This window comes from Astatotilapia calliptera, chromosome 23 (genome assembly GCF_900246225.1).
Source record: "Astatotilapia calliptera chromosome 23, fAstCal1.2, whole genome shotgun sequence".
Classification (NCBI taxonomy): Eukaryota; Metazoa; Chordata; class Actinopteri; order Cichliformes; family Cichlidae; genus Astatotilapia; species Astatotilapia calliptera.
Genome location: NC_039323.1, coordinates 39,843,789 through 39,912,343, shown reverse-complemented (window position 1 = coordinate 39,912,343; position 68,555 = coordinate 39,843,789). Strand labels below are relative to the sequence as shown.

The window sequence follows — 68,555 nt, the reverse complement described above, 5'->3', positions numbered from 1 at the left end:
GGATACCAAACAGCCATCATAACTTGTCATACAATGAGAACAGGACAAATCAACAATTGACAATGACTAATTAATATTAAAATCTGTAACATAATGTATTGTTTGGAGTTTAGTCTGTTACTGTTACTATTTTTACCATTTCTTCTTGGAGCAACTGTAACACACATTATTACCTTAGGGATTAATAAAGTATTCTGATTCTAATTATTTCAGGATGACCTGCCATTATCCAATCACACATCTGCTTACCTGCATCTTTTGCTCGTTTCTCCTCCTCTTCTTTTCTCTTTTTTCTAAACTGAGCACCTGATGGCTTTGAACTTTTCTTGTCCATCTTCCACTGGTTTTAATTTTGCACTCCAGTATGAACACCCATCCCTCAACCCAAGGATCACCCCAACATGATCTAACACACCTACACCTTAGTTCACAGATTCACTTTGTCGAGGGTTTATTTCTGGGATTTCACACAACCCAGGATTCAAATCATGAATACATAATGGGCTTGGATTTACAACATTATAAATGAAATGTGCTCTATTTGGAAGCAGCCGCCCCCCCCTCCCCTTTCGACGGGTTGTGTGAGACTTTAAATCAGCAAACTGTAAATTATACATTTTAAATTGTTATTGATCCCTTTACCCCGAGTCCTAACGTGTATATTTATTTTCTTACTCTTCTTATATTTACTGTTCGTTTACTTGCACTGCTGTAACTGGAGCCTTGTCGTCACGTCTCTCTATATACTCGACTGTATGCAGCGGAGATGACAATACAGTTGACTTTGACTTCAGCACCGAGCAGGCGCACCGAGGGCTCTCGCGCTCACTTTTCGTGTATAGAATTTCGAAAAAACATCGGTGCAAATTATAAGTCTGTATTATGATGTCTGGTGTTTTCGTGTTTGTTGGTTTGTTTTTATTTTGCGAGCTGGTTATTAGATGCTGCTCCAGCCGGCTCTCCTCTCTGCAAGCAGCAGGCGCACCTCGCAAACGAAGGGCGCGCTTACTCCCAGCAAATGGGCGATAGAAAACCGATCGGTGGCTCTGCCATTCCCAATATGCGCTGGCATGACGTCGGGGCAGCACCAGTACGAGCATTTTTTATTATTTATTTATTTTTGCCGCTGCCCGTGATGCCGCCCCCCACCACGATGCCGCCCCGGGCAACCGCCGGGGTCGCCCCTATCTGAAACCGCTACTGCTCCTCTCTTTACTCTTTTGCTGTTCGTGCCAAGACAAAGTACTCCTTTTCGTGGTCTTTCATGTATGTATGTTTGAAGAGTTTCATCTTACATTTGTCAGCCTGGCTGTTCGTTTCAAACGAAAGTGAAAGTAAATTGTTGGTCTGTTCCACTACACACTGAAGAGGGGACAACGAGGAATAAGCGTGATGTCAAATGGCCGAGAGGTTTTACAAAATAGTAAAATGTTTATCAAATCAGTGACTTATTAGATTTCCCAATGAATGCTTTGTATTTTATGTAGCTGTGATTAATGAGAGGGATCATGTTTTGCTTTGTCGTTCTCACTACACACCCTGTGACATGGACTGGCCGAGCTTCTCTTGTGCAGTTTGCAGTTTTGAAATTTAGCGGTAAACCGATAACATGGCAGGACGCGCGATCACGTTTGTCTTTAGTTTGCTGGCGTTTTTTTCAAACGGTGAGTGAGATACACTGTTTCATTTATGAATTTATTTATATTAATTCGATCTGCTGTAGTCAGTTTGCTCTAAAGTGATCTGACGGATGGTTTCTGGGCGATAGACAGAAGAAATCACTCTAACATATATAGAACGAGTATAAATTTAGAGTTAAGAAAGTGTTACTAAAGAAAGTCATCAGCTTAAATTGAAATTGATGAAGCGTGATCTCGACTAACTTTCATTTTCACGGTTGGAACATAAAAGCTGCATTTACATCAAGTCTGACAAAAAAGAAACGCCGGATGTCACTAACAGGTAGACCTACAGCCATAAAACGGTGATATTTAAACGTTTTAAGGGTCTGTTTTAACAGACGCAGCTTTCACAGTAGGCGTTTAGTTGATGAGGGACTGCAGAGAACAATTGGATGCAAGTTAAGCTCTCACACCGAGTCGCAATCAGTCAACCAATTCCGTGTTTAATACCTTAATACTCAATACTCTAATTTTTGGTAATGAGCCAATAACAAGTTAATACGGAGCTGGTGTTGACAATACCGGTACCAACAGTAATAATTAGAATTGTTGACAACTATGTTGATCAGTGACTGGTGAACAGTAATTGATTAACAATAATTAGTCAAAATTTATATTCACTTTAATGGTTAAGTCACTTGTCACAAATCTTATTGTTTCCAACCATGGTGTACCAGCATTTGTGAGCCAAAAGTTGAGTTGCTTGTAAAAACTGTCGCACATGTTATATTTTGAAACCTTCATCCTTTGCAGAGCTTCATCGACCTGTTCTTCATGTCAGATTTCACAGGAGGCATTGTTAGACACTGATCGGTATCACGTAGTAAAGCTTCCAGCATTATATTGAAAAGTCTGCAGTGTAGATAAATAATTCAAACTAGTTCGTCACAGCTTGATTTCAGCAGGTATATGATGCAGATAACTATTAATAAATACTCAGATATCATATTAACCATTTCTTCCTCCTTTTTATTGATGAAAAAGCTGATCAAAAGCAGGATCATTGTTGCTAAATGTCAAACACAAAGACGTAATGTCAGAAGAGTTCCTGGGATAAACAACTGTAAGAGGCAACGTGGAGGTGAAAGAGAGTCTCAAGGAGATGCACCTTTTTAATGTCTTTAATTATCATTTGTAATTTGGATGAGTTCGGAATGACAAACATAGTGGATAATTAGAGAGCCAAGTGTTTGTCTTTTGAACACATGTAGATCCTACATAATACTTCTGCACGTCTTTATTAATATTGTGAATTTAATTGATTTGCCAAAAAGAAACATAACACACATCTTACTGGTAGCACTGTTTTTGTTTTTGAAATTCCATATTAGACATCCAATAATATCATTGAAGTACATTATTTTATTCACATATGTGAAACCTGATACATTGTTATTATTTAGTGCCATAAATTAAACTCAGTCTAATCCCTAGCCCGAATTATTGTTTCAGTCTTCCCATCAAGAGCACTCAGTTCATCTTTAACTGATGTTATTCTCCTACAGCTCTAACAGCAGTGGTCCAAACACAGCAGACTGTGCTGGCAGCAGTGGGAGAAGATGCTGAAGTCAGCTGTCAGCTCTTGAAGACTAAAGACGTCCTTCAGGTCACATGGCAGAAAATCTCTCCTGATGTGGAGACAAATGTTGCCACCTACAGCAAGTACTATGGTCAGAGAGTGAATGATGGCTTTACAGATAAAGTTGGGTTTATATACACTGGACTACAGAACTGCTCCATAGTCATCAGGAATGTGACATATGAGGATGAAGCCTTCTATCACTGTCTGTTTAACACTTATCCTGAAGGCTCTCTGACAGGGAAACCCTACCTCCGAGTTTATAGTAAGAACTTTTACCTCAAACAAACATACTGGAAATAAATGTGTGAGCAGCTGGTGTGTTTGTAAGAACACGTTGATGATATCTCCTGATCCTTCACAGAGCTGCATGAACCTGTTGTTGATGTCAGAGAGTCAAACTCTACTGAAGAGTGGGTTGTTTCCTGTTCAGCCACTGGTCGACCTGCTCCCACTGTAACACTCAGTGTCTCACAACAAGACCTCAGCTTCTCACAGTACAACACTGTCAGTGTGTCCAACACCAACGCTACATTCACTGTCACCACTACAGCTGTGCTCTCAGGTTCACGTAACAACAGCACACAGGTGGGATGTGCAGCACGAGTGCTCTCTGCTCCTCACAGAGAGGTGATGGTGACGATTCCTGAGGTCCAGCAGACGTCTGATCATGAATATGGTGAGAAACTCTTTCAGTCACAAATTTATAGATCGATTATATCTGGGTTAGTTCGACTGAGACCTAATATCAATGAACTTAGTACTTCTGCATTTCCTTTTTATCCATGATTAATGTATCCGTGTTGTTCAGTGTCACATTTTCCTTGCTTTTCTCTCAGATTCCACCGTGATAATTGTATCAGCTGTAGTACCGGTGTTGGTCCTTGGTTGTGTAATTCTGCTCGTCACTGTTCGTCTTAAAGAAAAAGACAAGCAGAGGTAACTTTCACATGTGGTTTAATATGTGTCTTCTTGTTAATATGATAATATATGGTGTCATTCCTGGATATGTTAATATAATAATGATTTATGACCCTAAGAACCTAACCCATATCTATCCAGTAATATCTGCAGATATTTATAGTACTGACTTTAAACTTTAAACCTTAAATCCCTCTGTCACTCAGGGACCATGAGAAGAGCAAAACACCACAAAAGTCAACCAATAAGATGGACGGGTAAGACTGTTTGATAATTATTCAAATTCTTTTTGTTATTTTTTTCATTAATTCGTGGGAATATCATTTAACCTGCTAGGACCTGACATCCACATATGTGGACATCACATTTTGGGTTATTTAGACCAAAATACAAAATTTTGCTCTAGGGCCTGATATCCACTTACGAGGACATTATACTGCTACTGTTCTATCAAAATTTTAAATGAATATCCTCATGTGGCTCTCATTTTTCTTAGAAACAAAAATCAGGTAAAAAAAAATCTGGTAATTCTTTGTTTTTACATTCATCGGGCCCCAATATTCATAATATTCATCGGGCCAAATATCAAGGAGAAATTAAAAATGCATGCCGTGTTTTTGAACACCCAGCCACAAACATCTGCTGCACATACACTAGTAGAAGTAGACTAGTATTAGCAGATGTTTTCCAGGTGGTTGCTCCCAAACATGTCTACATGTTTCAGCATTAATGGTCTCTTCACCGATGTCCACCATGTGCACGAGTCCACCCCAGATGGTCCCTCTCTTCTGTAACTTTGAGGATGTGGTCCATGATTTCTAAGATGAATTTCAGGTGGTGATCGGTCAGACCACACAAGAGTTTTGGACTTTGTGTCAGTCCCACGGTCCCAGAGAGGGTGGTGTCATTCCTGGATCTAGTTTGGTTTTCTGTTCACTGTCACAGTGTCGTCTGTTTTCAGTGTAGCCCGAGAGTCCAAAGATGATGATCACTCAGTGTGTGCAGAGATATCGCCAGATTCTCTGAATCTTTAAATAGAGCAGATGATGGAAACTCTACAATGTTTGGACAAAAATTGTTCCAGAAGTGTTGTTGTTTGTTCACATTCAAATGTGTAAACCTGAGCCATTTCAGAGCACAGAGGCTTTTGCCTGACCACGCTTCCAAAGACTCAGCTACCTCTGGGGCTCTTTTTATATTTTATCATATCATTATATATCATTTCTGTTACCTGTTGCCAGTTTATCTCATTGATTATAACATACTTCACCAGATATTTGTATGCATTGCATAATATCTTCAGTCTTTTTTGTCTCTGTCCCAAATGTTCTGAAATGTGTTCCTGGCATGAAATTCAAATGAGATTTTTTTTTTCATATAATTAAAATGTCTCAGTTTTAATATTTCATTTTTTTGTCTTTGTACCATTTTATTTAAATATACATTTTAAATGTATTTTTAAATTGTTGTATATTGTTTTTACACGACAAACAGAATTCAGATGCTTTAGAAATGTGGTGGCGTTATTGAAAGTAGTAATGATCTCATATTTTGTTTTTATCTAAAGGAACCAAACACCTTTAATCAAGATGGAGAGCGAGGAGATAAGACAACGAACACCAAATAACAGCAGCCCAACAAATGATCCCATAAAACCACCATCACGAGCAGCAAGAAAACTTGAGCTGTAAATAAATATTTACTCATATATGCTTAGAAGTATATAATCATGTGTAGATTGAAAGAATGTCTCATCCTAGGAGGTCTGTAACAACTCTGTGTAGCATGAAGAGGGGGGTGCGTTCACTCCTCTACAGAGTGTTCTGGCATAGATCACACACCTCCTAGGAGAGGTCGTATCTTCTCTTGCTGATATATGGTATAGCAAACACACGTATATCTGTTTGAGTGTAAGAGCCTTTTGTGTGACCTAATTATTTGTCATGTCACATTTTTTGTTCTATTTGAAGCACAACTGTATTAAATTGTATTGATTAACAGCAGCAACATGTTGTAACAGTAGAGAGCTGTTGCTCGTTAAAACGAGTGCTGCAGCATTTTTATCAGGATGAGTTTTGGACTTTGGTCGTTGCAAATTTGATTCTTTTAAGTATTTCGCACCTTAAGTGAACACTGTTGTGGACTACATTTTTTATTAGCACTTTTTAATATTTTTGTTATCTTCTTTTGAACACCACACTAAAAAACTGCATTACTGCAACTTTCCATTTTTACATTGACAATGAAGCTGTTGAACCTTGAATTGTGTGTTGACACATATTTGTTTAGTGTAGGTTTTTATTGTAATGGTTGAAGCACTTTTAACATTTTAATTTCAAAACCATTGATTATGATAAATGATCACACAGCAACCTTAATGTTTGGGTTTCTTTTTCTAGGTTTGGATGAAAAATCTGGATCCATCACTAGAGAGTTTAGTATGTTTGCTTTCACATATTTATAAATTCCTGTTCAGTCTGTTTTACCTTTATAGTGCTTGACTTTATTACATCTTTCTCAGTCTTTTTCTTAAGATATTCATAATCGCATCTGTGGTTGTGGCCTGTGTTACTGCACGTAACTGTTTAATGTCCTAAATAAATAAATAAATAATGCAAATTTTCTAACTTGTCTCTGTTGTGCTTTTTATCCTTCTGTTGTTGGGTCCAATCCAGTGTACCACAAACTCAGATACTTTGCTCACTTTCAGTCCTTTTACTGCACTCTGAGTACTTTAACCACGCAGTTATAATTCAATAATTGTGAGTGAGATCAGACAAGAAGCAGCATGAGACGTCTTTGCACAGCTATTTATTAACTTTGGTAAATAATAGATGCCATATTCACAAATGTGAAAAAAGTGTGTGATGCGGATTTTCACCTGCTATTTCATTAAAAATGGCCACGAGATGGCGCTTTACATTCAAGATTATAACCGCTTGTCTCGTTAATTTAAAACATAGAACTGTAACATTTTATTGTGATTACCAGATAGAGTTAGGGACGCGGGTTCTGTAATATGAGTTATATTGGGAAGACGCTGACCATTTAAGGTGGTGACCTGCAAGGAGTGGGGAAATGCTTGTGTGTTAACTTTGAGTTCGAGAGCCAGGGAAGCATCCATGAAACTCTGCTCCACCCCGGAGTCAATCAGTGCCTGAAGGGAGTGGGAGGCAGAGTGGACAGTCACTTTAGCAGCTAGCATGAAACGTGGAGGAGAATGTGAAAAGGAGACCTTGCCCAGAGAGGGACAGAGAGAAAGAGCCAGGAGCAGGGATATTATGATCAGCGCCTTGCTGATCCTGCAGGTCGTGACACAGAGATTATTTCCCGTTCTTGACTAATAAATTATGTTTTAGAACTTGAGTGGTTCCCATCTATTACCAAGTAAAAGTATTTATTGGCACCTTATTTGAATTTTTCAGGATGACAAATTTTTAATGTTTTGCTTGTTTACTGGCGGTCTTTTCAAAGGGTAATTTTCATTCCATTACAAAGTTATGCTGTTGAATCATTATGATCGCTTTCAAGACCAATATTATAATTTGGAATCCAAAATGCCTCGTCAGTTTTAGTTGATTTATGGGAAATCTTTGAAAATTCAGAATTCGTAAATATGCATTAAATAATGCACAAGATTCTCTATTAGTCATGACTGAAACATTACTTTCACCACTACAAGAGCTATGTGGTTCATTGCCTCTCTGAAAGGACTGACAGTGAGCCTCTGTCTCTGCAGTCTGGGTCTTCTCTGGGATTTTCTCCCTCTTCTCTTTAGTCTTTGCAGTTCGTGCCAAGAAAAAGTACTCCTTTTCGTGGTCTTTCATGTATTAAATACTCCTTACATGTCTTGATACTTCACAAAGCTGTTTTACTAACTAACTAATCGAGCTTTGCACCACTTCATAATGTCCGTAACTCTGATAAATAATAGCTTCTACTTCTGTTTCATGGGCAAATCTTAGTATCATACTGTTAAAAACAATTAATTAGATATAATGTTTTGATATTTTGTAACATGGAGTGTAAGATGTGAAGTGTGTGATGTTCTTTCTTCTTGTGTTGAAGTCAGTGACCCCATAAGTGCAGATTAAATATGAACACTGCAAATTTGAGCAGCAGTGAGATTCAGTCAGTCCTGCTTATGTGGAAAGAGCTCATGTTTTGTTTACAGTTTCATAGACTGCAAGTGCTCGTCTAAATACATTAGATATGTTTCACAACTTAATCTGAGGTGTTTGAAGAGTTTCATCTTACATTTGTCAGTCTGGCTGTGCGTTTAAAACGAAGGTGAAAGTAAGTTGTTGGTCTGTTCCACTACACACTGAAGAGGGGACAACGAGGAATAAGCGTGATGTCAAACGGCCGAGAGATTTTACAAAATAGTAATTTTGTAGCTGTGATTAATGAGAGGGATCATGTTTTGCTTTGTTGTTCTCACTACACACCCTGTGACATGGACTGGCCGAGCTTCTCTTGTGCAGTTTGAAGTTTTGAAATTTAGCGGTGTAGGAAGTATGTAAGTCACAGGAGGGTGATGTGGGGTGAAATGAGCGGTGGAAGGGAACTTACATTTGAAAAAGTGGTTAATAAGTTAAGTCATGGTGAAGGGAAAGTGGTGGTTTTTCGTTTTTTGAGAAGTACTGGTCTCATCAAGAGGATCTGAGGATTCAGGAGTGACGGACGGTTACCAGACAGGAGATGGCGGTAATGCAACAGTTTTGGATGCAAGCTTCCGTTAAACTTGACTGAAGAAGAAGAAGAAGAAATTTAGCGATAAACAGACAACATGGCAGGACGCGCAATCACGTTTGTCTCTAGTTTGCTGGCGTTTTTTCCAAACGGTGAGTGAGATACACTGTTTCATTTCTGAATTTATTTATATGAATTTGGGCGATAGACAGAAGAAATCACTCTAACATATATAGAACGAGTATAAATTTAGAGTTAAGAAAGTGTTACTAAAGAAAGTCATCAGCTTAAATTGAAATTGATGAAGCGTGATCTCGACTAACTTTCATTTTCACGGTTGGAACATAAAAGCTGCATTTACATCAAGTCTGACAAAAAAGAAACGCCGGATGTCACTAACAGGTAGACCTACAGCCATAAAACGGTGATATTTAAACGTTTTAAGGGTCTGTTTTAACAGACGCAGCTTTCACAGTAGGCGTTTAGTTGATGAGGGACTGCAGAGAACAATTGGATGCAAGTTAAGCTCTCACACCGAGTCGCAATCAGTCAACCAATTCCGTGTTTAATACCTTAATACTCAATACTCTAATTTTTGGTAATGAGCCAATAACAAGTTAATACGGAGCTGGTGTTGACAATACCGGTACCAACAGTAATAATTAGAATTAGAAAGGCAGGTTAGGTAATGTTATTTGTGTTAATTAAGGGTTTTGTTTGTTTGTTTGTTTTTTTTATTTTCCAATGTAACACGTCTCATTGGGCTGAATGTATTATATTTAAAGTCTGAATATAGTCTATAGGTAATCAGTCTATTAAAATGACAACTATGTTGATCAGTGACTGGTGAACAGTAATTGATCAACATAGTTGTCATTTAGTTGTCACGTAGTAAAGCTTCCAGCATTATATTGAAAAGTCTGCAGTGTAGATAAATAATTCAAACTATTTCGTCACAGCTTGATTTCAGCAGGTATATGATGCAGATAACTATTAATAAATACTCAGATATCATATTAACCATTTCTTCCTCCTTTTTATTGATGAAAAAGCTGATCAAAAGCAGGATCATTGTTGCTAAATGTCAAACACAAAGACGTAATGTCAGAAGAGTTCCTGGGATAAACAACTGTAAGAGGCAACGTGGAGGTGAAAGAGAGTCTCAAGGAGATGCACCTTTTTAATGTCTTTAATTATCATTTGTAATTTGGATGAGTTCGGAATGACAAACATAGTGGATAATTAGAGAGCCAAGTGTTTGTCTTTTGAACACATGTAGATCCTACATAATACTTCTGCACGTCTTTATTAATATTGTGAATTTAATTGATTTGCCAAAAAGAAACATAACACACATCTTACTGGTAGCACTGTTTTTGTTTTTGAAATTCCATATTAGACATCCAATAATATCATTGAAGTACATTATTTTATTCACATATGTGAAACCTGATACATTGTTATTATTTAGTGCCATAAATTAAACTCAGTCTAATCCCTAGCCCGAATTATTGTTTCAGTCTTCCCATCAAGAGCACTCAGTTCATCTTTAACTGATGTTTTTCTCCATGCAGCTCTAACAGCAGTGGTCCAAACACAGCAGACTGTGCTGGCAGCAGTGGGAGAAGATGCTGAAGTCAGCTGTCAGCTCTTGAAGACTAAAGACGTCCTTCAGGTCACATGGCAGAAAATCTCTCCTGATGTGGAGACAAATGTTGCCACCTACAGCAAGCACTATGGTCAGAGAGTGAATGATGGCTTTACAGATAAGATTGAGTTTAAATACACTGGACTACAGAACTGCTCCATAGTCATCAGGAATGTGACATATGAGGATGAAGCCTTCTATCACTGTCTGTTTAACACTTATCCTGAAGGCTCTCTGACAGGGAAACCCTACCTCCAAGTTTATAGTAAGAACTTTTACCTCAAACAAACATAGTTGATATAAATGTGTGAGCAGCTGGTGTGTTTGTAAGAACATGTTGATGATATCTCCTGATCCTTCACAGAGCTGCATGAACCTGTCCTTGATGTCAGAGAGTCAAACTCTACTGAAGAGTGGGTTGTTTCCTGTTCAGCCACTGGTCGACCTGCTCCCACTGTAACACTCAGTGTCTCACAACAAGACCTCAGCTTCTCACAGTACAACACTGTCAGTGTGTCCAACACCAACACTACATTCACTGTCACCACTACAGCTGTGCTCTCAGGTTCATGTAAACACAGCACACAGGTGGGATGTGCAGCACGAGTGCTCTCTGCTCCTCACAGAGAGGTGATGGTGACGATTCCTGAAGATGAAGAAGATGATCATGAGAAATTCTTTTAAAATCAATGATTATGATAAATGATCACACAGCAACCTTAATGTTTCTGCATTTTCTTTTTCTAGGTTTGGATGAAAAATCTGGATCCATCACTAGAGAGTTTAGTATGTTTGCTTTCACATATTTATAAATTCCTGTTCAGTCTGTTTTACCTTTATAGTGCTTGACTTTATTACATCTTTCTCAGTCTTTTTCTTAAGATATTCATAATCGCGTCTGTGGTTGTGGCCTGTGTTACTGCACGTAACTGTTTAATGTCCAAAATAAATAAATAAATAATGCAAATTTTCTAACTTGTCTCTGTTGTGCTTTTTATCCTTCTGTTATTAGGTCCAATCCAGTGTACCACAAACTCAGATACTTTGCTCACTTTCAGTCCTTTTACTGCACTCTGAGTACTTTAACCACGCAGTTATAATTCAATAATTGTGAGTGAGATCAGACAAGAAGCAGCATGAGACGTCTTTGCACAGCTATTTATTAACTTTGGTAAATAATAGATGCTATATTCACAAATGTGAAAAAAGTGTGTGATGCGGATTTTCACCTGCTATTTCATTAAAAATGGCCACGAGATGGCGCTTTACATTCAAGATTATAACCGCTTGTCTCGTTAATTTAATTTGACTTGAATCTCTTTCCACTTCTGTCAAACCACCAAACAAAAATATATTTTAGTCCCCTGACTAAAATAGTGAATGATTAAATGAACATTGATCTGAAGCCTTTTCCCCTCCCTGTTGTTTTGTAGAGATTAGTTCAGTCATCACATCTGTAAATTTCTGTCAGAGACAAACTCAGACTGTGCTGAGAGAAGATGTCGAATTCAGCTAGTGCAGTCTAAACACGTCCTTTGAGAGGAATAAACTGTTTCCCCCCTTTTTCTAGGGTGCTCCTTTTCCAGCTTTACATATACAGAGATGAAACTGCAACAGACTTGTGCAGACTGGTGCTTCATTTTGGCGTGAAGCACCAGTTTATGTTGACTTTAACAGTTAAATCGCTTGTCCGGTGTAGTGTAAATCAGAAGTTGACTTATTTCTAACAGTTTGTTTCACATGTATTTCGGAATCTGATCGAGCTGCTATATTTGAACCATTTCTGTGGAAATGGTTGATTCTCCTCAGCAAGGTGAGAATGGATCACAGAAATTATTTCCTTTCTATAATATCTGTGATTTTTTTTATTATTAATTTCTCAAGAGTTTGTATCCTGCTGTTATGTCTGTGCTAACATGTGCACAGCCTTTCTCTCATTATAGAGAAGAAAATTGCCCCTGTTGATATGATAGAGTATCACTACATTTATTAACAAACACAAATGTAACCAAATCAGATAATTATATATGTCCACGGGCCAGACAAACTAATGTTTTGTGCCAGAACAAAACCCTCTTTGGTGGATAAAAGGTTGCCGTCGGGTTTTGGTGTGGATATTTTTTTGGAAAGGAGTTTCCCTGGAATCACCTGCATATTAATTCACCTCCATATTTCTGTGCTTTCGTCTGGAGGTGGTATTGCTTGTTTGATTACATTCATACTCTTCTTACAGCCCACACTGCAAACGCCGCTGCGATATTTTCTGTCTATGTGCCACGGCCTACAATACCTCCCTGAGGCCCGTATAATTGCCAGCCTGCTACGCACATGGTAACTATTGTTACCAGGAGAAGTTATCAACCTGTGAAGTGTAAGTGATTTGTGGCTTAGCTACACTGTTAAAAAAATCCGTAAATTTAGGGGTCCCTTTACCGTGGATTTGCTACGGATTCGCTCCGTTTTGCGAAATACGGAAAGTTTGCTGTTGCGCGAGGCAGAATTTTCTCCCCCAGCCAGAATATTCCGACGCCATTACTTTCAGTGCAGTCAGTGCCTACCTAAATTTCTGCAAGTCACAAGGAAAGTTGGAAACAGGTTGGTTGTGTGGAATGAGAATGAGAATGGAGTGCCACCTTGTTCCCCCTCGTACATTAAATTGGTCTCGATAGGCAGTTGGTAGTGGTGTGTATGTGAGTGGACGTTTGCTGCTAGCTGCGTTAGCATTAGCTAGCCGCCTGCGCTTCGTAAGTACGTCAAAAACCATTTTTTCCCTCCCTCTTACATGAAATTTGGTCTCGATAGTCAGTTGGTAGCCGTGTGTGTTTCATGGTAACATTTGAATGTGTGGGTTTTGCGTTATTTTGAAGCGTGGTTTGCCCAACTAAAGTTAACGTTAGCCCATAAGTTGGATGCGCGCGCTTGTGTGTGTGTAAATTAGCCACATGTGTGTATTGTTATAGCTCACTGTGTTACGTTAGCATGCAACTGAACATGGTAATAATTAAAAGGGGTGATAGTTAAGTAGAATCAGATTTCATTGCAGAAAACATTGCAGCCCAAAGAGAGTGGCCCATGCAGCCCAACGCAGATTACTTATTTGAAGGTACCTGAAAAGTGAATGTGCTTCACTGTGCTGATATAAATTTATTGTTTTCATATTGATTCTGTTCTGATTCTGGCTATCCGTCAATTGGCAAATTCAATCTCTTAAAAATGTTGACTTGTAACATTTGTGGCTTTAACGCTCGGTCTTCGACTGATTACTTGAAACACTGCCGAACACACAGAAATAATAATAATGTATCTTTTTTATGTGGCCATAGGGATTGCAGAAGGAAGTTTAACACATACAGTAGCCTTGCTGTGCATATGTCACGAGCTCATGTAGACAGAAGGAGCACACAAACATGGAACCGTAATGTGTCTGTACAGTTAAGGTGCTTGTTTAATTTTTGCAGCAGTGAATATGATGATCTTAAAACTTTAAAGTGTCATTTGAGTGGTCACATAGATGAGGGTTTGACTGTAACATGTCCCTTTGATGGATGTTCTAAGACATTCAATGTAAAGTCATCCCTAACGCATATTTCCAGATACCATAAAGGGTGGGATGTTACCAAGATAGCCCCAGTTCATATATGTGAACTAACAGAACGGTCTTTCCAAGGTGAAGGATCACATGTAGAACCTGAAGAACCTGAAAGTTTTAACATTGATGCAGAACAAAGTGATAATTTCTGCAGTGATCAAGTGAAAGACAACTTCACAGAGAGTCTTGCTCAGTTTTACTTGGGTTTACAGGCAAAATATTTGGTTCCAGCCTCCACAATAACAGAAATAGCAAATGAAATGAGAACTATAAGTGATATTCAACAGGAATATACTGTGGATGCACTAGCCTGTGAACTGGGGCAGTATGGTGTTCCAAGGGAGACTGTAACATCTCTTGGGAATAGTATATACGAGCAGAGCCCTATGCACAAGGCATTACATTCTTATTTTAAAAGGTGCATTAGGGCAAGTAAGAACTTCATAAATGTAACCAAGTCTCTGGCTGAACGGCACCAGTTGCTTCAGGCTTATCAGTCTTGTGGTACCTTGTTTCGTTCCCAGGTTCATGTCTCAGACTCAACACGGTTCTATCCAGAGCTCTATGACCAGAACATAAAGACAGTGGTTGGAGAATTTGATTTGAACTCAAGTAACTCAGTTGTCACAGAGAGTGTGCAGGTTAAAGGCACTACATATGCAAATTGAATGCTGGTCTTACTGAGCTACGCAAAAGGACTACTGCAGTTAGGACAAATAGCAAGCATTTTTGTAAAAAATGAAACTACTGTCCTACTTTTGCTTCGAGGGAAAAATAAAAGTTGCCATCAGCTGTACATGGCAATAATTACTCTATAATTGGTTTTCATAATTAGGTCCATTTGTATTCCTGGTTGACCCAAACTGGACATTGAGGACCAATGTATTAATTGATTTGCAACAATTGTGATGTGTTTAATTTATGGAGATGTTTGTCATGTCATCCATAGATTCACAAACTCCACCGCAGTTCACCCGGCCTGGCCCCTCATCAACACCTGAACCACAGAGGTTTCAGCTGCCCTCAACACCACCTGAGACAGCCGACTCCCCATCCCAAGACGCATATTCAGTACCATGGCACAAATGTCCCTCAAAAGTCATGGATGAGTTGCGTGAAAAAAAGTACATAATGGGGAAAGACAGACGAGAGATGGTTCGGATCGTCGCTGAAGATTACCTCCATAAACACCCAGGAAGACCTGGTAGACAAAAGCTGAGGGAACTCGCCAGTATGATTGTAGGACAATATCCTGCCTCCTTCAAGCTGACAGAGCCGTTTGGAAACAAACCTTTTGCAAAAGATGGTTCTGAAACTCTCTTTCGTCAGCTGGAACACAGAATTGAAAATATGAAGAGGCCACAAAGCTCACTGAAGAGGCAAGCAGGGGGTGAAAATTCAACAAAGAAAAGGCCCAGGAATTCAGATCTGTATGGATGTGTGGCGTGGGATCCAATCATTGAGGGGGCCGTGTGTAGAGAAGACCTGCTGTCTAAACGAGATGAGTTGAAACGTGCCTTTCAAACCCAGGATCTTCAGGTGGGTCTGCAATCATCCATTACAGATACAGAAAGCTTTATTAATCCTCGAAGGGCAATTCGGTTCCTACAGTCCACCATCTAGACATACAACCATTCACACAGCAATAGTATATAGCAGGAGTAATGCGATAAGGTCTGGGTCCAAGTACAATTTAGGACACATTGTGAAATTGTAGATCGTCTGTAGATCACTATGCCCATAGTCAATTGAAATTGATACCCTGTTTTATTATTTTAATTGGTTAGTTTGACTAACTGTTCGACTGTTTGTCTAACTGCCTCATATCTTTAGGAGTCATCTGTTCGAAAATTGATGACTGAAACATATCCCATTCAGCGTGAAATCCTCAACGATGATGATACCACTATTGTCGTTGTAAAGGACGAGTGGCCGTTCCTGTTTGAAGTTCCTCACCTGTTTGATCATGCATCTAAACTCCTTGGCTTCTCTGTACAAAACAAGCTGGCACAGGTGTGTTGTTATTGTTATTATTATGATTGTGCTGTGCTGCTCCATATGGAGAGAATTTTGTCTTTATTAATCAATCAGAAAAAGATTTGCAACCAAAAAGAGAGTTGAGACCAAAAAAGATAAACTGGCAACCAATCAAATAGAATAACTTGGATGAACAATCAAATGGAATAGATTTGAGACCAAAAATCAGGAAGTGACAACCAAAAAAGCAGGACATTTGAGATCAAAACAGAACAGGTTGCAAATGAAAATGAAATAATTCATTTTTATTTTTATTTTTTTCAAAATTCTCTCCATAGCTCCAAACGAAAATGAGTGTTAGTCTTATGTACTTGTACAAAATTAACACCTTGAACCTTGAACAGGAACTTTCCAAAAAAGAAAAGGGGATCAATGACTTCCTTGACTCCAAAGGGATGAAGATGGGCGAAGGTCCAATACAGCTCATCTGTGGCATTTCAAAATACTTCAAGGAAGACTCTTATAAACTCTTCCACAAAAAAGAGGTAGATGTTGTAGATTTTAAACTGTGTGCAAGATAATTATTTGCATCCAGTGGTGAACCAAGTAACCAACCACAGTAGGAAGTATAGATTCCCCTAATTGTGCTGCTGATATTCTCTATAAACTCTCTATCTATAAACTATTTACATTAATGTTTTTGCATAATGGCTACCTCTGTCTGATGAAGACACTAGCAGATAGTCAAGTTGCCAGCAGGTTTGTGTGTACTGGAAACATTAATTCATGTATCATGTCTGTCACCAAAACAGATCTCTGCAGATCCTGAAGTCGAACTCCCAGTGACCCCATGCATCCTAATCAGAGGTTTGTAGTTAAATCTTTTTTTGTATCCCAGCAAGCTGTTGTTAGCTGTTGTTATAAGCTGTTGTTGTGTCATATTTATTAAAGAAATGTTTTGCTTGCCTTAAAATATAGGATTTTTTTTTTTTTTGTAAATGGTACATGGTTTTTATCTGTGTTTAAGGTGACCAGCAATTCAAGATTGCTGTTGATGGGTTACTTGTCAATGACCACATCACCTCTCCCATTGTGGCCTTGAGCTACGTCTTCTCCATGTTTTATGTCTGCAACGTCCAATACCCACCGGAGATGGCTTTTACTCTCGAATTCATGCAAAGGTAAGCACTCATTGTTTGGAAATACTTTGTAAATGTGACTTTGCCGTGCCTTTCTGCACCTGACCTGCTTTTTGTCAATCTACACTAAACCCGTTTGTCTGAGATGTACAAGCTCAAAATGTGTCGTCACATGCTGTGAGCTTTTAGATCAGCTGTTATTGGCTTATGATCCCCCTGAATATGGATTTGTTCAGAGATTTTGTAGCTCCCTGTTGAAGACTATTGTTGGAATAAATGTGTCATATCTTTTTAAAGGGCAGGTAACATGCTTTTTGCTTTAAATAGTGTCCTAAGTCAATCAATAACAAAACAAACATAACATGATTCCAGTTGGGAAATGGAGCAAAAACATATTTTTCTCAGAATGGTTTGTTGACACAAAATTCGTTTGAGCTATCTCTTTAAAACCATTAGCACCTGAGACCAGGTTATGTCAGTGGTGGTCAAACCTTTTCATGTCAAAGACACACAAACTGAAATTTATTTGGCTGCAAACCCCAAACTCAAAATATGTTGTTCCAGGGACCCCCCCCCCCCCCCCCCCCCCCCCCCCCGAAGGAAAGACTAAACATATTAATTTAAAAAATACTACATAGTGGATTCATGCCCAAATGTTAATACTTGTACTGATGTGTAACGTGCACTGAATGTCACAGTTTCTCCACTCCATGTTTGAATAACAAATGTGCTGTTACACCTTTTGATAGGACAATGTCAACTGTGTTTTCTATCCCCTTCTGTGTTCTGTGCATTTATAATATCCCTGCATACACATTGAGGATGCATGCTGTCATGTGTTGGTGATAAGCAGACTTCTCACCCTTGCAAACATTTCTGTATATGCACAGTGTGAATGCATGTGTCTTGAAAAGACAAAGGAAGAGAGCTTAGCCACTGGCACCAGCACCACAACAACATTGGGTTCTAGACAGATGGTCAACTAGAATGATAGAGAGGTTCACACATAGGGGCATATTGAAGAAAACAAATGTAGGATTTTATTGAACTGCTCCACTCCTGTCAAGCCACACTACATGTGCAAACTTTGTCTGCATATCACTATTGTTTTTTTTTTCCCTCAGAGTTTTCTTTGGGGTCAATCCTGAGCGAGGCTCCAAGGCAGAGAAGAAGGGGAAGAAACGGCACTTCATTCCTCCACAGGTGTGCAAGCTGGTTTCTCAGCTGAAGGAATTTGAATGCAAGCAGAAGGAATCTGAATGGGCCATTTGAGCTGTTCTCAGAGCTCAGAAAATACCTTTTTGGACTGAATGTACACACACACACACACACACACACACACACACACACACACACACACACACACACACACACACACACACACACACACACACACACACAAAGGCAAATCCAAAAACATGGGGCTTGGGAGTAGAAATACAGATTTTTACAGTATTAGGTGAGTTCAGATGTTTTAACTAGATGCCCACAACACACATGCTGCAGTTTCAAATCCCCCATGTTAAGGGGGAGGGAAGGTGGGCGATATTTGTCATTCCAGTTAAGCTTTTCCTGTCATTGTGGAGTTGGAGGTGTAAGTTTTAATTTTTTTTTAGTTTTAAGTTGTTTTAAGAGTTTTAAAAATCTCTTTATGGCATGTTGCACAGTCATCCTTCTAAGGTCATGGTTGTTATTGCTGCACTGATGTTTTATAGAAAAGTTGTATAATGTAATACTTCTAATGTTCTATTTGTTTTTTGTAGAAAGGTCAGCCACTGGTTGCAGAGCTCTGCCTGTCGGTGTGATATGTGGAGTTGGAGGTGTAGGTTTCTGCATCCTCCTGGAGGGGGCTCCTCATTTTGCACTGACAGGTGAGACAGCAACAGCAATGCTGGCAGTTTTATTGTCTTATTTTGTCATTGTCTTTAACAAATCAATTTGTTATTAATGCCTGTCAGCCTGTGGATGCTAAAAAGTTGCTAGATTTGGCATCTCCCTGTTAAAGGACATGGCTGTACTTCTTTGAGAAAACAGCTGGTTTATGTATGTAAAATTTCTCTGAATGTGAAGGTGATGTTCTGAATGTTTTAATGGTTGTAGTGTAAATATTGCAAATCATTCACCACAAAAAGTGAAATCACTTTAAAGCACTGGCAGCTGTTAAAGGAAATAAATAATTGCTGTGATTCTACATTTGTGCTTTATTGATGGTAAACGGTATAGAGAATGGTACAGAATTAAACATTTTAGGATGACTGAAGTGTCCGTAAATGGTATGGATTGAGTACTTAAATAATACGAAATATTCCATTTTAGGTTTGATGGAACTGTCCGTAAATGGTAAAGAAAAAGTCAGGTAAATCTACGGAAATATCTGTTATAGGGTTTACGGAATTGTCTGTGCAATAACGCCGAAATTTATGGAAAATACGGAATTTTCCATTTTAGGTTTGACGGAAATGTCCGTCAATGGTACAGAAAAACTCGGGTAAATCTACAGAAATATCCGTTTTAAGGTTTACGGAAGTGCCCGTACAATAACGGAAAAAGTGCTGGTAATTAATTACCAGCACTTTTTCCGTTTTATAACGGAATTTTTTTTAACAGTGTAGCCCTGGCTTTGGACTTTGTATTTTATCCCTTTGGGACACTGAATTATTTTATCCCTCCATTTTTATATGCCCAGCAGAGATTATTTCCCGTTCTTGACTAACAAATTATGTTTTAGAACTTGAGTGGTTCCCATCTGTTAAGTAAAAGTATTTATTGGCACCTTATTTGAATGTGTTATGTTTTGCTTGTTTACTGGCGGTCTTTTCAAAAGGTAATTTTCATTCCATTACAAAGTTATGCTGTTGAGTCATTACGATCGCTTTCCAGAACAATATTTTAATTTGGAATCCAAAATGCCTCTTCAGTTTTAGTTGACCTATGGGAAACCTTTGAAAATTCAGAACTTGTAATATTTAATAAACGAATAATAATAATAATAATAATAATAATAATAATAATGGATTGCATTTATATAGCGCTTTACAATTCCACTATTCATTCACTCTCACATTCACACACTGGTGGAGGCAGCTACAGTTGTAGCCACAGCTGCCCTGGGGCAGACTGACAGAAGCGAGGCTGCCTTATCGCGCCATCGGCCCCTCTGGCCATCACCAGTAGGCGGTAGGTATGTTTCTTGCCCAAGGACAACGACAGCTAAAATAGATACACCTTTTTTATATGTATTAAAAACAAACAAACAAACAAACAAAAAAACAACTTTTGTAATGTTACAGATTCCCTCCTGGTTGCTAGACTTCGTTTTGACGTTTATTTAAATAACTTATTTACCGATTGAAAATATAATGACAGCAATATTATTTCATGTTCGAAATATTTTTTAGATTAAATATTAAATTCACAAAAAAATCCTCTTTATGGAGTAAGCATGTTTTCCATGGCTACTTCAAAAAAACCAAACAAACAAACCAAGCTTGAAGTCATGAGCAGGAGTTCATAATAAGTGATGACAGCAGTGTACGCAGAATCTGCCGTTATAGTTAAGAATGGCACCGCATAAGATAAACTTATGCAACTTTTTTTTTTTTTTTTTGGTGGGGGATGTCACAGCAGATAGTACAAGAAGAAAGTCGAGTCTATGGTAGTGCAAAGTCTACGCTGTGTGTAGACGGTTACGTCTTTTCATTGGCCCGGAATCTACGGTGAGCATAGACACTGTAGACTCGGGCCGATAGGAGCGCCGAATCCCACTGTAGACGACCAATCGTCTGTTCGGCGGAAGTTGCGTCACCAAAACAACAACAACACGCAGCGGAGGAGCGAAGAAGCCGGAAAGTCCGCTATTTTTTTTTAAGGGAAACTGGCATTTCTTCTGTGTTTACCTTGGATTTAGCGGAAATTACACGACGCTGAATAGCGCGTTTAACCCTTTTTCTTTGTGGTAAATGTTAGCCGCCCGCTAGCCGACATCTAATGTATTACGCCCATCTTTTCAGTGGCTACAACTGCTTTCCGTGGCTCGTTACAAACAATCTGAGATATATGAAGTAGTAAGTGTATTTAATGTCATACTAGGCAGATTTACTGCACTGCCATTTACTACACATTTACCCGTGTTTGGCTATTGTCTGTACATCTCGCTCGTTGTAAACTTTCTTTAAGTATGTGTAACATTCACAATTATATTGTTGATGGTAACGTGTATGATTCCAGCCTACCTGATGGGCACTTTTGACTTTTTGTAGTTCAGTTCAGTGATTGACTATCCTGCAGTGCTGTTTTCCTGTATTCATCCACTCATCTCTACATTTACAGAATAAATAAGTTAGTGTATTTCCTAAAAATTTCGTTCCTGCTGTTCTTTTGTTTTGTTTTGCACAAAAGGGAAATGCAATGAGGAGCGTTGTCATGAAGCTTTTCCTCAAGCTGCCTCCACTGAGTGAGCAGCGGCGCCCTCTGCAGTTTGTGTGTGGGAGTGCAAAAGCGTACAGCACCTGGTATTCCCAGGCGGTCTCCCATCCAAGTACTGACCAGGCCCGACCCTGCTTAGCTTCCGAGATCAGACGAGATCGGGCGTGTTCAGGGTGGTATGGCCGTAAGCGAGGGAAACCCGCTATAAAAGACGTTTTATACTTGGCAAATGTCACGCACTTTAAAATATAGGATTGTACTAAGCTTCACATGTTACAGCGAAAACATGCAAACCTTTGTTGTGAACTGCAGCTTCAACACTGAGCTGCAAAAATGCTTTTCCCGCGGTAACGTCACCATAATAACACATGTTACTTTCTCACAGCACAGTGTTAAAGTGACACAGAGCACACAGTGTGTTAGGACCATTTGGAAGTCCAGCATTTTTGTGCTTTGGACAATTCAACTTATATACAGGACATAAAAACCTAAGCATGACTGCGTCATCACAGCATGTATAAAGAGGCTGTTTGTGAAGCAGTCCCTCGCTTACGGCCACGCCACCCTGAACGCTCCCGATCTCGTCTGATCTCGGAAGCCAAGCTGGGTCGGGCCTGGTCAGTACTTGGATGGGAGACTGCCTGGGAATACCAGGTGCCGTAAGCTTTTGCATTTCAACACACAAATGACAGTTTAAATAGTGAAACGGATCTGAGGCACTCTTTAAGCTCATTTTCCAATAGGATGGTTAGTGAGTCTTGCGCAAAGAGCTCTTCCACTCATGTAGTAATGTCAAATTCTTCAAGCGTTACATCAATATCACTGTACATGCACAGAGCACCTGTAGATGTTTTTGTGCAAACACTCACAATTGTTTATGACGTGAATATTGCTGCATTAAGTATGCATGCATTATAACTGTGCTGTCATGGGCAGCTATTAAAAATAAAAGTAGAAACTAATCAATATGCTTCACTCTAAATTGTTTTTTAAATCCCAATAAATGGGTTACAGTATCTACATGAAGCCCGTTGTCGAGGAAGCCTCTCACTTACGGCCATACCAGCCTGTTCTCATCTGATCTCTGAAGGTAACCAGGGGCGGTCCTGCATAGTCGCGTCACCTTCACCTTGCTCCATGTTAGAAACTCCATGATATCGTGTTCCCTGCTCAGGGTAGCACACTGATGCGCATTTATTCAGTATTCTTCGGGGCCGCAGTCGGCAGCCAATAAGAGTTAAAACTGGTTGCACAAGAGTGTCAGGTTGACACTGTGCCCGCTGCACGCTACAAGGTTAACGAGTTCCTCACTATTGAGCCCAGACGGACTAGCCGTAGACATTCTCTACATTTACAGAATAAATAAGTTTGTGTATTTCCTAAATATTTCGTTCCTGCTGTTCTTTTGTTTTGTTTTGCACAAAAGGGAAATGTTGTCATGAAGCTTTTCCTCAAGCTGCCTCCACTGAGTGAGCAGCGGCGCCCTCTGCAGTTTGTGTGTGGGAGTGCAAAAGCTTACAGCACCTGGTATTCCCAGGCGGTCTCCCATCCAAGTACTGACCAGGCCCGACCCTGCTTAGCTTCCGAGATCAGACGAGATCGGGCGTGTTCAGGGTGGTATGGCCGTAAGCGAGGGAAACCCGCTATAAAAGACCTTTTATACTTGGCAAATGTCACGCACTTTAAAATATAGGATTGTACTAAGCTTCACATGTTACAGCGAAAACATGCAAACCTTTGTTGTGAACTGCAGCTTCAACACTGAGCTGCAAAAATGCTTTTCCCGCGGTAACGTCACCATAATAACACATGTTACTTTCTCACAGCACAGTGTTAAAGTGACAGAGAGCACACAGTGTGTTAGGACCATTTGGAAGTCCAACATTTTTGTGCTTTGGACAATTCAACTTATATACAGGACATAAAAAACCTAAGCATGACTGCGTCATCACAGCATGTATAAAGAGGCTGTTTGTGAAGCAGTCCCTCGCTTACGGCCACACCACCCTGAACGCGCCCGATCTCGTCTGATCTCGGAAGCCAAGCTGGGTCGGCCCTGGTCAGTACTTGGATGGGAGACTGCCTGGGAATACCAGGTGCCGTAAGCTTTTGCATTTCAACACACAAATGACAGTTTAAATAGTGAAACGGATCTGAGGCACTCTTTAAGCTCATTTTCCAATAGGATGGTTAGTGAGTCTTGCGCAAAGAGCTCTTCCACTCATGTAGTAATGTCAAATTCTTCAAGCGTTACATCAGTATCACTGTACATGCACAGAGCACCTGTAGATGTTTTTGTGCAAACACTCACAATTGTTTATGACGTGAATATTGCTGCATTAAGTATGCATGCATTATAACTGTGCTGTCATGGGCAGCTATTAAAAATAAAAGTAGAAACTAATCAATATGCTTCACTCTAAATTGTTTTTTAAATCCCAATAAATGGGTTACAGTATCTACATGAACCCCGTTGTCGAGGAAGCCTCTCACTTACGGCCATACCAGCCTGTTCTCATCTGATCTCTGAAGGTAACCAGGGGCGGTCCTGCATAGTCGCGTCACCTTCACCTTGCTCCATGTTAGAAACTCCATGATATCGTGTTCCCTGCTCAGGGTAGCACACTGATGCGCATTTATTCAGTATTCTTCGGGGCCGCAGTCGGCAGCCAATAAGAGTTAAAACTGGTTGCACAAGAGTGTCAGGTTGACACTGTGCCCGCTGCACGCTACAAGGTTAACGAGTTCCTCACTATTGAGCCCAGACGGACTAGCCGTAGACATTCTCTACATTTACAGAATAAATAAGTTAGTGTATTTCCTAAATATTTCGTTCCTGCTGTTCTTTTTGTTTTGCACAAAAGGGAAATGTTGTCATGAAGCTTTTCCTCAAGCTGCCTCCACTGAGTGAGCAGCGGCGCCCTCTGCAGTTTGTGTGTGGGAGTGCAAAAGCTTACAGCACCTGGTATTCCCAGGCGGTCTCCCATCCAAGTACTGACCAGGCCCGACCCTGCTTAGCTTCCGAGATCAGACGAGATCGGGCGTGTTCAGGGTGGTATGGCCGTAAGCGAGGGAAACCCGCTATAAAAGACCTTTTATACTTGGCAAATGTCACGCACTTTAAAATATAGGATTGTACTAAGCTTCACATGTTACAGCGAAAACATGCAAACCTTTGTTGTGAACTGCAGCTTCAACACTGAGCTGCAAAAATGCTTTTCCCGCGGTAACGTCACCATAATAACACATGTTACTTTCTCACAGCACAGTGTTAAAGTGACAGAGAGCACACAGTGTGTTAGGACCATTTGGAAGTCCAACATTTTTGTGCTTTGGACAATTCAACTTATATACAGGACATAAAAACCTAAGCATGACTGCGTCATCACAGCATGTATAAAGAGGCTGTTTGTGAAGCAGTCCCTCGCTTACGGCCACACCACCCTGAACGCGCCCGATCTCGTCTGATCTCGGAAGCCAAGCTGGGTCGGGCCTGGTCAGTACTTGGATGGGAGACTGCCTGGGAATACCAGGTGCCGTAAGCTTTTGCATTTCAACACACAAATGACAGTTTAAATAGTGAAACGGATCTGAGGCACTCTTTAAGCTCATTTTCCAATAGGATGGTTAGTGAGTCTTGCGCAAAGAGCTCTTCCACTCATGTAGTAATGTCAAATTCTTCAAGCGTTACATCAGTATCACTGTACATGCACAGAGCACCTGTAGATGTTTTTGTGCAAACACTCACAATTGTTTATGACGTGAATATTGCTGCATTAAGTATGCATGCATTATAACTGTGCTGTCATGGGCAGCTATTAAAAATAAAAGTAGAAACTAATCAATATGCTTCACTCTAAATTGTTTTTTAAATCCCAATAAATGGGTTACAGTATCTACATGAACCCCGTTGTCGAGGAAGCCTCTCACTTACGGCCATACCAGCCTGTTCTCATCTGATCTCTGAAGGTAACCAGGGGCGGTCCTGCATAGTCGCGTCACCTTCACCTTGCTCCATGTTAGAAACTCCATGATATCGTGTTCCCTGCTCAGGGTAGCACACTGATGCGCATTTATTCAGTATTCTTCGGGGCCGCAGTCGGCAGCCAATAAGAGTTAAAACTGGTTGCACAAGAGTGTCAGGTTGACACTGTGCCCGCTGCACGCTACAAGGTTAACGAGTTCCTCACTATTGAGCCCAGACGGACTAGCCGTAGACATTCTCTACATTTACAGAATAAATAAGTTTGTGTATTTCCTAAATATTTCGTTCCTGCTGTTCTTTTGTTTTGCACAAAAGGGAAATGTTGTCATGAAGCTTTTCCTCAAGCTGCCTCCACTGAGTGAGCAGCGGCGCCCTCTGCAGTTTGTGTGTGGGAGTGCAAAAGCTTACAGCACCTGGTATTCCCAGGCGGTCTCCCATCCAAGTACTGACCAGGCCCGACCCTGCTTAGCTTCCGAGATCAGACGAGATCGGGCGTGTTCAGGGTGGTATGGCCGTAAGCGAGGGAAACCCGCTATAAAAGACCTTTTATACTTGGCAAATGTCACGCACTTTAAAATATAGGATTGTACTAAGCTTCACATGTTACAGCGAAAACATGCAAACCTTTGTTGTGAACTGCAGCTTCAACACTGAGCTGCAAAAATGCTTTTCCCGCGGTAACGTCACCATAATAACACATGTTACTTTCTCACAGCACAGTGTTAAAGTGACAGAGAGCACACAGTGTGTTAGGACCATTTGGAAGTCCAACATTTTTGTGCTTTGGACAATTCAACTTATATACAGGACATAAAAACCTAAGCATGACTGCGTCATCACAGCATGTATAAAGAGGCTGTTTGTGAAGCAGTCCCTCGCTTACGGCCACACCACCCTGAACGCGCCCGATCTCGTCTGATCTCGGAAGCCAAGCTGGGTCGGGCCTGGTCAGTACTTGGATGGGAGACTGCCTGGGAATACCAGGTGCCGTAAGCTTTTGCATTTCAACACACAAATGACAGTTTAAATAGTGAAACGGATCTGAGGCACTCTTTAAGCTCATTTTCCAATAGGATGGTTAGTGAGTCTTGCGCAAAGAGCTCTTCCACTCATGTAGTAATGTCAAATTCTTCAAGCGTTACATCAGTATCACTGTACATGCACAGAGCACCTGTAGATGTTTTTGTGCAAACACTCACAATTGTTTATGACGTGAATATTGCTGCATTAAGTATGCATGCATTATAACTGTGCTGTCATGGGCAGCTATTAAAAATAAAAGTAGAAACTAATCAATATGCTTCACTCTAAATTGTTTTTTAAATCCCAATAAATGGGTTACAGTATCTACATGAACCCCGTTGTCGAGGAAGCCTCTCACTTACGGCCATACCAGCCTGTTCTCATCTGATCTCTGAAGGTAACCAGGGGCGGTCCTGCATAGTCGCGTCACCTTCACCTTGCTCCATGTTAGAAACTCCATGATATCGTGTTCCCTGCTCAGGGTAGCACACTGATGCGCATTTATTCAGTATTCTTCGGGGCCGCAGTCGGCAGCCAATAAGAGTTAAAACTGGTTGCACAAGAGTGTCAGGTTGACACTGTGCCCGCTGCACGCTACAAGGTTAACGAGTTCCTCACTATTGAGCCCAGACGGACTAGCCGTAGACATTCTCTACATTTACAGAATAAATAAGTTTGTGTATTTCCTAAATATTTCGTTCCTGCTGTTCTTTTGTTTTGCACAAAAGGGAAATGTTGTCATGAAGCTTTTCCTCAAGCTGCCTCCACTGAGTGAGCAGCGGCGCCCTCTGCAGTTTGTGTGTGGGAGTGCAAAAGCTTACAGCACCTGGTATTCCCAGGCGGTCTCCCATCCAAGTACTGACCAGGCCCGACCCTGCTTAGCTTCCGAGATCAGACGAGATCGGGCGTGTTCAGGGTGGTATGGCCGTAAGCGAGGGAAACCCGCTATAAAAGACCTTTTATACTTGGCAAATGTCACGCACTTTAAAATATAGGATTGTACTAAGCTTCACATGTTACAGCGAAAACATGCAAACCTTTGTTGTGAACTGCAGCTTCAACACTGAGCTGCAAAAATGCTTTTCCCGCGGTAACGTCACCATAATAACACATGTTACTTTCTCACAGCACAGTGTTAAAGTGACAGAGAGCACACAGTGTGTTAGGACCATTTGGAAGTCCAACATTTTTGTGCTTTGGACAATTCAACTTATATACAGGACATAAAAACCTAAGCATGACTGCGTCATCACAGCATGTATAAAGAGGCTGTTTGTCAAGCAGTCCCTCGCTTACGGCCACACCACCCTGAACGCTCCCGATCTCGTCTGATCTCGGAAGCCAAGCTGGGTCGGGCCTGGTCAGTACTTGGATGGGAGACTTCCTGGGAATACCAGGTGCCGTAAGCTTTTGCATTTCAACACACAAATGACAGTTTAAATAGTGAAACGGATCTGAGGCACTCTTTAAGCTCATTTTCCAATTGGATGGTTAGTGAGTCTTGCGCAAAGAGCTCTTCCACTCATGTAGTAATGTCAAATTCTTCAAGCGTTACATCAGTATCACTGTACATGCACAGAGCACCTGTAGATGTTTTTGTGCAAACACTCACAATTGTTTATGACGTGAATATTGCTGCATTAAGTATGCATGCATTATAACTGTGCTGTCATGGGCAGCTATTAAAAATAAAAGTAGAAACTAATCAATATGCTTCACTCTAAATTGTTTTTTAAATCCCAATAAATGGGTTACAGTATCTACATGAAGCCCGTTGTCGAGGAAGCCTCTCACTTACGGCCATACCAGCCTGTTCTCATCTGATCTCTGAAGGTAACCAGGGGCGGTCCTGCATAGTCGCGTCACCTTCACCTTGCTCCATGTTAGAAACTCCATGATATCGTGTTCCCTGCTCAGGGTAGCACACTGATGCGCATTTATTCAGTATTCTTCGGGGCCGCAGTCGGCAGCCAATAAGAGTTAAAACTCGTTGCACAAGAGTGTCAGGTTGACACTGTGCCCGCTGCACGCTACAAGGTTAACGAGTTCCTCACTATTGAGCCCAGACGGACTAGCCGTAGACATTCTCTACATTTACAGAATAAATAAGTTTGTGTATTTCCTAAATATTTCGTTCCTGCTGTTCTTTTGTTTTGCACAAAAGGGAAATGTTGTCATGAAGCTTTTCCTCAAGCTGCCTCCACTGAGTGAGCAGCGGCGCCCTCTGCAGTTTGTGTGTGGGAGTGCAAAAGCTTACAGCACCTGGTATTCCCAGGCGGTCTCCCATCCAAGTACTGACCAGGCCCGACCCTGCTTAGCTTCCGAGATCAGACGAGATCGGGCGTGTTCAGGGTGGTATGGCCGTAAGCGAGGGAAACCCGCTATAAAAGACCTTTTATACTTGGCAAATGTCACGCACTTTAAAATATAGGATTGTACTAAGCTTCACATGTTACAGCGAAAACATGCAAACCTTTGTTGTGAACTGCAGCTTCAACACTGAGCTGCAAAAATGCTTTTCCCGCGGTAACGTCACCATAATAACACATGTTACTTTCTCACAGCACAGTGTTAAAGTGACACAGAGCACACAGTGTGTTAGGACCATTTGGAAGTCCAACATTTTTGTGCTTTGGACAATTCAACTTATATACAGGACATAAAAACCTAAGCATGACTGCGTCATCACAGCATGTATAAAGAGGCTGTTTGTGAAGCAGTCCCTCGCTTACGGCCACACCACCCTGAACGCGCCCGATCTCGTCTGATCTCGGAAGCCAAGCTGGGTCGGCCCTGGTCAGTACTTGGATGGGAGACTTCCTGCGAATACCAGGTGCCGTAAGCTTTTGCATTTCAACACACAAATGACAGTTTAAATAGTGAAACGGATCTGAGGCACTCTTTAAGCTCATTTTCCAATAGGATGGTTAGTGAGTCTTGCGCAAAGAGCTCTTCCACTCATGTAGTAATGTCAAATTCTTCAAGCGTTACATCAATATCACTGTACATGCACAGAGCACCTGTAGATGTTTTTGTGCAAACACTCACAATTGTTTATGACGTGAATATTGCTGCATTAAGTATGCATGCATTATAACTGTGCTGTCATGGGCAGCTATTAAAAATAAAAGTAGAAACTAATCAATATGCTTCACTCTAAATTGTTTTTTAAATCCCAATAAATGGGTTACAGTATCTACATGAAGCCCGTTGTCGAGGAAGCCTCTCACTTACGGCCATACCAGCCTGTTCTCATCTGATCTCTGAAGGTAACCAGGGGCGGTCCTGCATAGTCGCGTCACCTTCACCTTGCTCCATGTTAGAAACTCCATGATATCGTGTTCCCTGCTCAGGGTAGCACACTGATGCGCATTTATTCAGTATTCTTCGGGGCCGCAGTCGGCAGCCAATAAGAGTTAAAACTGGTTGCACAAGAGTGTCAGGTTGACACTGTGCCCGCTGCACGCTACAAGGTTAACGAGTTCCTCACTATTGAGCCCAGACGGACTAGCCGTAGACATTCTCTACATTTACAGAATAAATAAGTTAGTGTATTTCCTAAAAATTTCGTTCCTGCTGTTCTTTTGTTTTGTTTTGCACAAAAGGGAAATGCAATGAGGAGCGTTGTCATGAAGCTTTTCCTCAAGCTGCCTCCACTGAGTGAGCAGCGGCGCCCTCTGCAGTTTGTGTGTGGGAGTGCAAAAGCGTACAGCACCTGGTATTCCCAGGCGGTCTCCCATCCAAGTACTGACCAGGCCCGACCCTGCTTAGCTTCCGAGATCAGACGAGATCGGGCGTGTTCAGGGTGGTATGGCCGTAAGCGAGGGAAACCCGCTATAAAAGACGTTTTATACTTGGCAAATGTCACGCACTTTAAAATATAGGATTGTACTAAGCTTCACATGTTACAGCGAAAACATGCAAACCTTTGTTGTGAACTGCAGCTTCAACACTGAGCTGCAAAAATGCTTTTCCCGCGGTAACGTCACCATAATAACACATGTTACTTTCTCACAGCACAGTGTTAAAGTGACACAGAGCACACAGTGTGTTAGGTTTGTGGAGTGTTTTGATGGTGACAGATAGCGAACCACTGATCATTCCACTGAGAGCTTTGGAGCCAGCGAGGAATAGAGGAGGTTCTGTTGTGTGGGAGTATTTTGAGTTGATTTTTGTCAATCGGGTGGGTTTTCCAGCTTTGTGTTCTGGCCGTTTGCTTTTGTTTTGTGGGTGTTTATTTGATCTGAAAACGGGAAAAAGGTAAAATGTCAAAAATCTGCTTCCATAATATAAATATCATTAAATAACTTTAGAAAAACTTCCACTTGACTCTTTACTTGTAATGTTGTAAAAATATATATATTTTATTGTTTAATTAATCTGAAAATGTTAGTCTGCCAAATGTGCAGCAATTGAATTCATTTATTCTCTTTATCTGATAGTTTGTGGGGCCCAGTTAGACTGTATAACTGCATCTGTGTGAAGGGATGTTCCTTAAGGCACGATAAATTATCTCCACGAAAAGGAACAGGTTCGGCCATCGCACACTAGAACAAATTCTCTTCTTAAATAAAAATGAAAAAGGGCTACTTTTTAATTTGTTTTTAATTTGCAAGTTCATAAGCATTTTCCCTTTCCAGTTCACAATCAATTCTACCCCCAGGTCAAAAATATGTCTTGGAAAATTTCCCTAATATAATATTATTTATAAATATACCCGTCTAGCACATGCACAAGTGCATGGAGGCAGGACCTCACAGCAGAAGCCTACTCCATAATGTGTTGTACCTTATTATATGTATATTATATGTAATGTGGTATTTTTCAATTATTGTATTTACCAACATCAAGAAGTCACAAGCAAAGGAAGACCAAACCATGGCGCATGTTTAAACAAGGAGAGTTTACTGATCAAAATTATTTATTAAACAAATAAAACACATTTTTTTAACCACCAAGGAATACACGTTCAAAGCAACACAACAGCGGCCCAATATCAGACAGAATTCCACTCTGTAGAGTGGGCAATCATAATGAAGCAGTTGGTTTTATTTTGTGGATTCAAGCTGCGCTTCATATTTCTGGCCACCAGATGTCACCAGAGAGGACTGTGTTGAAAAGCTTCGAGTAATGAACCGTTTTTCGATACAAGCTTCAGTGCTTCAGAAAGCTTCATTTGGCCATCACTAGTCAAAACCTACTGCCAAAACAGACACCAACGTGAAGTCGATGACAAACTGGCGGCAAAGGAGAGTCTGAGTGGACCTTAAAACCTCAACCTTATTACCCAGAATCAGCTTCAGGTGTGCGGGATTGCAGGAGAGATGCTGGCTCCGCCCAGGGGTGCAGACCAAGGAACTCAGGTGCCTGATGAAATTTTTTGTGATGTGTCGGTCGTGAATGAAACGGCTCTTAGAGCCAAGTCTTTGAAGTGAACGAGGCGAGCTGGTTCCTTATTGGGAGCCGTGGATTTTTGTTTTTCTTTCTCTCACCCTCTCTCGCACTTTTTTTCCGCTTCACTCCGCACGCATGCGAGCCTTGTGCTTTGCGCTGGGAAGAGGTGGGAGGGGCAGTAGTTACATTAGCAGTAGCACAGGAACAGAGCTGGAGGGAGAGACAGAGAAAGAGAGCCAGGGACAACAACGTCACATTAGAAAGGTATAGTAATCATCCACAACTATTTTCGGTTGCGGATGATAAAGGATTCAGAAAGTTTATTCATGCAGGCCTATATGACAGAGAATATGCATGTTCTTTTAGTTTTCATATTTTAATTTATATTTAATTGTGTTGTGGTTTGCAATGTTTTGTGTTGTTTCACTTTAAATTTGTTTAAAAGGAAAAAGCTGAAAATTAAATAGTTAAAAGTTGAAATGTAAATAGCTGGTTATTGTATCATATGATTTATTTATTACATTTTATGTGGAGTGAATAAATAAAACTATATTTACGGTGGCCCCTACAGACAAAGCACGTAAAAACTCCAAAACAGTTAAAAACTCCGAAGTACGTACAAAACACAACAGAAGTGCTCCAGGATGCTAGGCGCAGTGTTGTGTGGTAGTGTGTGGTAGTAACAGGTAAATGAACATTTTTTAAATTATTTGAATATATATGAGTGCTTGTGTATAAATTCACAAACAATACACCTATGCTTTCAATTGTGTAATTTAAGTGATCTAGGTAGCTCTGTTTTGGAAGTTCAGTTAAAGCTAGAAATGTGTTTTGGTTTTGTTAATAAGCCTGAAGTGCTTCGGGATGTTCCGCTGTACAGTGAATAGGGGATAATAATGAGTAACGTGCTGTAAAGTTTCTCAAATTGGCAGCTTATTAAAGACTCGGAGTGACGTTACTTAAATTTTACGTTCAACAAGGATGAGACCAAAAGCCTCAAATTAAAATACTATTGCAGCATGTCAGTACAGCCAGCCAAAAAAAGCAAACTAGTCTGATTTAAATCGAACCTCTGACTCCATTTTGACAACAGAAAGAAGCAGCTGACTGTCAGTCTGCCTAAATTTTCGTATGTCAGGAGACATCAGCGCTCGATCTTTCCAGGCAAGAGTCAGCTTGTGTTGGAAAACGTGTTGTTGTACGATGTTGCTTAATGTCCCAAAGGACAGATGCAACAAGCTTTTAGCGATAGTTACTAAAAATGGACGAAGAAAAACAAAGAAACAGAGATGGGTGCCCCAGCCAAAATGTAAACAAGAAGCAGACCGCGAACCAACCACACAATAAGTCATCAGTTTCAGGCTGCCCACGCAAATCTAGTTCTGAGAAACTAAACTAAGCAACTAGACAGGAAACTGCAAGAGGAAGTTTCCGGGTAAGTCCGCGAAACACGAGTGATAGCGTGTGTGTGTGTGCATGTGTGTGTGAAAGAGAGAGAGAGAGAGAGAGGGAGGGAGAGACTCAGACCTGTGGCAGAGGAAAGAGAAAAAACCCTGAGATGACGCAGTCTCTGTGCGCGTGATGTCCGATAATGGGAACCAGCTGACTGAAATATTCCAGTATTGTCAGCCAACGAAAAAAAATGCAAGTCTGCAACTTAAGTGGAAAATTAAAGTCAGCTCTAAGAGTAGTATCTGGGGCCGGATTTAGTAACGGTTTGCGAAACTTAGAATAACGTCTGAATTAGTGATGCGCGAATCATGAACAAATCGTTCAATACTCGAGAATCACTTTACTAACTCATGAATCATGATTCACAAGCCCAACTGACTCAGTGACTCATCCCTGTTGCTGTTAGCAGCAATGTATTTAGCTTATAATTGAAATTGTGGAGAAAAACACAACATCCAGTATCGTAACAAAAAAATTTCTGCTCTTAAATGGAAGAAAAAAACCTGAGTAGAAGCTCACATCAAGAAAATAGCTCCTCGGTTCACAGTAGCATTGCTCTGCTAACATGCTAACAGCACATTTGAGCTACTCACCCCCTCCTTCCTGTGCTGAATCAAATTCATGGGCTGCATCCTCCTGAGGACCCGGCCTTCGCAGTCTACGTGGGCCGGGTCCTCAGAAGGTCGGGTAGGCCGGAAGTAAACGGCCGTGAAATTGGACGGTCTAGCCTTCTGATTTGCGTCACCGCTGTCTCGGTGGAGTTTAATAAACTCAGCCGTCTGCTCCTTGCTATCTAAAATATAACGGGACACTGGCGTAAATTCTCGACTGTCTCATACTTCTGTTTAATCAGTTTTCTGTTTGACGTTTAGTCAGCTGTGTAAAAACCAAGGAGGAACCCACCCGGGGGATTAATAAAGTTTTATTTTATCTAATCTAATAACTTTAATCTCAGCCAAACCGATTTACTGACGAACAAACAAAACACTGAAAAAAGCCCAACAATAACATTTTGAGGTTGTCTAAGTGACTTATATATCACGTTTAACCCGAGCAGCGAAAGTCCACGGTGATCTGAAAATGATGTGCCGGGAGTTGTGCCGTTCTCGGCCGCATCAGTAACCCTCGAGCTCCCGGCTAGCTATCGAGCTGGTGGGTAGCAGATGCCTCCGAAAACGTCGAAGCACTTTTGCAAATATGCGATATCTTGATAAACCGAGCAGATATTTGATGTTTACACAACTACTTTCTCGCCTGAAAATGTGTTAAAAGTTTATTTTGTGACCCAGAAAGATTAGTATGAGTAATTTTAAAACTTAGTAGCGGCCGCCATTGTTGGAAACTGGAGTTTGGCTGGGCCGCACTATGAATTCTGGGATATGGTAGGCCACGAAGGACACACCCGACCCATCCTTCAAATTCGGGGAAAAGGAGGACGCATTTGTCGGCTGCATTCGGAGGAGTCTACGAATTTGGACAGCCTTCGGCGCGTCGCTATGCCGTAATCGGTCTACAAATGCGGCCTCAGGAGGATGCAGCCCATGAATTTGGACACGACCATAGAGCGAACGAATCACTCACTCACTCACCCCCTCCCTCTTGGCTCACAGCTTCTTCTTCTTCTTGGTTGGCAACGAATGTTAAGGCGTATTACTGCCCCCTGGCTCACAGCTCAGTGGACATTTAGATGAGAAAATATATATTTAACACATTTAAGGAAAATACTAATAAAATAAAAATAAAACAAAATAAAATAAAAATAAATAAATGTTTATTAAGCAATTTTGATAGGAAATTGCTTAATTTTAGAAATGTTTTTGCTCTTTTTTGCTCTATATAATAGTTGTTTTCTTTTAGAATCATTCATTTTAGCAGTAGGATTTACATGAAAAGAGAAACAAATTAAGTTTGAGTGAAAATGTACATTTTTTGCACTCTTTGGTCAACTGACTCAGTGAATCAAATGACTCAAAAAATCCGATTCACTTTGGTGAGTGACTCATTAAAACTCAATTCAGTAAAAAGAATCAAATTTACCATCACTATCCTGATCATTTATAATAAAGAACTAAATCTGTACATAATTCCTGTAGATTTTGTATTTAGTCTTGAGAAACAGCCTCAGTGGTGAGCAGTTCAGTGACAGAAGGACGTCCTATCTCGGGAGACAACGAGACAGGAGAACGTTGAGCACAGGATAGCGGAGTTCGGAGCCTTGCCCCTGCGGGGATTTTATTGTTGTTTTCATGTGAAATAATTTATTTTTTAGAAACTTAGTTTTTATATTCTCTATTGCCTTGAATCCTCCACTGATCTTCCGGTTTTAGAAGGGGTTTTTCTTCACAGAGAACACCTCGTGACAATCCCAAGGCGTTGTAGGCATGTCATGATTTGAACTTTATTCTCAACATCAATTTTTTTTTCTTCTTAATTTGCCCCTAATAATACATCGGAACGTTCACTACAGACTGAATATGGGTTATTTTTATCTACCTGGGATAAATAAACTTGCTGCTGTGGTGAAATAAAGTTTCTAAAAAATGAGTCAACACTACACGTGAGCAAAAACAACACAGAAAAATTCCACAACTGCGTGGAATCCCCCCCACCTCATATGTAAGAACCACTTAATGTAATTTTCTTTTTATGTCTTTAAAATACCAAACGCACACTATAGAAACAGCTCGTGTTACTCTCTTTACAGCATGGCGGATGGTGCAATTGTATATTTGCTTTCTCTTCTAATGGTCTGTTCTGAAGGTAAGCTGTGTTCACTATTCTCAGTTTTGTTTTTAAAGCTGTTTTGTGGATGGGTGAAGAAAAAACGTTTCACTCGTAATTATTAGAAACTGATCTCAAAGAGGTCACAAGTATGATTTTTGTTTTTCATCTGAAGCCATGAGAGATTCTATACGAACAGTGGAGACATTAGATTTTATTTCTGTGAATATGGATTATTTTCATTAAGCGTTTACTGCAGCTGATGCTCCACACGGAAGAAAAAACTGTTCTTAATACTGGTTTAATGAACATGTTTGTTAATTAATTTTCTCTTCCCATATTTTTTTTTTACTCTACAACATTATCACTGGAGTATACCCAATACACCATTCTAGTATTCATTAAAATCTTCAGCAGTCAGGAGATGTTTGGTACAGTATGAGTATTGTTCATTTTGTAAAAACATAATGTTTAATTGATTCCCACTTTTTATGTTAGATAACAAAATATGAGATAGGCCATTTTCATACTACAACTATTATTATTATTACTATTATCATTATTTTTTCCCTGTCCTGTCCAGAACTGTAGTAATCAGAATTACTGTCTGAAAGCCAAGAAAAATGGCCAACAGATTTATTTTCCCAAGTGGACCTTATGCTGTACTGGTCCACTTGATTGTTATACACTGTAAAAAAAAAAAATACAGTACAATCTACTGTATAAACGTGAAGGAATTTTCCGTATTAGTCATTTACAGGTATTTTTCTGTATGTCTCAACTACTGCAATGCATTGTGGGGAAAAAGAACCCGAAAAGGAGTGAAAAGTAAGTGCAAGAGCCTTAAAATCTCTGTGGTAAGTATTAAAACTCATGTTTTCTTTTATTAAAATAATGTTTTTCAAAAGACCACGTATTTTTATTTAGAAAGAATTGTTAATTTATTTGTTAACTGGTTTCGGCTGTCTCCAGACAAGTCAGGAATATTTTTGCTGACTCATTTTTTAAATAATCGTTAGTTAGGTTTAACATGACTTAAGCTTTCCATTTTAATTAATGTTAAAAATAATTTTTACTGTGATACCACCGGTTTTGTCCTTCAGTGGCTGAACCAGTTTTCATAAATATTATAGTTAGCTGTCTGTGTCTCTCTGGGTATTACTAATGTTAGCCTCTGATTTGGGCTGCTAAAGTAAAGACTTTTAGCTAGCTGACCAGCATAGATTATTTCGGTGGTTAGCAGGCTGTAGTGGTAATATTATTGAAAGTATAGTTTCACCTCAGCACATTTACAATTATGTCTATTTTGTAGCACATAGAAATGTTTAGTTAATATTTACAGACAGACACATTTTCCCTGTAACTGTGTTTTTACTCCAACATTTGTTGAAAATGTAATTTATGAAATGTTGAGCAGCATTTCTAGTATGTGGAATATTTTTGTTACCCACTGTGCTAATGTGATTAAATACTAATAATTATTACTAAAAGAATTCAATAATAAATCAATAATAACTATTTATTGATTGAACTATAATGTAAGCGCAGTGCTGGTGTGCAGGGGCTTTATATGCCTTGTGGGGGATCCTGACATATTATAAACTGTTGTGTCTATATCAAGCTTTTAGCCAAATATAAGCAGAGATATTTGTATCTTTCTTAAAAATCCATATCCTTACAGATTATTTGAGAAATGGATCAACAGCTATCACTACTTGAAGCACTCTAAGTCCTGCAGTGGAAAAATATCCCTTATTTCACCTTTGATCACACACTTTGGTTTTCCAGTGCAGAGCAATGGCCAAGAAAAGGAAAGACTTCCCCGTGTGAAAAAAAAGACGAAGATACAAGCTGGTGATGATCCAGAGCAGCTGGTCTCAGGAAATGAAGAAAAACCCTGATCACCTTCTCTACAGAAACAAGGTGAGTTTAATGTTGTGGTTGATTTAGTTTTTCAAGGTATGTATGTTACTTTAATTATAAACTGCTTTTGTTGCAACAGAATGGTGTTATGTGTATGCAACTCTACATGAATTATAATCCTTTGTAGGGCTGCGTGATATGACCAAAGTCTCATATCCCAATATAAGACGTATCTCTCCTGATAACGATATATATCACAAAATAGTGCATTTTCTGTAAATTCTGTGATTCTCGGGCAACTCGACTTATGTGAAGTGTTTTCAGCTGGGGTCCTGTTTCGACCTGGAGTCGAGTGTTTTGATCGATGCGTGAAACTATACATTTTTAGACATGAGTTTAAACGGCCGCCATTTTCTTTCTGAGTATTTATTACACGGCGTGCTGCGAGGAAAAGCCTGTTCTAATGTTTGAGTCTAAGGATTATTTTGAGCACCTGACGGCTCTTTTTTGCTTTTCATTCGTAAACTCTCTCGAAACTCTTTCATGTGATTCTTGTGTAGGTGGTTAAAGAGGTTTGTCGTGTTTGAGTGGTGGTGGGGACCAGTTTGTGGCATAATTTGCATAGTACAGTTTTCTGGGGCGTGTCAGACTTTTCATAACCAAACCATGTCCATGCTACAGAGGTAGCCCCTCGTTTAACAATAAGGTCCTCGATTTGTTTTGACTGGTCCTTCTGTTTGGAGCTAGCTGGTTCTGCCTCATCCTTGCTGGCCATGCTGGTATTCTCTGTGCCTTCATCTGCGTGGTGACTGTAAGCGCCATTTATAGTTACTTGATGTTTTTATTTGAGGTCATTTGTTTGATGCATATTCTGAAATTTTATGTTTGAGAATAATGTATATCATTTCAGTTTATTTTGAAAAGTCTCAACAGAAACTTGAGCTTTATTGTGAAAGGTTTTTGTGGAAAATAAACAAGTGGACGGCGGAGCCACACGATGGTTTTACCGTCATTGTTGGTAACGAAAGTACGCGTAAAAACAGTCACTTGTCCGTCCATACTGTGGTTATTTTAAGTATAAGAGAAGGAGAGAACTTTAAGAAATAATATAGCAACTACAGTGACCATCAAAACCATGAAAAAAATATTGCCGTAAACAGTTTATTTTGCAACAGCACAAAACAAACAATAGTGTATAATATGAAACGATAGAAATTTTTATATCGTCATCTGATATATATCGTCATATCGCACAGCCCTAATCCTTTTTTTGTTTCTGTTGTTTATGTTCAAAGTAAAAAAATTATAAAAATACAAACTTTTTAAAAATGTGTTGTTGTTTCTCTTTTTTTCCTCAGAATAAATTGCGACTAGTCTCAATGGCTGAGCCTGAGATTTATTTAAAGCTCAGATGGACCTTGATGGACTAACATGCAGGCTGCATTCAGGACTTTGTCACACTGGTATATAAAGAGTGGTAACAAGAGAAATTGTGCACACACAATGTGTCACTTTATGCTTGCTCTTCTCCAGCCTCTGGTGTCACTTTGTAGTAATTTGTCTTACTATTGTCTTATTTATTGTGATTTAGGGTCTGTGCGCACAAGCAGAGGTTTTTGTTTGTAACCGTAACCTCGTTTTCAGAGTCTTGTCTAACATTTAATGGCCGTGAAATATGTCAGACTTTTTCCTCTACTTAAACAGCTAAGAGCATTTGAACCCCGTGGAGAGAAAGATGTGAAAGATTAAGGATTTTGAACTATGATGTAAGTGTTGTCACTGCTGAGGATTCGTGGACACAGATCCTTATTCACTACACTGCTACAGTTTAACTTTTCATCAGAACAAGCACTTCTAATTGTACTTTGCTCTTCACTGACAAAACAAGTCCAGTAAATGAACTTTTATCTTTAAGTTTGGGACAGTAATCTGTCTTAATTTATTTTGTGTTTTAGTTATCATATGGGGAAAAGTTCTGTGGTTATCCATCCGTCCTGTTCGAATAAACCCAAAGTTCAGGAACATCTTCTTTAGATCTGTTCAGTTTTAATCATGTGGCACCACTTAAACAGTCAAGTATGTTATATTGTAAGGTAAAGACCCCAAAGAGTTAATCTCAGACAAATGTTCAGACAAATGTGAATTACATTCACTTCATTAATGAAGTGAATGTAATTCAGTAATCAAAGGTGTTTGGCTATAACTGACTACATGTGTATACTGTACCATAAGTGGACAGACATGGATGTAAACCACACCTTAACCATTTGGCTGAGGCAAACCTACCACAAGGCAGTGATTCTAACTAAAAGGTACTCTGGATATTATTAAATGTGAACATATCGTTAAATATGACATTTTTTGTTTGTCAGGTGTCCTGTTTGAATTTAACACCTGGGAGCTCCTTGAATGAATGTAAATAAACACATTTACATGAGGGCAACCTGATTTCAAGGAAATAAAAATGCTCAAATTTGAAAGCTTGTGAGTTATTTTGTTCATGTATCAGCTGTTTAGTCGTTTTATGACAAGATGGATGCTGTCGTTATATTTTAGTATAGTTTTAGAGTTGAGGAGAATAAAAGAATATTTAACATTAATTGTACCAATGCTGTTGTGTACGAAGCACAAATTAATTAAAAAAAACCCTATGAAGCAAGCATGAAGGAGAACCGGGCCCCAGACTTCTAGAGGACCACTGAAGGGGCAACGTTTTTAACCTTTGACACAGCTGAGCGGCCGTGTGTTTAAGGAACGGACTCAAAAGCAGGCGCAGGAGAAATGTACTGAAGTTTAACCAAAAGTGAGCCTTTATTGTGGCTGGCACAAAAAACAGAAAACCAGGCAAGATGACATTAGGGCGAAACAAAACTAAAACCTAAACTGGGAAAAACTAAAACTATCTATGAAGATGATGACAACGGACATGGACATGAAACTGGACAGGAACATGCAACCAACATAACTATGAAATAATCCAAACAAAGGTAACGATGGAAGTGGAGACACGGCTGATACAAATGAACATTACACCACAAGGGGAAGTAAAACAAAACACACTGAACATGGAAACACTGGACTCCTCGAAATAAAGCAGGAAAGCTGGGAAAGCTGGAGAGACTGGACACGAGAAGACAAGCTTGATAACCTGAAACACGCAGACAAGAAACACATGAAAGACTGACACAAAATACAGAAAAAGACTGACAAACACGGGGACATAGATAAAACCTAAACTAGACTGAAACTCAACTAACTCCTTACTAATAATAACCAAACAAGAAGTAAACAGACTTCCAATATAACATAAGAAATCGAAAATACACTCAAAACGTGATTATGAAAAACTTTACAGTGAGATGCCTACAGGTTTTATTGCAGCTGATAAGTAGCAGACACACACTTGGTGCTCATGCCTCACATGTCTATTTGTTTGTGCAGCTCTAACAGCAGTGATCCAAACACAGCAGACTGTGCTGGCAGCAGTGGGAGAAGATGCTGAATTCAGCTGTCAGCTCTTGGACACTAAAGACGTCCTTCAGGTCACATGGCAGAAAATCTCACGTGATGTGGAGACAAATGTTGCCACCTACAACAAGTACTTTGGTCAGAGAGTGAATGATGGCTTTACAGATAAAGTCAAGTTTAAATACACTGGACTACAGAATTGCTCCATAGTCATCAGGAATGTGACGGAGCAGGATGAAGGATGCTATCGCTGTCTGTTTAACACTTATCCTGAAGGAGCCTTCACAGGTAGAACCTGCCTCCGAGTTTATGGTAAGAACTTTTACCTTCTTTAACCAACAAGAGGAGACTAAAAATAATATAGTGATGTGATGATATTTCCTGATCCTTCACAGAGCTGCATGAACCTGTCCTTGATGTCAGAGAGTCAAACTCTACTGAAGAGTGGGTTGTTTCCTGTTCAGCCACTGGTCGACCTGCTCCCACTGTAACACTCAGTGTCTCACAACAACACCTCAGCTTCTCACAGTACAACACTGTCAGTGTGTCCAACACCAACGCTACATTCACTGTCACCACTACAGCTGTGCTCTCAGGTTCACGTAAACACAGCACACAGGTGGGATGTGCAGCACGAGTGCTCTCTGCTCCTCACAGAGAGGTGATGGAGACGATTCCTGATGATGGTAGTGGTGATGGTGATGATGATGATGATGATGATGATGATGGTGATGGTGAGAAACTCTTTTAAAGTCACTGATTTATAATTGATGATTACACTGTGATTGTAATGTTTCCTTTTTTTTCCAGGTCTAGATGAAGACTTTGGATCTAAACGCAGAAATTTAGGTGAATTCACATTTGTATGTTTTTGAGTTCAGTTTTTTTCCATCTTTTTTTATTTTATGTTTGAATTAATTTTTCCTTCTTTCCTCTGTTTTCTCAAAAGCAATCAGGATTTCAGTCATTCTGTCCTCTGTGTTGCTGGTTGCCTTTAGTTGTGTTGCTGCACTCATCTTTGTCCATCATAGAACAAAATCTCACAACAGGTAATCCTATTAAAACGTGTCTGTGTTGCATTTTCTCCTGATACAGGGAGTGCAGAATTATTAGGCAAATGAGTATTTTGTCCACATCATCCTCTTCATGCATGTTGTCCTACTCCAAGCTGTATAGGCTCGAAAGCCTCCTACCAATTAAGCATATTAGGTGATGTGCATCTCTGTAATGAGAAGGGGTGTGGTCTAATGACATCAACACCCTATATCAGGTGTGCATAATTATTAGGCAACGTCCTTTCCTTTGGCAAAATGGGTCAAAAGAAGGACTTGACAGGCTCAGAAAAGTCAAAAATAGTGAGATATCTTGCAGAGGGATGCAGCAGTCTCAAAATTGCAAAGCTTCTGAAGCGTGATCATCGAACAATCAAGCGTTTCATTCAAAATAGTCAACAGGGTCGCAAGAAGCGTGTGGAAAAACCAAGGCGCAAAATAACTGCCCATGAACTGAGAAAAGTCAAGCGTGCAGCTGCCAAGATGCCACTTGCCACCAGTTTGGCCATATTTCAGAGCTGCAACATCACTGGAGTGCCCAAAAGCACAAGGTGTGCAATACTCAGAGACATGGCCAAGGTAAGAAAGGCTGAAAGACGACCACCACTGAACAAGACACACAAGCTGAAACGTCAAGACTGGGCCAAGAAATATCTCAAGACTGGTTTTTCTAAGGTTTTATGGACTGATGAAATGAGAGTGAGTCTTGATGGGCCAGATGGATGGGCCCGTGGCTGGATTGGTAAAGGGCAGAGAGCTCCAGTCCGACTCAGACGCCAGCAAGGTGGAGTACTGGTTTGGGCTGGTATCATCAAAGATGAGCTTGTGGGGCCTTTTCGGGTTGAGGATGGAGTCAAGCTCAACTCCCAGTCCTACTGCCAGTTTCTGGAAGACACCTTCTTCAAGCAGTGGTACAGGAAGAAGTCTGCATCCTTCAAGAAAAACATGATTTTCATGCAGGACAATGCTCCATCACACGCGTCCAAGTACTCCACAGCGTGGCTGGCAAGAAAGGGTATAAAAGAAGAATAACTAATGACATGGCCTCCTTGTTCACCTGATCTGAACCCCATTGAGAACCTGTGGTCCATCATCAAATGTGAGATTTACAAGGAGGGAAAACAGTACACCTCTCTGAACAGTGTCTGGGAGGCTGTGGTTGCTGCTGCACGCAATGTTGATGGTGAACAGATCAAAACACTGACAGAATCCATGGATGGCAGGCTTTTGAGTGTCCTTGCAAAGAAAGGTGGCTATATTGGTCGCTGATTTGTTTTTGTTTTGTTTTTGAATGTCAGAAATGTATATTTGTGAATGTGGAGATGTTATATTGGTTTCACTGGTAAAAATAAATAATTGAAATGGGTGTATATTTGTTTTTTGTTAAGTTGCCTAATAATTATGCACAGTAATAGTCACCTGCACACACAGATATCCCCCTAAAATAGCTAAAACTACAAACAAACTAAAAACTACTTCCAAAAACATTCAGCTTTGATATTAATGAGTTTTTTGGGTTCATTGAGAACATGGTTGTTGTTCAATAATAACATTATTCCTCAAAAATACAACTTGCCTAATAATTCTGCACTCCCTGTAAATGGTTCTGCAGCTTTAACTGTTTTAAAATTTTTCCGTTTTTCACACAGGAATCTCAAGATAAATAAGACATCTGAAACTAAGATCAGAGACAGTCAGGAGTAAGTCACTCTTTATACTGTTTTTCTGCACTGTTGACATTTTTTAATCTTCCTTCGGGCTCTTTTTTATTTTCATTTTTCATTTCTTCTAATAAGTGTCCATAGTCCTCTGTTATCATTTTAATTTCAAGCCTAATCTAACACCAACCACAAACACTTAAACAATTTGCTCACTCTCCTCTGTCCAGGTTATTTCTCAGAGTACTTTAATCATGTGATCAAATAAAACTATTTCTTATTTTCATTGAAGGACTGAAGCATCTTTATTCACAGCAGAGGGCAGCGAGGTCAGAAACGAAGGAGCGTTTGAGAGAAATCACCAAGACAACAACCTGATGTTCTCATCAGAAGCAGCAGGAAGACTGAATTTTGAGCAGTGCTGAACAAATGTATTGTTGATGTGACTGGAGATTAAAAACATCTTTGTGTTATAAACCACTGATGTGATTATGTTAATAGTTTACCGACAGGTTATTATTATTATTCAGTTATCATTGATGCTGATATATCATTAATGATGCATTGTGTCACTTTACATGTATGAAATGAAGATTTAAGTATTGTTTCAAGTTGCCATTTAGGTGCAGATATGATGCAGCGGGTGGAGTTCAACATCAGCGTGTGACGGCTGAAATAGTTTAGGATCATCAACCTACAGCTGACTTGCAAATAAATGTGACCAACAGCTAAAGACAGAGAGAGAGAAACCACGCGTCTAGTTCATGCATTGGTGGTTAGACTCCGATGGTCCAGCGCAGCAGAACACAATCACAGCTGTGATAGCGATTAGGGAAGGACCCCCAGAGTATAGATGCTGGTGGTGGAGATGAAGATGGAGGCTTGAATGGCGCCTGACAGAGATGAGTGAAAGGTGGTGGCGATGGGGAGGAGGCGGGTTGTACGAAGGCATCTGAAAAAAAGAATCACAGATGCGCAGTGAGATTTTAAGTACATGGAGTGAAGGCTGATTGGCCTAAAGAAGGAGGGCTGAGTGCTGATTGGACTAGACCCGTGATGTCACAACCAGCTTGACAAGCATGGGAAAGTGGAAGTGATGTAAAACTTACATTAGCTGCCAAACACCTGGGAAGCAGACAGACGTGTGACTACAGAGCTTCCTTAGTGAACTTGCGCATAAGCCTCATGATGGTCACATGAAAACCACCAAGCTTAATGTTTTTAGCTGATTTGTTAGTGTGTGTGTGTGTGTGTGTGTGTGTGTGTGTGTGTGTGTGTGAGAGAGAGAGAGAGAGAGAGAGAAAGAGTTAGAGATCCAATGTTAAATCTTAAACCTTTTGTTGGATGATAAATAATGTCTTTTCATATTTTGCTAATCACATGCCTCATTCCAGGAGGGATGTTTGCTGTAACTTTGTCCTCGCACACTGACAGTAAAGCTGTCCTGTCTTAAATTGCTTGTTGGGACATGTTTGTTTGTTTGTTTGTTTTATTGTGTGGATTCTTCTTATCAATGTTTGAAGCATTTTCCAACTGTATTTAAAATACGTAATTATTTCATTAATATAATAATAATATATTTCACGTCATCTGCTTTTTGCGGATGATGTGGTTCTGTTGGCTTCATCGGGTGAGGGCCTCCAGCTCGCACTGGAACGGTTCGCAGCCGAGTGTGAAGCAGCGGGAATGAGGATCAGCACCTCCAAATCTGAGGCCATGGTTCTCAGCCGGAAAAGGGTGGAGTGCCCACTCCGGGTCGGGGATGAGTTCCTGCCCCAAGTGGAGGAGTTCAAGTATCTCGGGGTCTTGTTCACGAGTGATGGGAGAAGGGAGCCGGAGATCGACAGACGGATTGGGGCTGCAGCTGCAGTAATGCGGACGCTGCACCGGTCCGTCGTGGTGAAGAGGGAGCTGAGTGTAAAAGCGAAGCTCTCAATTTACCGGTCGATCTACGTCCCTACCCTCACCTATGGCCACGAGCTGTGGGTAGTGACCGAAAGAACGAGATCGCAGATACAAGCGGCGGAAATGAGCTTCCTCCGAAGGGTGGCTGGCCTCTCCCTTAGAGATAGGGTGAGAAGTTCGGCCATCCGGGAGGGGCTCAGAGTAGAGCAGCTGCTGCTCCACATCGAAAGGAATCAGGTGAGGTGGTTCGGGCATCTGACAAGGATGCCTCCTGGGCGCCTCCTGGGTGAGGTGTTCCAGGCATGTCCCACCGGGAGGAGGCCCCGGGGCAGACCCAGGACACGCTGGAGAGATTATATCTCACGGCTGGCCTGGGAACGCCTTGGTATTCCCCGGGATAAGCTGGAGGAGGTGGCTGGGGAGAGGGAGGTCTGGGCCTCTCTGCTTAGGCTGCTGGCCCCGTGACCCGGCCTCGGATAAAGCGGATGAAGATGGATGGATGGATGGATGGATATTTCACGTATTTCAAGGCAATGGCCACACAACAACAGCATGTAACAGTCATAAATGGATATCCATCCATCCATCCGTTCGCTTCCGCTTATCATTTTCAGGGTCACGGGGGGCGCTGGAGCCTATCCCAGCTGTCATAGGGCGAGAGGCAGGGTACACCCTGGACAGTTCGCCAGTCTGTCGTAGGGCTAAATGGATAATTTAGTGATATTAGTCCATCTTACAGGAGGAACTGGAACAGCAGATTTTTGTGACTTCAGACTTGAACATTTCCTCTCCTTTAATATAGTGAAAGCAACATGTTTCATCTACATACATGTGCTGCAATCAGAGGACTCTTATGCATTAGAGTGATAAAAACTACAAGCTGAGCGTTAATGAAGGAATGAAACTGTGGCGTCTCCCCAGGGATGAAACAAGATACACAGAAGATTTTACAATCTGCGTGTCATTCTGCAGACCCTCGATCCTCCAACTATCTAATGAAGGTAATGCGCTGTGACAGAGTTACAAAATGAGAATATTATCTCTGACAAACCACCGATGGCATTCATTGACACGGACACTGTCCATTAATCTCTCCCTTAATTAAAAATGGCATTTTGATTTACATTAATACATTTCATCTTCTCAGGCTTTAAAACCAGGTTTGTCATTTGAGAGTCAGAGTGTGTGCAGTTCAGATAAAACCAGTTCATACCTGATGGGATGAATACTTTATTTGAATTTTTTTCCATGCATTCCTGTTAAAAACTTATTTACTGAGGTTTTACTTTTACTTTACTTTATTTATATAGCACATATAATAACAACAAAATGTTGACCTGTACAAAGAAGGGAAAAAGTTTACACAGTAACAAATAACATAAATAACAAATGGCTGCAGTAAGTCAGACAGATGTTCTGGAGCCGGACCGTTCAGTGCTTTGTAAGTCAACAACAAAATGTTGTATTTAATTCTAAAGCGGCCTGGGAGCCAGTGAAGTGAGGCGAGCACTGGGGAAATATGCTCGTGTCTCTTTGAACGTGTCAGGAGACGAGCTGCAGCATTCTGGACCAGTTGGAGCCGTGCTAGACAAGACTGGCTAACAGCTGCATATAGAGAATTACAGTAGTCCAGTTGAGATAAGATAAAAGCGTGAATTGCTCGTTCTAGGTTTTTAAAAGATAAAAAGGATTTCACCTTGGATAAGAGCCTCAATTTTAAAAAAGGACGACTGTACAACAGAGTCAATTTGTTTCTCAAAGGTAAACTTACTATCTCGTATAACCCCCAAATTTTTTGCATGCAGTTTAACAAAAGGTGCTAAACTGCGCAGGTCGAGATCCGGGGTACTAGAATTGCAGCTTGGTCCAAAGATGATCACAAGATGATCACGAGAAATTTGAGGCCATCCAGATCTTAACTTCGCAGAGACACTGAAATAAGGATTCCAGTGAAGCGGAGGTGTTGTTATTTGTAATCTTGTCTTGAGGATCTGATTCAGATGAGGAATGCGAGAAATGCAAATAGCAACGTTTTCACTTCCACTTTTTTGTGGCCGTTCTGATTTGAAACTTCATACTTAACTTTTTTTTTACAGAAGCCCTGAGAAAAAGCAGAAAGAAAACCATGAAAACAGAAGTATCTTCTTTAATTGAAGTTGTGTTTTTAAAACTCGCCAGTCATTGTGTTGTATGTCTGCACAGAATTCTGTGTAGTACATGCATATATTTATTCAATACAAACCTGACATCTTTTTATATCCACAGAGCTCTCGGGTTCATCTCAAACTTTGACACTTTATAACAGCAATGACATATTGTGTGCTTGTCTATCTACTTTTTGTCTGTGGAGTCCTTCCAAAAGGTAGGAAACAGTAGCCAGTGTTTCTCTTTGATGCTGATTGGTTTTTTTTATCATGTTAATGTTTGACTTCATTTCAGGATAAGGATAAAAAGATAAGCTAAGAAAAGCTGCTTCTTTCACTGACTAATATTTCCTCATTCTCACATCTAACCGTTGATTTATTTTCTCCATGCAGCTCTAACAGCAGTGATCCAAACACAGCAGACTGTGCTGGCAGCAGTGGGAGAAGATGCTGAATTCAGCTGTCAGCTCTTGGAGACTAAAGACGTCCTTCAGGTCACATGGCAGAAAATCTCACGTGATGTGGAGACAAATGTTGACACCTACAGCAAGTACTATGGTCAGAGAGTGAATGATGGCTTTAACGATAAAGTCAAGTTTAAATACACTGGACTACAGAACTGCTCCATAGTCATCAGGAATGTGACGGAGCAGGATAAAGGCTGCTATCACTGTCTGTTTATCACTCACCCTGAAGGCTCCTTCACTGGTAGAACCTGCCTCCAAGTCTATGGTAAGAACTTTTACTTTCTTCAAGCAGATTAGACTCAATCAAATAAAGCTACTATGAAATGCGTCAGAAGCTGGTTTCTTCTTGACAATGTAGTCTTCGCAATATCTCCTGATCCTTCACAGAGCTGCATGAACCTGTTGTTGATGTCAGAGAGTCAAACTCTACTGAAGAGTGGGTTGTTTCCTGTTCAGCCACTGGTCGACCTGCTCCCACTGTAACACTCAGTGTCTCACAACAAGACCTCAGCTTCTCACAGTACAACACTGTCAGTGTGTCCAACACCAACGCTACATTCACTGTCACCACTACAGCTGTGCTCTCAGGTTCACGTAAACACAGCACACAGGTGGGATGTGCAGCACGAGTGCTCTCTGCTCCTCACAGAGAGGTGATGGTGATGATTCCTGAGGTCCAGCAGGTGTTTGCTGCTGCTACTGCTGATTATAATGGTGAGAAACTCTTTCAAAGTCACAGATTTATAAAGTGATGATATCTGAGTGAATTTGCATCTAATAACAATGACTTCAATAGGCCTACATTTCCCTGTGATCTATAATTGATGTATTAGCGTTGTCCATTGTAACATTGTTCCTGCTTTTCTCACAGATTCCACCTCAGTGATTGTAATAGCTACAATAGCAGGACTGACAGTTTTTGCTTTAGTAGCTGCTCTCATCGCACTCCTGCTTGAAGAAAAAGTGGTAACGTTTTTCTTCTGACTTAATATATGCCTTTTATGTGGCTCTTCCTATTAAAAGAATTATATGAATTGACTCCAAGAGTCTACATCCACATATATCCAGTAATATCTGTAAATATCTGCAGCGCTGACTTTAAACTGTTTAAATCCGCAGGTCTCCAAATCCAGGACCTCAGTCCTTTAGAGCAGCTGTGAGATGTACTGGAACAGGAGATTGTCATTCTTTGTGTGGAGCAGACAAATCTTCAGCAACCGTGTGATGCTATCAGCTATCATTTGTGTGTGTATGCTAAATCCTCACAGGCTAGTCTAACAGTGTTTTACTATTTTTGATTGTATAGAGAGATGAAACCATTGAAAGAGCTCATGAATTATATAGGAAATTCAATTCAATTCAATTTTATTTATATAGCGCCAAATCACAACAACAGTCACCTCACAGCACTTTTTATCTTAGAAGATGTGATCACCAAACTGGCCCTCTCAAAAAGCAAAACATCCACTGTAACGTGTGTCTTTTCGTTTTAGTTCATTAAGTAATAAAAAAAAAATCTGGTGATCACATAGCACCCCTCCTCTTCAGTCTTTCAGTGTGAATCACATTACACTTCCTGTTTCTAAACATAATGACCACATAGAAAGCACAGCCTTGTACTTCCAGTCACATGAAAACCTCCGTTTTTTATTTTCTCTTCCTGTTAGTTCAATTTTTTGAGGTCAAACCCTCAAAACTCTAGTTAACCCTTCTTCAGTCTCTCATACCTGCTAAAAACCGAATAGTGTCACCTTTTCATAAACAGCCTGGGTTATAATTTTGGCTCTACTTTATGGCTGTGAATACATTAAAGCATTTTACACTTAAGTGCTGTGCTGTGCTCAGTGTTGATTTTCTTTTTATAATGTTCATATTTCTCATATTTGTACGTTTTATACAGGATTTGTGTTTATCTGTGTCCCTGTCTTGATGTGAAAGTCACACTGGAGTACAGCATGTAATGTAATGTTGTAGTTTTTGCACATTATCAATAGGGCTTTTCAATCCTGCGTGCTGTGTGAGATACTTCCTGGGTTTGGGGTGCAGCATTGCTGTTCTTGCCTTTTATGTGAAGGTCCTCTTAGGGAAATATAGCCTGACAAAGTAGGACTATCATAATGATTTATTTTAATGCGCAATATAACAAAAAAATTGTAAAGAGCCAGAATAAAACAATAGATCTTATGCAGAAATATTAGAGACAAATCGGGACTAAATTACTAATAAAGATTATATAAAGACTGTTCCCACTTCTACTTTTTTTTATTTATTTATTCTGTCTTTTTATAATTATTCTAGACCAGGGGTCAGCAACTTTGAACACCCACAGAGTCACTGGATTTGGTTTCCACGGAAAAGAAAACACTGGGGGCCGCAAATACTGTGTTGACATCTAACATGAAGATAACACTCTATACATTGTTTTTTTTTTCTTTATGCTTTGTATAAACAACTATAGTGTGTTGCTTGTTAAATCCATGAAGTGCTATAGAGAAAATTTAATTTTATTTATGTAAGGAATACATTTCGAACTTTTAAAAAATTATAACAAAAAAGAAAGACACCCAGTCTAAGGTCTCTTTTCAGTGAATTAAAAAGCTGAACTATCACATCACAGCAAGGTATGCCAGTGTGTTTTGTTGAACGGACCTAGAAGCAGAGTTTGAAGAGGATTAGCAGGTTTTAACAAAAAGCAATCTTTTATTTGGCTGATGGCACGTGAAAAACATGGACCCTAGAAAAACTAAGAAAACTAGGAAACAGTTTGTCTGTGACTATGGGGGAGATAACAGACGACCTGACAAAAACATATAGTGGACACAAATGTACACAGGAGGTGATCACGGGAAGAGAGGACACATGGGGAAACGGCTGACTGACTAATGACGTGACAGGGGAAGTGAAACTACATACAATGAACAAAGAAGTAGCCTTGATCTGAATTTTAATTTTTTTTTTTAAAAAGCACTATGCTACTAAAAAATTGCTTCTGCTCCTGAACCTCTGCAAACAGCACCTGCAAATCGGGGCTGTACAAAGTCACTTCCATCTTTACGGAGGACTGTAAGCTCTCGTCTGTGAGGCGTGAGCGGTGTTTGTTTTTAACATAGTTCATGGTGGAGAACAGCTGCTCACGTACAACGTCACATACGCATCTGGATCCGAAGATCGGCAATCCACATATTAGGCATACTGGTAGGCTGCCCTCCTCAGAAGTAAATGCAAATGAATCTGCCCAGGCATCATTAAATGTTCTATTTTCTTCTGATATTTTTCTTTTTTCACATTTCTCCATACTTGGCCTACCTGGAGTTGAAAGTCTCGATAAATGCACGGCAGGTATACTGGCTTCCACAAGTGTGACGCTTATTTTGAGTGACGAAAAATAATAAAATATAATTTTATTTTTATATTTCAAGATCGCAATAATCTTTCAATTTAGAATTACAATTTTTAAAAGAACTAACACAAATAAAATACACTTCAGTTAAATACTTGTATAAGGACTAAAGAGCTGCATGCGGCTCTGGAACCGCAGGTTGCCGACCCCTGTTCAAGACTGTATGCTCCCAGGTCCCTCTTTGACTTTCGTTGTTGCTTTGTTGCCCAGCATTACCACTCTTACTTGCTATTTTGCTGGTGTAAAGTGTTAATTAATCGGGGTGTTATTATCGCAGATGACCTCAATAAAGATAGATTTATTACACCTCAAACCACTTTTATTTAGTTGCTTTTTCTTCTTCAGAAAGATCAGAAGTGTCTTAAATTAAATCTGAATCTTTCATTACACAATATTGTATTACAAGAAAACAAAAGCACATTTACTCACGTGTCACAGTTGAAGTCTAAATTCAATACTCGTATGATCTGATGGTAAAAGGAGCATTGTGTTCTTCCACTTCATACTTCTCGGCTGTTACACAGAATTCAGGTTTACATGTTGCAGAATGTGGCGTGGTGGAATAATTGAGTAAATCTCTTACTTGTGTGAGATGTGGACCACACCCATGTGAGAGTGGAGATTCTTCTCTAGTCCAGTTGGCAGCTATTTGGAGTTGAGTAAAGGGAGTAGTTGACTGGTGATGATTTGAGCCCTTCTCTATAAAGGGGAGAGAAAACAGGTTATGGGGGAAAGGGGGGAGAGACACATGAGGTTGAGGAGTGGAGGTTTGGAGAGCTGTGTGCTTTCAACATGTATGGTGTGGTTGTTGGAGTTAGTGTGTGTTTGGATTTCAGGAGTACCTAAGTGGATTTTTTTTTTTTTTTTTGCCTGTCCCATTTGGTCCTTTAGCCATCAGAATTGTTGTCTGAAGACCAACAAGGATACCCAATGGATTTACTTTGCCAAATGGATCATCCTGGCATTGCCGTATTGGTCCATTTGATCGACCTTTGTTTTTATTATTTATTATATTTTATTTTCAGATGTTACAGACGGGACAGACATGAGTGAGGGATAGGAAAGGGAGAGAGAAAAAAAAATCTCCTGGATCACCTGTTGAGAGGAGAAGAATAGAAAACAAGCAAAAAAAACAAAAAAAACAAAGCAACATACTAAACACAACACCATCGCATTAATCTAGCTAAGTGTAAACAGCAGTAAATACTAAAAATTCAATGTTGTTGTGCAGCACACAGGACAGACAGCGCACAATGTGCTTTGAAGTAGCAGCCAAGAAAGGTGTAATTTAAGTCTACGAGCAGTGAACATCCGTGTGCACACCTGTGTGGATCAGCGCGCTTGTATTCAAATGGTTTCCACATGTAATGGTCTGCTAGAGGATGTAGCAAGCCATAGCCCCGTCCCCCAGGGCATGAAGCAGGCATGGAGGAGATCCAGGCCCCAGACATCCAGAGGCCCCAGAGTGTGAGAGCCCAAGGAGGACTTACCTTAGTGGATTTAGTGAGTGAGATTAGCAGGAGAGTCGGTCGAAGGCCTGTACAGGTCTGCAAGTTGGAGAAATCACATATGCTAAGATACTCAGAAATGGAAATCTACTGATTGGTTGTAACATAGAAGTGCAGGTGGAAAAAGCAAGAAAACTTTTGGGTGTGTGCAAAGTTAACGTGAAAAATACTATAAGAGTAGGGGAAAGGAGAACTAATGGAAGTAAAGGAACAAGGAGTGCCCTTAAATGTCAATATGAAAAAAGAAAGCGACATTTGTAGAGGTATGTAAAATGGTTGAGCAAGAGAGACAGATTAGGAAACCCAGGTTAGGGGAGAAACAAGTGATAGAAAGAGTAATGGAAATGGGTGAAAGGAAACTAGAGGAAGAGAAGAAGATGATGGTGACATTCATTGTGAAAGTAATACATGGAACATCAGATGTGAAGTCCAAGACTGAGAGGATTCATGTCATAGTTTAGATATGAAGAACATAATTTGGGAGGACATAAGGGGTGAACTAAGTAGTTATGCAAGTCAAGAGGGATAATGTGGTGGTTAATTTTTATAACCATATTAATCCTACAGTGGAATGCAAGTTTTTTGTCAAATGGTCAAGATTTTAAACAGTCTATACATGATCAGAAAGAAAAACCTGACTGAGGTCCCTTTTCAAGACTCTCTAGCTCCCCCCGGAGGCTCTGCTTATCCTTTCTCTCCAGATTGAACTGAAGAACAAGCTCTACTTAAAACACCTCCGGGTGCCCAGGTCAAGCCAGACTCAGCTCCCCAAACCCTGACTCGCTTTAAGCCTTTCTCTCCAGAATCCCAGACATCTAGTAGCTACGTTTCTGTTAAATTCTCTGGTCCTTATGTTGTAGAGAAAAAGCTCAGCAAGACCAACTACATTATTCAAACCCCAGATCGTAGACGTCCTACTCGGTTGTGTCACGTCAACATGATGAAGTTGTATAACTCTCGTGAACCTTCAACTGTGCCACAGTGTGGGAAGCATCTGAAATGTCAATTCAATTCAATTCAATTCAGTTTTATTTATATAGCCCCATAACAACCGTCGCCTCAAGGCACTTTATAATGTAAGGTAGACCCTAAAATAACACATTTAGAGAAAAAAACCCAACAATCATATGACCCCCTATGAGCAAGCACTTTGGCAACAGTGGGAAGGAAAAACTCCCTTTTAACAGGAAGAAACCTCCGGCAGAACCAGGTTCAGGGAGGGGCGGGGCCATCTGCTGCGACCGGTTGGGGTGAGAGAAGGAAGACAGGATAAAGACATGCTGTGGAAGAGAGACAGAGATTAATAAAAAGTGTGATTCACTGCAGAGAGGTCTATTAACACATGTTGGGTGAGAAAGGTGGCTGAAAAGGAAATACTGAATGCATCATGGGAATCCCCCAGCAGCCTACATCTATTGCAGCATAACTAAGGGAGGATTCAGGGTGATGCGATCCAGCCCTAAATATATGCCATAGATCTCCAATCTAAGGAGATTGGATTTTGGGGGCAAGAGAAGCTGCAGAGAGGTGTGTAAGACTGCAGCTCTGCTTCCTGGTCCCAACTCTGAATAGTCACATTTTGTGGGATTTAATAATTTGGCCAGACTTTGAGATTTCTAAAAATGAGAGCTGCTCCATCCAGCTGGGATGGATGCCATCTCTCTTAACAAGACCCGGTTTCCTCCAGAAGGTTTCCCAATTATCTATGAAGCCCACATTGTTTTTTGGACACCACTCAGACAGGCAGCAATTTAAGGAGAACATGCGGCTAAACATGTCACTACTGGTCCGACTGGGGAGGAAACCAGAGAAAACTACAGAGTCCGACATTATTTTGGCAAAGTTGCACACCAATTCAAGACTGATTTTAGTGACTTCCGATTGACATAAACGGGTGTCATTACTGCCAACGTGAATTATAATTTCAGCTTTTGTAATGCTCGACCACTTCCTGCAGTACACGGTTATGCCTTTTGGCATGTGTAATGATCCTTTTGCAGGGAGCCGGGTAGTTGTGGGGGATTTGTATTCAGCTGCTCTCCCTGATCGTTTCCCAATGAAACCACCAAAGTTTCCTACCTGATTGGAACACTGCAGGGTAGAACCTCTATTATGGGCTCAGGCTTATCTCTCTTCTCGTCCACTCCAGTTCTGCTCGTGTGATGAGTTTTTGGAGGAATTAAAGAAGACTGGCGGATTAAGGATGGCGGATTAAGCTCGAGGTCTTCCAAATGTGCTGTTTGCGTCAGATTCTGGGAGTGTCCCTCCGTGATCGTCTCAGCAACAGCGTGATACGTAGCCAATGTCACCAGCAGCCCTCAATGGAAGAGCTGATTAGGAAGCAACCACTGAAATGGTTTGGCCACATCTGCCACATAAGCAACCATTGCCTACCATATCACCTTTTGATGCAGTAGAACCCCGCTCACTGGAGAATCAAGCATGATGCGCTCAAGAAGACTTGGATCAAGCAAATTGGAGACGATCTTAAACAACGACATCTAACCCTCGAGCAAGCAAAGGTGAAGGCTAGAGACCACAAGGCCTGGAAGTGCATCATTGATCAAGATGGAAACCCTACTGCACCCACAGTGACGTATTGGCTTTGTTGACAACCTCCCCTGCCAATCCCCAGCTAGGGACAAAAGAAAAAGAAGTGCGGCGGATTACCTCAAAAATTTATGGTCAGCTGCAGCAGAGGTGGGTTGGCTGGATCGAGCATTGCAGGAGTATACATTCAAATACTAATTCAGACTAAGAGGGATTCACTCGCTTCTCGGGATGAGACTATGACCTTTGAAGAGTTAACCTCTCTTATGCTTTGTATTGACAGTCTCTTAAGGAAAAGGGTAATGGAGAAACACAACAGTTCCTGTTGGGCTTTGCCTCTTTTTCAGGGAGCTCTGTTTAGTTTTAGCAGCGGCAAGCTCCTCTCCTCCTTGCAGGTCCACGCAAGGAGGAGAGGAGGACGGCAGCAAAAAGGAAGAACCTGGATATAAGAAAGTATTTTTCAAAGAAACCTGTAAGTCACTTAAAGCCAAGTTAACTCGTAAAATTTGTCCCTCATAATAACGTTACAGGCTATGCTAGGCTTTGGCCCACATCAGTCTAAAATTGTATTTTGATTGAAAGTGTCAGAGAAATCGGCAGCCTCGAGCAAGCCAGGATATTAGTTTACAGAGGCTGTTAAAATTACATGTCTAATGTTAAAATGTTGGTGAGACAATAATTACATTCTAATGGCACTGACATATTCATAGGGTTAATTTTTGAGACAAAATATCCTGAGGTAATCTTGATTTTGCAAATATTCCACCTTGTAGTGCAGTTTGCACAAATTGTTTTTAAAATGCACTCAGCCTACAAACATTACTGACGAGTCAAGATGTGCACAAATTGACAGAAACACTGAAGCAGCTACACATTTTATTCTTATTGTGATGTATGTCCTATTGTCAAAAAGTCGATGGAACGTTTTGCATTGTCAAAGGCCACTGCGGGTGCCTTTGGCTTTATTTTGTAATACTGGAGTTATTTTTCTACGAAATTTTGAACTTTGAGAGTGTTTAAACAAGAGAGAGAAGTGTGGAAATGTTCGAGCCTGTCGGAGAAAAGTGTATAAAGTGTGCAGTGAGGGGTTTTACAGCCAAATTAAGTTAGCTACTTTCTATATTTCACCTATCGCGGGTTGGTTTTAGAACGTAACTACTGCGATAAACGAGGGACCGCTGTATAGCTAACTTCTACCGGTGCTTCATCCACAACTACAGTCAGGTAGCAGCAGCACACTCACACGACTTAACTCCACAAAGCTCCCCTTCACCTGGTCTCACGAAGCTGATAGAGCTTTTGCCAAACTCAAAGACTTGTTTTCATCTGCTCCAGTTCTGATTCACCCAGAGAGCCATAAGCCATTTATTGTAGAAGTAGATGACAATGGATCCTCTTTTAGGTCTGGAAGATGATATGATTATGAAGATGATACAGATTAATAAACAATCTATTTTTTGGGTGTAGTTTTTAATAAGATATTAACTTGAAAAAAATCACAGAGCACATTATGGGGAAAAGTAAAAAGGTACTTAATATTATAACATGTTTAGCAGGGTTGACAAATGGTCTGTCACGTTAATTTGCTCAAGAATAGATTTTGGACATGTAGTATATGGGTCAGTGGATAAAAATTGGCTAAAACATTTGGATGTTATCCAAGCTCAAGCACTGAGACTTTGCTTAAGGGCAGTTAAAACAATGCCAATGTGTGCTTTACAAGTAGAATCAGAAGAAAGTCCACTATATATTAGAAGACAACTAGTTAATAGTTAACAATTGGATACAGGTCATAATAAAAGTCATCCTGTTAAGAAAGTGTTAGAGAATTGTTGGGAAAGAGAAAAGATTTTAAAAATAGTTTTGGGTGGGTTGGGGATAATAGAGCTAGAACATTTAAAGTATTAAATGCTTTACCATTTATTAAGTATTAAGAATAGAAGAATTACAACAGATATTTGTCAAGAATTTTATAATAGAGTGGTACAGTGACTATTTACAGATTTATACAGATGGATCGAAAGGTCACAGTTGCAGAAGGGAAGCCAGTTAAAATTGGAGACTCCAGTTAGAGAAATGAACATTTCAAAGGAAAATCGTTTTAACCTGGCCTGGAAGCTTTTCCTTTTAAAATAATCAAATGACACTGGAGGGAGGACTCGTTTTAATCAGGATTTATGTGGACTTGTTGTGATAAAAAGACTGGATTGGAAACTTTTGGTGTGCTGAGTTCAAGGAGCAACACCCTATTCTGGAATTCGCAGGTAACCAATGAGAGGAGTTCAAGACTTGAAGAAGAAGAGCTTGAGAGTTGAACTCCCAGGATCTGGTGTGGAAACCCATTCTCTAACAACACAAGGTCTGATAAGGTGGTTGGAAAGTCTTTCTCAGGAAGATGCAAAATTTGTATGTGCTTGGCTGCTTGTTCTTCTTAGTGACCACCTTTTCCTGTTTGTAACCAGGCTAATAATTTGGGCAGCTTTGGGCCTTGGAGGAAAAATAAATCTTGTGCACCTTATTTTCAGTGTGAGTGTGGTGGTTTTCTACTGGTCACTATTAGAACTTGTTACTTTCTTGGATGCCATTTTTCTGCCCATCTAACATACATGGTGTATTAGTTGGTAGTAAAGCAGCTCTCCTCTGCATGAATACTGCCTCCACCTGAGAGGTCAGCTATATCTGTAACTATGTGAAAGAGCAGAAGAGCAGAGAGCTGAAACTGATGGTGGTGGTCAGACACGTGACTTTATGTTCTTTTTGACATGAGCAGAGGAGGGAGGGTGAATGTGTTGGAGCTAAAGCTGCCTGGAAGGAGGAAAAGAGGAAGACCTCAGAGAAGATACATGGATGTAGTAAAGGACATGCAGAGGGTTGGTGTGGCAGAGGATGGATGGGGTGAAATTCAGGCAGGTGATCTGCTTTGGCGACCCATTAAAGGGGGCAGAGAATTAACTACATACATATTTATTTATTTATTTTTAAATATATTATTTATGTGACTTATTCATCCAAGAGCAACTTAGCTTCTGATTCGAGTAGCAGGTACTAAAAAATAAAAATTACCAAGCGACGAAGAGGCTTTACTGAATTCTAAAAATGCAGAAAAAAAACAATTTAGATGGATGATTAAAAGATTTCAGCCCTGCAAGGAATGCACAGATGACACTCTACTGCACTGGGAAGTTTTTGTACTTTACTTTGTGTTTATTTCACAGCTGGGAATTTCCACAAGGAAGGGACTGAGTGAAATTCTCTAATTTGTTTCTATGCATTGTATAATAGCCAGTGAGGGGACAGACATGGCAAATGGTGCAACATGTCAGACTGTGGGATTATACATTTGTTAGTTTTTCTAATGGCCTCTTGAAAAGGTAGGTTTTATTCCATATTGTCATTTTTGGTTTTTTAAGTTATTTATTGTGACAGGAAAACAAAACAAAACAAGAAGCTCCTAAAAAGGTCATAAATGTGAGAACTTTTCCAAAGAAATCTCAGTCAGTTATGCCTGAGACAGAGAGATGATTATAACAGAGTAAAGATAGCATTAAAATGTTGGTGACAGAAGTAATGCTAAAATCTCAACAAGCCAAAGTTACATACATGTTAAAGGGAAAGATCAAACAGTACAGAAATGAAGAAGTGGGCATTACGGGGCTTCCCCAGTGAAATAACTGAACTTGGAGCACAAAATAATAAATAACATACCAGTAATGCGCGGAGGGAAGGCTTCTGAGAAAATGTATAAGTTCACAGGGAATTTCTACAATAGCACGAGTTAGAGGTGGGCAGATTGATGCAGTTATCAATAGTATTGATACCAATGCTGGTATTGTTACTGGAGATATACTACTGCAATAGGATTGGTACTTTGTTTCTGTCCTGTAAGTTCAGTATGTACCTCACTGAATTCTGTTATGTAGTTGTTGTTTTTTTTTTTTAAATGAAACATAAAACACGGACTATGAAAGCCTCTTATTTTGTTTGTGCAGCTCTAACAACAGTGATACAAGCACAGCAGACTGTGCTGGTTGCAGTGGGAGAAGATGCTGAATTCAGCTGTCAGCTCTCGGAGACTAAATACATCCTTCAGGTCACATGGCAGAAAATCTTACAAGATGTGGAGACAAATGTTGACACCTACAGCTTTACTGAATTTTCAAAATGCAGAAAAAAATGATTGAGTTTGCTGATTAAAACACTGATGAAACTCTGCACTGGGAAGTTTTTGTACTTTACTTGGTACAGTTGATCATTCTAACACGCCTTGGAATGTCCCACAAGGAAGGGAGATTCTTCCTTCCTTCGTGGACATTTGAGTTTTCAATAATTTGGCTATTGTACGACGTTGTTTCAATACGTGGTACAATAGCCAGTGGGGAGACAGAGACGTGCACCATGTCAGACTGTGGGATTCTGTGTTTGTTTTTTCTTTTTATGGCCTTTTCAAAAGGTAAGTTTTATTCCGTATTGTTGTTTTTGTTTTTCAAAGTTATTTATTGTGACAAGAGAAAAAAAAAAAAACAAGAACCTTCACTCGTAATAATTAAAAATTGATCCTAAAATGTGAGAACTTTTCTCTGAAGTGACAAAGAGATTGTCTTTAGACAGAATTAGAGGGAGATACAATTACTGAAGAGTTTAGATTTTGTTTGAATGAGTGACAAAACGTTTCTCCCACTGAACACTCAGCCTAATAAAAAAGAACAAAATCAACTTTCTGTGTTGAGTTGTTCATCATTCAGATTAATGAGACTGTTTTGAGAGCTGTGTGAAAACAGCTTTAGACTGTTTTGTTAAAGGTTGCCCCATGCCTATTCATATTACGATGAAAGCAATAGATAAACCACATGTTTGTGTGTTATGTATGTATGGTTGGTAAATTAACAAAAATTGGGTTGTATGTGGCCTACAATGTAAAAGACGTTTCACAACCCCAATGTAGTTAAAAACAAGAAGGCACTCATTTCCATTAGACAGAGACGGAGTTCAGGTCATAAGTAGTTTACTGACAATTATTTAACATTTGAAATTAAAAGATCCGTCAGTCCATTCACATATATACTGTTCAGAGAAGGAATGTAGTTTAGAGCAAAGTGTAGTAGTGTGAAGTGGCTAAACACACTCACCAATTGTTCTAATGCTATCACTGTCTGTTTAACACTTATCCTGAAGGCTCCTTCACAGGTAGACCCTGCCTCCAAGTCTATGGTAAGAACTTTTACCTTAATGTGATTAAATGCACCAGAAGCTGGTTTATTCTTGACAACATGGTCCTTATAACATATTTCCTGATCCTTCACAGAGCTGCATGAACCTGTTGTTGATGTCAGAGAGTCAAACTCTACTGAAGAGTGGGTTGTTTCCTGTTCAGCCACTGGTCGACCTGCTCCCACTGTAACACTCAGTGTCTCACAACAAGACCTCAGCTTCTCACAGTACAACACTGTCAGTGTGTCCAACACCAACGCTACATTCACTGTCACCACTACAGCTGTGCTCTCAGGTTCATGTAAACACAGCACACAGGTGGGATGTGCAGCACGAGTGCTCTCTGCTCCTCACAGAGAGGTGATGGTGACGATTCCTGAGGTCCAAAAAACATCTGTTGGTGGTGAGAAACTCTTTCTGTATACCACAGACTAGACTAGAGACGGATGATACTTGGGTAAATTTGACTGGGATCTAATAACAATGACTTCAGTACTTCATGAGTGATGTATTATTGTTGGTCAGCGTCACTTTTTTCTGTTTTTTTCACAGATTTTCCCTCAATCACTGTAATAGCTGCAGCAGTGCTGGTGTTGGGGTTTGTCTTTTTCTGTTGCTCCACTATGCTGCTTGAAGAAAAGTTACCTTTTCACTTTCTAGTATGTCGTTTTGTAATGTGTCTTATCTTATTAACATGATAGTGATTTATTGATTCTAACCCTAAATCTATCTAGTAATGTCTGCACATATTTTCAGTACTGATTTTAAAGTGTTTTAATCCTTCTCTCACTCAGGGAACCAAATAAGGATTCAAATACTTCAAAAGTCAACCAATGACATTGATGTGTAAGACTATTTAATAATTATTTATTGTTTATATTTCATTTATTCATTCATTCTTTGCACTGTGATTTAACCCATCTTTGTGTAAAGCAGGGGTGTCAAACTCCAGGCCTTGAGAGCCAGTGTCCTGAAGCTTTTAAATGTATCTCTGCTGCAACACACCTGAATAAAATTATTAGGTCATTAGCATGACTCTACCCTACTCAAGTAAATTTAAATAAATGTAAGTACATACCACCAGGTAGCTCCACTCGTACCCAGTGTAACGGGAAGTGAGAGGGTTAGGTTTTGGCGCTTTGAATGTTCAGTTGTGTGATGCAGCGATTAATGTTTGAGTAAAATATTGGGCTCCCTCGTGTCTTCCCTACATTCCTCCACAATGTACGTTTTTGCAAAAATGTACTTCTAGAAGTACTTTTATTACACGATGTTCATTCACTCATGAGCTGCTGCAACATGAATCAAATGGCTGAACTGCCACCTTGGCGTGCAGTCAAGTTCTACAGTCTGCTAATGATCTAATAATAAGTATTAATATTCCTCACTCACCTTACTACCGTACTTTCTGGACAATAGAGCGCACCTGTATATAAGCCGCATCCGCTCTATTTTTAAAAAATTTAAAAAAAAAAGATATACAAGCCGCACCCAGCTATAAGCCGCAGATATCTATGATGAAAAAATAGATATTTACTGCATGTACAGAACAATCTTGTAGTGCAAATGTACAAGTATGTACCTGAACAGATTCTTTCCGAACAATGCCTTTTAACACGGCAGCAACTTTGCTGATTAAAACGTAACAGAACCAAGAGAAAATAACCGCTATTTATTTACCTCCATTTTTCCTGTATTTGAAACCACATGTCACTTTAATCATCTTCGCTGAAACCCATGAAGTCGTCTTCTTCAGTGTCGGAGTTGAACAGGCTCAGAAGCGCTTCATCACATCTGTCTCCATCAGTCTCGCTCTCCGTGTCACTGTCATCCTCCGGTGAAGTTGGCTCTGAAGGTGCGCCGCTCTCTTCTGCTGCAGTCCAGCCTTTCGGAACCCATTGGTGATGGTGGATTCTTTCACAGCACTCCACGCTGTTAGGATCCACTGACAGACATCAGAAAAGGATGCTTTTCGCATGCGGCCAGTTTTTGTGAATGACTTTTCACCGCTTGTCATCCAAGTCTCCCACTCAACCCGTAGTGCAGCTTTAAATGCCCGATTTACACTGATGTCAAGTGGCTGCAAAAACTTTGTTGTACCTCCAGGAATCACAGCTGGAATGGAGTTTGTTTTCTTGATCGCTGCTTTCACAGAATCTGTGATGTGGGCCCTCATGCTATCCAAAACAAGCAGTGCTTTTTTCCGGTGAAAAAAATCCTCCCGGGCGCTTCCCATAGCACTCCGTTAACCATTCCTTCATTAGACCTTCTATCATCCACCCTTTGGTGTTAACTTTGACCACTATGCCTTTCGGGAGTTGTTCTTTCGGCATAGTTATGCGCTTAAAAATCACCATTGGTTGAAGTTTTTGTCCGGATGCCGTGCATGCCAGAACGCAGGTGAAGTGCGTCCTCTCATGGCCTGTTGTTTTCAACAACACGGATGATGCACCTGTCTTGTTAACGGTCCTGGTCAGAGGCAGATCAAATGTTAAAGGTACTTCATCCATATTGATTATGTCGTCTGGTCCGATGGAGTTTTCTTGTATCTTTTTTTCAACGAATTTGTGGAAGTTTTCAACTTTTTCCTGATAGTCAGGGGGGAGTTGCTGACAGAGAGTGGTCCGTGCCCTGACGGACAGGTTTTTACGTTTCATAAATCTGAAACACCATGACGGCCCACCTTTGAAATCTTTAATATTCATTTCGCGGGCGATTGTTTTGGCTTTCAGTCGGATCTGTACAGTGGATACACCTCGGCCACCTGCTCTCAGTGTCTTCACCCATTCCTCCAGGACATTTTCAAGTTCAGGCCACCTGCTTTTATGTCCTCTGAAAGCTTTTCTCGACTTTTGGCATTGCATGAGCTCTTCCCGCTGCCGCCTCCAACGTCTCACCATAGACTCATTGACGCTAAGCTTGCGTGCAGCAGCGCGGTTTCCCTCCTGGATAGCAAGATCGATGGCCTTCAACTTAAAACTTGCATCATACGAACTTCTTCGTGTGGTTTCCATGATGAAGGGGCGAGGATTTGAAAATAATTACCAGTTGGTAATTTGTTGTGCGTGTTCTATCTGCTAAAGAAAAAGTAGTGTATTCTTCTTTGCATTGATTTTTCATCTATCTTGTTTTTTATTCTAATTCTGGTTAGAGTCCCCCTAGTGGTGGAAGAAAAATCCACAGAATAGCCGCACCTTTGTATAAGCCTCATGGCTCAAAACCTAGGGAAAAAGTAGCGGCTTATGGTCCAGAAAGTACGGTAAATGTTTGTTAACACAGCCAGAAACATTTGCATCACAAACACAGACTAGTGTTTATTAGCAGAAGCTTTTGGGTGGTTGCTCTCAAACCTGTGTACAAGTTTAAGCATTAATGGTCCCTTCACTGATTTCCAGGTATCCAATGTCAGGGCTAACAGATGGATTCAGACGCAGGAAGCGTTCTGGCAAGCAAAGGGTTGACAATTTATTAACACAGAGGGAAACCACAGTGATGTGTATATACAGTGAATGGGGCAGGGCTTCAGGGCTCCAGGGGAAGGAATCCACACTCGCTCTCCACTCGGCCCAAACTCCGCCACTCCTCTTCTTACGCACACTCGCTTCTCCACAGCCACTCTCGCTCCAATTTCCACTTATGTTGACACACACAGGGATCACAGGTCAGGGTCTGCCACCAGTTCCAGGGAGATCTAAACACAAAGAGTCCAATTAGATCAATACACCAAACAACACTGAGAGAGTTTGTCTTAGGAGAGCTGAGAGCACGAACATGGGAGGTTCAACGTTCCAGTGCCGAATACTCCGTGCCGCAGCGTTAAATAGGCAAGGGGGACGCCGCCTGATCAGCAACAGGTGTAGAAATCACCACAGATGCGTGGGCCAAGGGTGAGAGCCCACAATGAGCTCCACCCAGGGAAGCAGGAGAGAAAACAAAACAAACCTGTGGCCAACATGAGCGAGCCGGAGAGGCACAGGGACCATGACAGCCAATACCAAGTGCACAAGTTCACCCCAGATGGTTCCTCTTCTCTGTAACTTGGAGGATGTGGAGTAGGCTGTATTTTAATCAAAGACATATCAATCAATCAATCAATCAATCAATCAATAACCATGTCTAAAAACAACACAGGTTGACCAAAGTGCTGTACACAGTAAAAGAAAAAGTAAAAAGTAGAAACAAATACACACAATGAACAAAACAAAAAATAATCCCAAATTTCGTTTTTTTTTTCTGAAGGGGTCAAACACTTTTATGCAAGAATGACAGCGAGGTGAAAAACCTTCACCCGCAAGAAAACTCGAGCTGTGACTCGTAGTACGAACACACACCTCACAGTAACACACTTTAATTGTTTAATGTGAACTTTTTGCCAAGCTAGCTAATCCTGACCAACACACCAGACACAGAAGATAAAGGAACGATGTTTTACTGTTAGAGACAGAAAGGTTAAAACATTTTGGCAGAGGGCTAAAATTACCCAAAAAGAAATTCCATTTGACCAAAAACACTTAATTTTTAAAAAATTAAGTATATAGTTATGAATAATGAACAAATAATTAACAAACTGGGGTTTATAAATCGTGTAACACATCCTTATGGTAAGACATTTTACCTTAATGCGTTACATGTGTTAGAAGTCAATGTATCTTTAACAATATACTCCTTATTTTATATTTCCTGATCCTTCACAGAGCTGCATGAACCTGCTGTTGATGTCAGCGAGTCAAACTCTACTGAAGAGTGGGTTGTTTCCTGTTCAGCCACTGGTCGACCTGCTCCCACTGTAACACTGAGTGTCTCACAACAAGACCTCAGCTTCTCACAGTACAACACTGTCAGTGTGTCCAACACCAACGCTACATTCACTGTCACCACTACAGCTGTGCTCTCAGGTTCACGTAAACACAACACACAGGTGGGATGTGCAGCACGAGTGCTCTCTGCTCCTCACAGAGAGGTGATGGTGACGATTCCTGAGGTCCAGCAGACGTCAGATTATCAGTGATGGTGAGAAACTGAGATGCAATAACAATGCATTGTGGTAGTATGCATTTTCTCTTTGATCAATAATTGATGTATTCATTTTGATCAGTGTCACATTTTTCCTGCTTTTTCAAGTTTCCTCCTGGATCATTGTATTAGCTGCAGTATTGGTGATGATGGTGTTTGTCAGCGTTGCTGCTCTGCAGTAGGCTACTCTTTACAGAAAAAGATGAGATAACTTTCATTTTTGATTTCTTGTCATTTTTTTCTACACCAAAATCTATCCAATAATATCTGCATAACATTTTCTACTTGTGATTTAGTTATTAATTCTTTGCTTCATGATTCAATCGGTCTTTGTCTAGTATTAAATTTTATGTCTCCCATTTTATCCCACTGGCTTTAAAGTGTTTCACCAGATTTTTACGAAGTATTTCCAGTCTTTTGTTGTCTCTGTCCCAAATGTTCTGAAATGTGTTGCATGTATTAAAAGAAGTTGGACTTTACCAAAAAATGTACTATGTACTTATAAACTTACATTTATGAAAGCTGAACAAACATTGATATACTTAACTTTTGTAACAGTGAAAGGCGATCTGTTTTTATTGATAAATATATATGTTTGCATTACTGTTATTTGGATTGCCATGTTAGAACGTAGCAAACAACATTGTTTGTTCCTCTATGGTTTCTTATTTTTTACAAATTTAAATGTTTTTTGTCAAAAGATTAATAATTTCATATTGAGGTCAGACGGTCAGCAGTTTTGATGTTTTTGCAGAGATTTTATTTTTTGCAAAATAGCACAAGTAAACATTAAAAGTAGTTCCTAAATCAAGGCATTTATTATTAAGGCGGCCATTATTATGGCCCTGTGTGGAAAAAGTGATTGCCCCCTAAACCTAATAACTGGTTGGGCCACCCTGAGTAGAAACATCTGCAATAAAGCGTTTGGGATAACTGGCAATGAGTCCTTTACGAGGTGGTGGAAGAATTTCTGCCCACTCATCTTTGCAAAATTGTTGTAATTCAGCCACACTGGAGGGTTTTTGAGTATGGACCACCTTTCCAAGGTCACAGCACCTCAATCAGATTCACGTATGAACTTTGGCTAAGCCATTCCAAAGTCTTTATTTTGTTTTACTTAAGCTGCTTAGAGGTGGACTTGTTGGTGTGCTTTGGATCAAGTGCACTTCAGCTTGTGGTCGTGAACAGATGGCCAGACATTCTCCTTCAGGATCCCAGAAACTGGATTCTGTTCATCTTGACGTTGCATCTCCAGACTGAGAGATCTCAATTACTTTGTTTCTTATTTGCTTCTGAATTTCCTTGGATTGCGCCATGATGTGTAGTTTTTGAGGATCTTTTGGTCTACTCTACTTTGTCAGACAGGTCCTATTTAAGTGACTGATTCAGCACAGGTTTGGCAGTAATCGGGCCTGGCTATGACTATGGAAAAATTGTATATTTTTATTGATAAATGCAAATATTTTATGTCTGTTATGTGCATTGCCGTGTGGAGAATATAAGGAAAAAAATTGTGTGGTTTACATTGTTTCTTCCTCTTAGATTTCTTGATTTTTTTTTTTTAAATTGCAATAACTTTATGTTAATTTCAGTGCACTTTCACATTTCTTTAAATTCAAACTACAGTCCTGTGAATAACTAGAAACACTTCTAGCAGCACGAATGTGAGGTAATTGTTTTCTGCTTGACTTTATCAGTCTCTCATATTGTTGTGGAGGAATGTTGGCCCACTCTTCATTACAACGTTGCTTCAGTTCTTTGAGGTTTGTGGGCATTGATTTAAGCACAGCTCCCCGAATGTCCCAGATTGAGGCCTGGACTTTGACTGGACTTTGCTTTTCAGCTATTCTGCTGTAGATTTGCTGCTGTGTTTGGGATCATTGTTCGACTGCAAGACCTAAACTTTACCTATTAAACAGTTAACTCTGTATTTTACACTTTATGTGAATATTGTTGCAGATTTCAATTATTAATGTTTTTATAACTTTGTTCTTTCTTATATTTAATATTATACAATATTTATACTTCATGTCTCTGTCTTCTTTTGAACACTCCAGCACAGCATCACTATAACTTTGTCCTCACTGACAAT

At 40.2% G+C, this 68,555-nt stretch overlaps 5 protein-coding genes and 13 non-coding genes across 23 annotated transcripts; 11 read left to right on the top strand and 7 right to left on the bottom strand.

The window, feature by feature from the left end:
* The first annotated feature begins 1,581 nt into the window (after positions 1-1,581).
* Positions 1,582-6,649, top strand: LOC113016228 (OX-2 membrane glycoprotein-like). Its single transcript, XM_026158903.1, has 7 exons — positions 1,582-1,664; positions 3,188-3,526; positions 3,626-3,940; positions 4,101-4,200; positions 4,389-4,439; positions 5,750-5,869; positions 6,582-6,649. The coding sequence occupies exons 1-7, from the start codon at positions 1,610-1,612 to the stop codon at positions 6,589-6,591; spliced, it is 990 nt and encodes a 329-aa protein (XP_026014688.1). The 5' UTR covers positions 1,582-1,609; the 3' UTR covers positions 6,592-6,649.
* Positions 6,650-8,779: 2,130 nt separating this feature from the next.
* LOC113016473 (OX-2 membrane glycoprotein-like) lies at positions 8,780-11,497 on the top strand. Of its 2 annotated transcripts, none has more exons than XM_026159319.1 (4): positions 8,780-9,026; positions 10,449-10,787; positions 10,887-11,152; positions 11,270-11,497. In XM_026159319.1, exons 1-4 carry the CDS (start codon positions 8,972-8,974, stop codon positions 11,369-11,371), a joined length of 762 nt encoding a protein of 253 aa, XP_026015104.1. In that variant the 5' UTR covers positions 8,780-8,971; the 3' UTR covers positions 11,372-11,497. The 2 variants fall into 2 exon arrangements, with proteins under 2 accessions (XP_026015104.1, XP_026015105.1); XM_026159320.1 differs by having other exon boundaries at positions 8,782-9,026; positions 10,887-11,110.
* Positions 11,498-12,298: 801 nt separating this feature from the next.
* Positions 12,299-18,562, top strand: LOC113016469 (uncharacterized). 4 transcript variants are annotated; one of them, XM_026159312.1, is made up of 7 exons: positions 12,299-12,335; positions 15,061-15,650; positions 15,945-16,124; positions 16,493-16,633; positions 16,901-16,955; positions 17,116-17,269; positions 18,352-18,562. In XM_026159312.1, exons 1-7 carry the CDS (start codon positions 12,314-12,316, stop codon positions 18,497-18,499), a joined length of 1,290 nt encoding a protein of 429 aa, XP_026015097.1. In that variant the 5' UTR covers positions 12,299-12,313; the 3' UTR covers positions 18,500-18,562. The 4 variants fall into 4 exon arrangements, with proteins under 4 accessions (XP_026015097.1, XP_026015098.1, XP_026015095.1 ...); XM_026159313.1 differs by lacking the exon at positions 12,299-12,335 and adding an exon at positions 12,631-12,893 and having other exon boundaries at positions 15,990-16,124; XM_026159310.1 differs by lacking the exon at positions 12,299-12,335 and adding an exon at positions 12,632-12,893.
* A 3,161-nt stretch (positions 18,563-21,723) lies between these two features.
* LOC113017042 (5S ribosomal RNA) lies at positions 21,724-21,842 on the bottom strand. The gene has a single exon (XR_003271373.1). It is a non-coding gene; the product is annotated as a 5S ribosomal RNA (ribosomal RNA).
* A 357-nt stretch (positions 21,843-22,199) lies between these two features.
* Positions 22,200-22,318, top strand: LOC113017053 (5S ribosomal RNA). Its single transcript, XR_003271384.1, has one exon. It is a non-coding gene; the product is annotated as a 5S ribosomal RNA (ribosomal RNA).
* An 846-nt stretch (positions 22,319-23,164) lies between these two features.
* LOC113017031 (5S ribosomal RNA) lies at positions 23,165-23,283 on the bottom strand. Its single transcript, XR_003271363.1, has one exon. It is a non-coding gene; the product is annotated as a 5S ribosomal RNA (ribosomal RNA).
* A 358-nt stretch (positions 23,284-23,641) lies between these two features.
* Positions 23,642-23,760, top strand: LOC113017054 (5S ribosomal RNA). Its single transcript, XR_003271385.1, has one exon. It is a non-coding gene; the product is annotated as a 5S ribosomal RNA (ribosomal RNA).
* An 842-nt stretch (positions 23,761-24,602) lies between these two features.
* Positions 24,603-24,721, bottom strand: LOC113017030 (5S ribosomal RNA). Its single transcript, XR_003271362.1, has one exon. It is a non-coding gene; the product is annotated as a 5S ribosomal RNA (ribosomal RNA).
* Positions 24,722-25,078: 357 nt separating this feature from the next.
* On the top strand, positions 25,079-25,197 carry LOC113017048 (5S ribosomal RNA). Its single transcript, XR_003271379.1, has one exon. It is a non-coding gene; the product is annotated as a 5S ribosomal RNA (ribosomal RNA).
* Positions 25,198-26,038: 841 nt separating this feature from the next.
* On the bottom strand, positions 26,039-26,157 carry LOC113017029 (5S ribosomal RNA). Its single transcript, XR_003271361.1, has one exon. It is a non-coding gene; the product is annotated as a 5S ribosomal RNA (ribosomal RNA).
* A 357-nt stretch (positions 26,158-26,514) lies between these two features.
* On the top strand, positions 26,515-26,633 carry LOC113017047 (5S ribosomal RNA). Its single transcript, XR_003271378.1, has one exon. It is a non-coding gene; the product is annotated as a 5S ribosomal RNA (ribosomal RNA).
* Positions 26,634-27,474: 841 nt separating this feature from the next.
* On the bottom strand, positions 27,475-27,593 carry LOC113017028 (5S ribosomal RNA). The gene has a single exon (XR_003271360.1). It is a non-coding gene; the product is annotated as a 5S ribosomal RNA (ribosomal RNA).
* Positions 27,594-27,950: 357 nt separating this feature from the next.
* LOC113017045 (5S ribosomal RNA) lies at positions 27,951-28,069 on the top strand. The gene has a single exon (XR_003271376.1). It is a non-coding gene; the product is annotated as a 5S ribosomal RNA (ribosomal RNA).
* Positions 28,070-28,910: 841 nt separating this feature from the next.
* LOC113017061 (5S ribosomal RNA) lies at positions 28,911-29,029 on the bottom strand. Its single transcript, XR_003271390.1, has one exon. It is a non-coding gene; the product is annotated as a 5S ribosomal RNA (ribosomal RNA).
* A 357-nt stretch (positions 29,030-29,386) lies between these two features.
* LOC113017055 (5S ribosomal RNA) lies at positions 29,387-29,505 on the top strand. Its single transcript, XR_003271386.1, has one exon. It is a non-coding gene; the product is annotated as a 5S ribosomal RNA (ribosomal RNA).
* Positions 29,506-30,363: 858 nt separating this feature from the next.
* Positions 30,364-30,482, bottom strand: LOC113017041 (5S ribosomal RNA). Its single transcript, XR_003271372.1, has one exon. It is a non-coding gene; the product is annotated as a 5S ribosomal RNA (ribosomal RNA).
* A 1,493-nt stretch (positions 30,483-31,975) lies between these two features.
* Positions 31,976-44,714, top strand: LOC113016471 (OX-2 membrane glycoprotein-like). Of its 2 annotated transcripts, none has more exons than XM_026159315.1 (8): positions 31,976-32,023; positions 36,211-36,266; positions 41,532-41,870; positions 41,954-42,292; positions 42,369-42,407; positions 42,508-42,607; positions 44,260-44,310; positions 44,561-44,714. In XM_026159315.1, exons 2-8 carry the CDS (start codon positions 36,212-36,214, stop codon positions 44,691-44,693), a joined length of 1,056 nt encoding a protein of 351 aa, XP_026015100.1. In that variant the 5' UTR covers positions 31,976-32,023; position 36,211; the 3' UTR covers positions 44,694-44,714. The 2 variants fall into 2 exon arrangements, with proteins under 2 accessions (XP_026015100.1, XP_026015101.1); XM_026159316.1 differs by lacking the exon at positions 31,976-32,023 and adding an exon at positions 32,300-32,318.
* Positions 44,715-48,454: 3,740 nt separating this feature from the next.
* LOC113016472 (OX-2 membrane glycoprotein-like) lies at positions 48,455-51,029 on the top strand. The gene is made up of 5 exons (XM_026159318.1): positions 48,455-48,535; positions 48,711-49,049; positions 49,172-49,498; positions 49,656-49,750; positions 49,904-51,029. Exons 1-5 carry the CDS (start codon positions 48,481-48,483, stop codon positions 49,931-49,933), a joined length of 846 nt encoding a protein of 281 aa, XP_026015103.1. The 5' UTR covers positions 48,455-48,480; the 3' UTR covers positions 49,934-51,029.
* Positions 51,030-68,555: the final 17,526 nt, after the last annotated feature.

Bases quoted from the DNA above. Each gene is read 5' to 3' on its own strand.
- LOC113016228 (XM_026158903.1), top strand. From the start codon at position 1,610: ATGGCAGGACGCGCGATCACGTTTGTCTTTAGTTTGCTGGCGTTTTTT. The intron at 3,527-3,625 runs GTAAGAACTTTT...GATCCTTCACAG, and splicing joins ACCCTACCTCCGAGTTTATA to AGCTGCATGAACCTGTTGTT. The intron at 3,941-4,100 runs GTGAGAAACTCT...CTTTTCTCTCAG, and splicing joins GACGTCTGATCATGAATATG to ATTCCACCGTGATAATTGTA.
- LOC113016473 (XM_026159319.1), top strand. From the start codon at position 8,972: ATGGCAGGACGCGCAATCACGTTTGTCTCTAGTTTGCTGGCGTTTTTT. The intron at 9,027-10,448 runs GTGAGTGAGATA...TTCTCCATGCAG, and splicing joins GCTGGCGTTTTTTCCAAACG to CTCTAACAGCAGTGGTCCAA. The intron at 11,153-11,269 runs GTGATGGTGACG...TTCTTTTTCTAG, and splicing joins TCTCTGCTCCTCACAGAGAG to GTTTGGATGAAAAATCTGGA.
- LOC113016469 (XM_026159310.1), top strand. From the start codon at position 12,851: ATGGTAACTATTGTTACCAGGAGAAGTTATCAACCTGTGAAGT. The intron at 15,651-15,944 runs GTGGGTCTGCAA...TCATATCTTTAG, and splicing joins TTCAAACCCAGGATCTTCAG to GAGTCATCTGTTCGAAAATT. The intron at 17,270-18,351 runs GTAAGCACTCAT...TTTTTCCCTCAG, and splicing joins ACTCTCGAATTCATGCAAAG to AGTTTTCTTTGGGGTCAATC.
- LOC113016471 (XM_026159315.1), top strand. From the start codon at position 36,212: ATGGCGGATGGTGCAATTGTATATTTGCTTTCTCTTCTAATGGTCTGT. The intron at 41,871-41,953 runs GTAAGAACTTTT...GATCCTTCACAG, and splicing joins AACCTGCCTCCGAGTTTATG to AGCTGCATGAACCTGTCCTT. The intron at 44,311-44,560 runs GTAAGTCACTCT...TTTTCATTGAAG, and splicing joins AAGATCAGAGACAGTCAGGA to GACTGAAGCATCTTTATTCA.
- LOC113016472 (XM_026159318.1), top strand. From the start codon at position 48,481: ATGACATATTGTGTGCTTGTCTATCTACTTTTTGTCTGTGGAGTCCTT. The intron at 48,536-48,710 runs GTAGGAAACAGT...TTCTCCATGCAG, and splicing joins CTGTGGAGTCCTTCCAAAAG to CTCTAACAGCAGTGATCCAA. The intron at 49,751-49,903 runs GTAACGTTTTTC...TTAAATCCGCAG, and splicing joins TCCTGCTTGAAGAAAAAGTG to GTCTCCAAATCCAGGACCTC.